This window comes from Gouania willdenowi, chromosome 2 (genome assembly GCF_900634775.1).
Source record: "Gouania willdenowi chromosome 2, fGouWil2.1, whole genome shotgun sequence".
NCBI classification, from domain to species: domain Eukaryota; kingdom Metazoa; phylum Chordata; class Actinopteri; order Blenniiformes; family Gobiesocidae; genus Gouania; species Gouania willdenowi.
Window position 1 is genome coordinate 531,831 of NC_041045.1, and position 71,782 is coordinate 603,612.

Sequence of the window (71,782 nt, forward strand, 5' to 3'; positions counted from 1 at the left end):
TTTAACTGGTTTATCATGTTATCAAGGCCCTGGATGTTGTGGGGCTGTCGGGGGCAGTGCCTCTGGATTGGCAGACCGGGGTGGTGGTCCCCCTTTTTAAGAAGGGGGACCGGAGGGTGTGTTCCAATTATAGAGGGATCACACTTCTCAGCCTCCCCGGCAAGGTCTATTCAGGGGTACTGGAGAGGAGGGTCCGCCGGATAGTTGAACCTCGGATTCAGGAGGAGCAATGTGGTTTTCGTCCTGGCCGTGGAACTGTGGACCAGCTCTACACCCTCAGCAGGGTCCTTGAGGGGTCATGGGAATTTGCCCAACCAGTCCACATGTGTTTTGTGGACCTGGAAAAGGCATTTGACCGTGTCCCTAGGGGATTCCTGTGGGGGGTCCTCCGGGAGTATGGGGTATCGAACCTCCTGATAGGAGCTGTTCGTTCCCTGTATGACCGGAGTCAGAGTCTGGTCCGCATTGCCGGCAGAAAGTCGAAATCGTTTCCGGTGAGGGTTGGACTCCGCCAGGGCTGCCCTTTGTCACCGATTCTGTTCATAACTTTTATGGACAGAATTTCTAGGCGCAGTCAGGGCGTTGAGGGGGTCCGGTTCGGGGGCCTCAGTATTGCATCACTGCTTTTTGAAGATGATGTGGTCTTGTTGGCTCCAACATACCGTGACCTTCAACTCTCACTCGATCGGTTCGCAGCCGAGTGTGAAGCGGCCGGAATGAGAATCAGCACCTCCAAATCCGAGTCCATGGTTCTCGACCGGAAAAAGGTGGAGTGCCTTCTCCGGGTTGGAGATGAGGTTCTGCCCCAGGTGGAGGAGTTCAAGTACCTCGGGGTCTTGTTCACGAGTGAGGGAAGGATGGAGCGAGAGATCGACAGGCGGATTGGTGCGGCGTCTGCAGTGATGCGGAGTCTGCACCAGTCCGTCATTGTAAAAAGGGAGCTGAGCCAAAAAGCGAAGCTCTCGATTTACAGGTCGGTCTACGTTCCAAACCTCACCTATGGTCATGAACTTTGGGTCATGACCGAAAGAACAAGATCACGGGTACAAGCGGCCGAAATGAGTTTCCTCCGTAGGGTGGCTGGGCTCTCCCTTAGAGATAGGGTGAGAAGCTCAGTCATTCGGGAGGGGCTCAAAGTAGAGTCGCTGCTCCTCCGCAACGAGAAGAGCCAGATGAAGTGGCTCGGGCACCGAATTAGGATGCCCCCTGAACGCCTCCCTAGTGAGGCGTTCAGGGCACGTCCCTCCGGAAGGAGGCCCCGGGGAAGACCCAGGACAGGCTGGAGAGACTATGTCTCTAGGTTGGCCTGGGAACGTCTCGGGGTCCCCCCGGAAGAACTGGAGGAAGTGGCCGGGGAGAGGGAAGTCTGGGCCTCCCTACTGAGGATGCTGCCCCCGTGACCCGGAAACGGCTAAGCGGGAGAAGATGGATGGATGGATGGATGGATCATGTTCTTAGGGAACTGTATTATTTTTTTAAATGTTATTTATTATGATATTGGTATATATATATATATATATATATATATATATATATATATATAAATAACAACAACAATAAAGTATAAACTGTATTTTGTTGAAGATTCAGAGGAAACTTGTGTCGTTAAACTCGATAAACAACGGTAATTTAAAGACAATAAATCATATATTTATATAATGTGTTTGACTGTGATTGGTCAGGGGTGTGTTACCAGGGTGGGTCTCTCTACGGATGTTGTGTATCTCTCTGTGCAGAACGTGCGACTGAGCATCCGTCACCCACAGCAGCAGCAGAGAGGAGCCGGCCTTGGCCACGCCCCCTCCATACAGACCACAACCTCTGAGCTGAGAGGTTACCACGGTAACCTCACCGTCCTCAGCACCTGAGATAAACACATAGTAAATATACACACGTAAAAAAAAAATCTCTCTCACACACATTGTTGCTATGGTTACCTGTCACAGGTATCAGGATGCCCGTCTCCGTCACCTGAAAGACAAACGTTTTCCTTTCGTTAGGTTTAGTTGTTAATTTTTCTCTCTTTACGTGTGTTTTTTTCACGTTTCCTCACCGTCATCGGCCCGTTAGCGTTGACCTCCATCAGCCCCACGTGAAGAGACGTGAACTCCAGCTGCAGGAAAGATGGTGTCTGCACTTTATTCTGAAAATACAACATCATACCAAGTGTCAGTAGGTTTTAAAATGAAACAAATTATTACATATTATTATAATACAGGGTTCCTACAGTCAAATTAAACTCAATAATTTTTAAAACATTTTATTGCTATTTAAAATTAAATTTAAGACCGACTTCACAGTAAACATTAATTACATAGGGTCTGTTTTTTGTGTCTACTGCAGAAGTGTAACTGGTGACCCCCAAAGTAAACACACAAAAAAACAGACTAAAATAATCAAAATCACAAGATGACTAAAAAAATAGCCAGAAATCTATAAAACAATAAACACAAATACAAAAAAGAAGTTTTAAATTATGTGAAAATATTTCTCAAATTGTTTTTTATTATAACAGCTTTGTACAAAAAGATTATCATAAGAATAAATAATAGATTCCTGTATTTTATAACTTTAGTATGAAAACAATGTTTGGAATAAAAGTGTTATTTTACTTCCTCTGTGTTTCCTCGTTGTCCAATCAGAGACGTCCTGACCTCCTCCTCGTCCTCACTGGACAAAACGACTGAAATCAAAGTTGTCGTTAGTTTACGATGTCGTTAAAGTGTCATTAACAGGTTTCATTTGGTTATTTTTACACACTTGGCTCAGACGGCTGTTCATGTTCCTTCTTCTTCTTCTTCTTCTGTTTCTTCTGTTTGAACTCCAACCATTTCGCTCGTTGACGTTCTTTAACATCCTGCAGCATCAGGCTCTGCCTCTCGCCTCCCGTCGCCGTGGAGACAGAGGACGATGGTCTTTTCCCTCCATTGTTCCTAGTGATGGAGGATGCCGGCTTCCCCCGTCCCATCACCGTGGAGACGGAAGACGACTGTCCAGTTGCAGCCGAAGACAGGAAGTCGTCTTCTGACGAGATCTGTTCAAGGTCCTCAGCACTTCCTGGTTTACTCTAAAACAAACAGGTGTTCTGTTATAAAGCAGGGAACCGTGGGCCCCAGGTAGCCCACATGGACCATGTGAGGGGCCCTCAGGAGCTCTAGTCATCTATAATCTGATTTACTTTCACAACGATAAATACATGATGACAGATGAAGTTATTACTTAGTAGAGTTAAATACTGATGATAAAGTTTTAGTATTAAATGAACCATCTTTAAACATTGTGACAAATGTTTTTAGGTATTTCAGGTCTGGTGTATGGTCAGTGGTATACTGTATATAATATGATAAATATATAAAATATATTTTTAAAAACACAAGGTGGATTTACATTAAAATGTCATTACAATTAAACAATTGCAGAAATTGAGAGAAATAGTGTTTGATGTTTAAAACCTCAACATTTCCTACATTTTTAACCCTCCTATTATCCTCTAACATGACTAACACATGTTACCCATGTGGTCAATCTGACCCCAGGGATATTTACCTCCAGAAAATGATTTTTAGATAATTGTTGACGAGGTTATTTGTGTGTCAGACACTTTGTTTAACTGTTGAATACATAAATAATAACCTTTTGATAATGAAACACAGCTAAATCAGCTTGAGGTCAAATTGACCCCAGAGAAACACCAATGTGTACAATATGTGTTCAGCATATTTAATAAAATATCATCACTATAATTTTATGCTTAATCAAATGTACCCATCAAATTAGGAAAACATGAAAAAAAGAGTCAGTTATTGTTTTTTTGAATGATAAACATTGAACGGGGTCAAATTGAGAAGTTTTTTTCTAACCAGTAACCCTTTGGATCATACAGTAAAAAGGTTATAAATGTCATTATGGCATAAAATGTTTGCTTTGCTCTCACCCAATGCAGACAGCAACTAAGAATTCAAAAATTAATAAAGACATTTAAAAAAAGATCCTTTGTTTCACCTTTATTCTGAAAAAACATTGCACTTTACTGTGAAAGTGAGCTAACAGGAAGTTACCTTCGCTCTGAGTTCAGCCAACGAGTCAACGGAGTTGATGCTGAGACGCTGAGGCGGAGCTTAGAAAGAAAAAAAACACCTGATATTTAATGTCACGACTTAACCTTTACATCCTGTGTTTTATTCTGAAAGCTCACCTGCTGCTTCAGGCGGCAGCAGTCGATCTGACGTTCTCTTTGGGCGCCACCTGGTGGACAGAAAAAGAACCGAAGCTCAAACCAAACTGATAAAGATTAGATCAGATACTCTTTAATATTCTAATCTACGAAGCTCTACGCTATTCTATATACAAAATGTTACTGTATAATCCTCGATAACGCGCTAAAATCATCTACAATTCAAATGTCCATAAAAATATAAAGTATATGTTATTATTTATTGGAAGGTAAGATGCTCTACAAAGCGATGCAATGTTGTAATTTATGATTATCTACCATACTTTAAAAACATTTTTTTTCTCTATAAAATTGGCCACAAATTGAGATCAGTTCTCAGACTGGTACCATTGAACAACATTTCCTTTCAATGTGTGACCTTGACCTTCACTCAAGGTCATATTTAAGGTCAAGGTTAGTCTTCTGTTTGTCCTGCATTACTATTTTCAATGTAATTAGTAAAAATAACAAACTTGTCAACAAACCCAGATACAGGTTATCATTTTAGTCAATTTTTCAAATTGCCAAATACGTATTTGCCTTGTGAATACAGGTCTTGCCTAGTTTTTTGGGTTTTTCTTGTAATTTTGTGTATTTTTCTCTCATCTTCAGCATTTATGTTGTCGGTTTGTGTATTTTTAGGGTCACTTTCTGTATTTTTGTTGTTATTTTCTGTATTTTCCAGTCATTTTGTGTAATTTTGTTGATAGTTTGTGTGTCTTTAAAGCTATTCTGTTAATGCGTTGTTTTTTGTATTTTTGTTGTCATTTTGTTTGTTGTGTCTATCTTTCTTGCTATTTTTGGAATGTTTTGTGTGTGTTTTTATGTACTTTGTGCATTTTGCTGTGAATTTGTGTCTTTGGAGTTATTTTGTGTGTTATGTTGGGCTTTATATTCATTCCAACTCCTTGAAATACAACTTTTGCTGATGTGTTTTGGGGGCTGTGCAAAATTATGTTTGCTCTATGCTATAATGGCTTGACAACATTATACAATGTTCTACAATACAAAGCTCTACTTTGGACCATACATTATTCTACAATATTCCACATGTGATCCTCGGTCTAATTATGTGCGGCCCCCAAAACAAAATAGTAATTCCTGAGTTTGGTAGATACAAGAAGCCCAACATAACACACAAAACTCCAGAAACACAAAAAACAACTGCAAAATGCACAACATGTCAACAGAAGTATACAAAATGATAACAAAGACACACTTTACAACCACTTAAACATAAAATGACTACAAAAACAACAACATAAACAAAAGGTCTTCAAAGACACACAAAATTGCCCAAAATGACAGAAAAATACTAAAAATGACAACAATAACACAGGGACTATAACCAAACCAAACTAATTACTCACAAAACACAGAAAAAGGCAACAAAAAATTGCAATTTTGACAAAAAAAATAAGCAAAATAAATTTAAAAACACTCAAAAATGTCTAAAAACTAAAATAAACCACCAAGAAAACCCACACAAAAGGACGACAAAGACAAAATCCTTTGTTCTTTCCTGAATTAATGCTTAGATTGGTCATTATTGTAAAAATGCAAACATGAATGTTGACAGTGTGGCCCTCAGATCAGAAAATCTCATTTTTGTGGCCCCGCCCTGATAGAAGTTGTCCATCTCTGCTCTACGTTATTCTACAATACGATGCTTTTTTTTTTTTTTTACATTATACTGATCAAAAGTTTAATATTATTGTTAACAAACCCATTTGTGACTCCGCCCCCTGAGGCTCCACCCCTGCCTCTTGCTGCTGTGTGATTGGCTCCTGGGATTCCGAGCAGAGATTTAACGACATCGGAGAAACTCCTGAAAACAGATTTATGTCAGCGTGGTTTTAACACACAACACAGCACACAGCAGGGGGCGCTGCACTCACCTCCTGTTGTCTGAGCCTAATGAGCTCCCAGCATGCAACCTGCTCACCCCGCCACCATTCCTGCCGGGTCGATCGCCGTAACCCTGCCAACAACAACAAGAATAATAAAAACAGTGAGAGGTAAATAACACAAACTGGGACATTTTGGAAAATATATGATACAGATTTACATTAAAAATATAAAGCCAATTCTCATTATCAAAGGCTATAAAAACAGAAATAATTGAACTAATGTATGGACATCAACTGCAGCAAGTTTGGTGATAATAATAAACAATAAGCTAAAGATACACATGTTTAGGACAAAAAAGTTCAGGCTGAATCCCACTTTGCCAATAAACACATATCCATTTTTATTCAGGTTTCTGCTGTGCCATGCGTAATGCTAGTATTGGTTCCACTTTTTGGTGCCGTTACGTGTGTGTCTAGTTCAGCAATGCTTTGACCATTCACATGGTTTGACACAATGTTGTAAAGCTCAGACCTTGTAGAAATTGGTGATATCAAACACTGTGGGAGTGGCTTTAGCCCTGGCCAATCAGAGCTGGGTAAAGGAGGGACCGGCCATTTTACGCACGAGCACAAAGCATTCATTGGACAGAATTCTCGACTAAGAAGTGCTCAGATGTGTGAAATGGCGGTGTTTATCTGACAACATGATTTAGATTTTACAAAATATGGAGTTTTGTTCACATTGGAGCAACTTTTGATCAGAAACAGCAAAGATAAGACACTTCCACAATTCCACCTTAATTAGTGTAAATTTGGGCTTTGATAACAATGTAATACCACCTTAAATCAAACACCTTATCACAACATTCTTTTAAAACTACTCTACATGTAGGCCTGAATATAACCATATTAGTATTTCATACCGCCTTAAATAAGACACATTATGACTAAGTGTTTGCAGCACCAGCTTTTATAACAGTAATACCACCTTAACTGAAGGGGCTGGGTCCTGGAGGCGGGACAAAGGTGACAGTATGTGAAGGTGGGCGGAGTCATCAGCCTGTTTTCTTTTCGGTATTTTAAATGCAGTGTTCATCCTGGAAACACAGAGTTTTTGTTTTGACATGACTTTTACTTTGAAAGACCAACCAACACAACAATACGGTCGTGACATAATAATCTATGAACAATTAAACACATTTATTGAAATTACTGCCAAACAATATGAACAATATGAAGGGTCTTAAGATATTACAGTAGATTTAAATGATTATTCAATCGTGTGAAAACATTGCATTCTTTCAAATACATTTTGAATAAATTCAATACAATTGTGTTTATCAGTTTCAATATAAATACACATTTAATTTTTCTTTTTGTTTTTAAAGGTAATATTTGAGTAACGTCCTTCTTACATCAGTGTCACGTTCAGATTCCTTCATAATGACGATGTTTAATTAAAAAAAATATCCACATTTGTTTCTTTGAAAATGAAAAATAGAAGATGTTATTTGACATTTACTATGTAAATGTCCCTAACTGACTCATCACGCTATTAAAGCTGTTAAACAACAAGGTTATACACGCGCCACGAGTGTTTGTGTGTGCTTGCACTACAAGTGTTTGTGTGAGTGCAGAATGTTTGTGTGTGCATTCATCTTGAGTGTTTGTGTGTGTGTGAGCGCAGAGTGTGCGTGCGTGTAGTGTTTGCGTGTGTGCAGTGTTTGTGTGCGCGCACCACAAGTGTTTGTGTGTGTGCCCCACTAGTGTTTGTGTGCCCGCACCATGAGTGCTTGCGTGTGTGCACCACGAGCGTTTGTGTGTGTGCACCATAAGTGTTTGTGTGTGTGCCCCACTAGTGTTTGTGTGCCCGCACCATGAGTGTTTGTGTGTGCGCACCATAAGTGTTTGTGTGTGCGCACCATAAGTGTTTGTGTGTGTGCACCACTAGTGTTTGTGTGTGTGCACACCATAAGTGTTTGTGTGCGCACCATAAGTGTTTGTGTGTGCACCATAAGTGTTTGTGTGTGCGCACCATAAGTGTTTGAGTGCCCGCACCATGACTGCTTGCGTGTGTGAGTGCAGTGTTTGTGTGTGCATTCACCTTGAGTGTTTGAGTGTGTGAACGCACGTGTGTTTTTAATTGGGCTAAATCGGTAGTTAATCGACCACAGCCAATCGCAGCCCTCCTTACTGAAGGGTAGGGTAGCACTCACCTGGTTCCAGGCTGATTTATTTAGCAACAGTTTGTAGAAATATTATTTATATACACAACAGGAGCTTTAACAACACACGTCAATATAATATATTAGATAATGCTACACCAGACTGTATGATAAATATATTGTTTAAAAATAATAATCACATTCAGACAACTAACATGAAGACTGACTTGTTTTAAGTTTTATATGTCAATATTTTTCAGTTTAGATAAATAGTGAAACGGAAGGTTGATTTAACTTTGTTTTATAGTCTTTTGTGAGTGGTGAGCATTAGCATTATTAGCCCTTAGGTACAAGAAAGTGACTTGAAGCCGAACATGTTAAAATGTGTATTTTCTCTATGGAGTTCCGTAAGGCTCAGACCTGCTGTTAGCTCCGGTGGCTAATGGCGCGGCTAACCGGCTCTCCGCGAGCTGCTCGGTCCTGTGAAGGCGGCTTCTGCTCGGTCACCGTGGGTTGTGGTTCCCAGGTTTACCGCAGCAAAGAATTCGCACCATTTAGAGCAAAACAGAGAAAAGCGTCCATCGGTCAGGAAACTACAGCTGCTAATGACGTCACGTCAGCAGCACGATACGGAAATCTGTGACGTCACTCTTGGGTCAGGGCTTTTTCCTCCTACATTTTTAAAAATTTTGTTAAAAATGTGAATAATGGTATTAAATAAAAATAATTTGTAGATGGAATAAAACTTGTATTTTATTTTAACCAAATTAGTTAATTTCACGTAAAATAAATAAATAAATAAAAAATAAATTTTGTTTTTGAGAGAAAAAAAAAGGGAATTTCTGTGTAATTTTTAATTTGACAAATAACCAGATGCATTATATTACACAGTTAATCGCAGACCACTTTAAGTTCAACTTTATATAAGGATAAACCAATAAATTTACCATCAATTATTCATAATCATTTATAATTAGGGTTTAGAGTTAAATATTCAAGATGGTATTTATGATAGGACACAGAAACGTGATTTTCTGTGTCAAAGTAATTTTTGTGTAACTTCAGTTGTTTTAAGTATTTTGTATCATTTGTGTATTCTGTTTTTGATATGAATTTGTGTATTTACTTTGTGGGTCTTACAAAAACAGAGAATGAAAATGTAGATTAATATTTTAAACTCATTTTAGACTATTGATTATTTTCTGAAGGTCACAATTGTTGAGTGGTAGACACGATTTAACTTTATTTTGTGTTTTAAAATACACTTTGTTGACTCAATAAATCTTTTAACAATAATTTGTGGCCACAAATTAATAAGCCATGATTACGAAATCTGTGGACACAAAATACTAATTTATGGCCACTAATTATTAATTTGTGATGACAAAATACTAATTTGTGGCCACCAAACACAATTTTGTTTTTGCTGTGATAGTAAAATGTGTTTGGCAGGGGGCCACAGAATTTAGTTTTCCTGAAAAACATTGAAACCAAATTAGGAAGGAATAATAGGAACCACAACACACACATAATGGCTTCAAAAACACACAAGAAGAACAAAACAGCACTAAATAAAACACCAAAAACACACAAAATGACCCAAAGAAAAATACTAAAAATTAATAAAAACAAAATTATATCAAAACGACAGAAAAACAACACGAAAACGACTCCAAAATCACACAAAACTACAAGAAAATACAACAAGACCGTTAGCAATGTAACGGGTTAGCCAGTGTAGCTAGCTGATGGCAGTCAGTGGCTCTTCAGGGGGTCAAAGGTCAGATTTTTGCAGACTTTCACCTACAGGTCAATATTTACCGTGTGCGGCCGATCAATGAGCGTGGTCAGCTCTGGTCTCAGGAACACACGCGTACGTGTGTGTGTGTGTGTGTGTGTGTGTACAAAGTGAGTCAACGCAAACACCCAACATGTCGCTGATACTTTGACCTGTCAGTCAACACGAGCAGAGACGGAACAGACCAGAGGGAGGAACAGACGGAGCTGGACCTGGTTCTAGAGGTTCTAGAGGTTCTGATGGAGCGTTTGCTGGTTCTGCTGCTGGTCCTGCCCTGTGCAGCCCAACATGGTATCAACGTATCATCTATTGAGTATCTATCAGTAATAAGATCTGTTATTAGTCACTAACTAAGCTTCTGATCCATCACCTTAAATTCAAACGCTAAATTATTTTCTCAAGCATTTTCTTGTTTTGTGTTTACGCAAAAGTTTTATTTCATCAATTTTTGAACGCTTCCTAATTTGTTTTTCCATTCGTTTGTTTTAACGTTGTATATTTCTTTGTTTATTTGTAGTTTTTCCATTAGTTCATCTGTTAATTTCACATTTTTCATTTGTTTATTTGTTCGTTTACATTTTTGTGTTTGGTTTGTTTTTTACGTTATTTTTTTTTTTACGTATTTTTTTTCAGGTTTATATTACATTTGGTTTCATGTTTGTTTTGTATTGTTTATATATAAATATATATTTGCACTAGATGTCAAATTGCTGTTTTTGTTATATTGTACTATAATATGATATTCCAGTTAGAAACAGTTTAACGTGTTCTTAATCTTGAGTATAGTTAAAGTTAACAAGTCAACATGAAATAAAGTTAAAAGTATATTGTAATGTATATTATAACAAAAAGTGCTCATTTAAATGAAAGTGAGAATAAAGCTTTAAGTATAGACTAAAAGTTTACTTAATTAATATTTATAGTATACATAAAGTGTACGTTTGGGCTATTTTAGTCCCAAGAAGTAATGAGTAAGTGTACTGAGCAAAATATACTTCAAGTATACTTAAGTGTACTTAGTATAATGTGCTTCAGGTATAGTTTGTTAATTCGTGCTAAATAAGCTAGTGCTAGTCATTTTTTCCCTTTTTGTTTGTTCATCAGTTTGTTTTTGTTAATATCCAAATGTTTTTATATCGTGTCATTTTATGTTTTACTCTTATTTCTAAGGTTCTTTTGACTTTAATGACTTTGTTGTTTACAGCTATGTTTTTACTTATGTTTTAGGGTTATTTATGGTTTCACTCTCAACCTTTGTATGTTGTCAAGTCTGTTAAAACCTCAACAGCAGCGGCTAAGCTATTAGCGCTAGCACCTTGAGAGCTAGTTAGCTCACTAGTGCTAACTAGCTAATGCTAAGTAACCACAGTAACCACTCTGCTCTTCTTCTGTAGTTTTCTTTCACAGACAGCAGGCCTCACAGGTACTGACCAGGAACAGACGAGCCAATCAGGTGTTTGAAGAGATGAAACCAGGTACAGACAGACACAACTACAGACGCACAACTACAGACTCACAACTACAGGTGCACAACTGACTACAGACGCACCGCACAAACAACAGACACACGACTACAGAAAAACAACGGACACAACTACAGACAAACAACTGACACACAACTACAGACAAACAACTGACACACAACTACAGACAAATAACAGACACACAACACACAGACTAAAAAAATTTAATTATTACTACAGACCAGTGTTGGGGTCAATTACAATTACGTCTTCACTTATCCATGTTCAATTACAACTCAATTATGATTATGATGACAACTTTTTCCAATTACAACTAAAATTACAGTTATTTCCCTGAAAGTCAATTACAATTCTGTTCTCAATTACAAAAGTTCAAATTTAATTAATCACAATTACTGAGCCTTTAAGAGCAACAGATTTTTTGAATTACAATTATAATTATATCATATTAGTAATTAAACTCAGTGTGTGTGTGTGTGTGTGTGTGTGTGTTGTAAGGTAACCTGGAGAGAGAGTGTGTAGAGGAAATCTGTGACCATGAAGAAGCCAGAGAAGTGTTTGAACAAAACGACAAAACGGTAAAAAAAAACAACAACCCACAAACTCACACATACTGTACATACCTACACACACACTGAAACACACACACACACACACACACACACACACAATGATGATGTTGTGTTTTTCCACAGGAGAGGTTCTGGACCAGATATCTCGGTACTTACTCCTCCAGTGTCGCCTCCTGTTTGTTTTCGATATTTAGTACATCATGTAAGCACAATATCAAAATGTGTGTGTGTGTGTGTGTGTGTGTGTGTGTGTGTGTGTAGACTGTAAAGGAACTGAAACTTCAAGAACTCAGCAGAACATCGAGCTGGTCAGACAGTGTATACAAGGTACAAAAAACCAACTAACAACAAAATAGACACACAGACAGTTAAAGTAAATGTATAATTGTATTACTGTGTGTGTGTGTGTGCGTGTGTGTGTGTGTGTGTGTGTGTGTGTGTGTGTGTGTGTTAGGTCAGTGTATATCTGGTCAGGGTTTGAACTACGAGGGAAACATAAACATCACTAAATCAGGTCGAATGTGTCAGTACTGGAGGCATAGCTTCCCCCATCCAATCAGCAGGTAACTAACCCGTCAACAGGTAACTAACCCGCCAACAGGTAACTAACCCGTCAACAGGTAACTAACCCATCAACAGGTAACTAACCCATCAACAGATGACTAACCCACCAACAGGTAACTAACCCGTCAACAGGTAACTAACCCGTCAACAGGTAACTAACCCATCAACAGATGACTAACCCACCAACAGGTAACTAACCCGTCAACAGATGACTAACCCACCAACAGGTAACTAACCCGCCAACAGGTAACTAACCCGTCAACAGGTAACTAACCCGTCAACAGGTAACTAACCCACCAACAGGTAACTAACCCGTCAACAGGTAACTAACCCGTCAACAGGTAACTAACCCACCAACAGGTAACTAACCCATCAACAGATGACTAACCCACCAACAGGTAACTAACCCGTCAACAGGTAACTAACCCGTCAACAGGTAACTAACCCGTCAACAGGTAACTAACCCATCAACAGATGACTAACCCACCAACAGGTAACTAACCCGTCAACAGATGACTAACCCACCAACAGGTAACTAACCCACCAACAGGTAACTAACCCACCAACAGGTAACTAACCCGTCAACAGGTAACTAACCCACCAACAGGTAACTAACCCGTCAACAGGTAACTAACCCACCAACAGGTAACTAACCCGTCAACAGGTAACTAACCCGTCAACAGGTAACTAACCCACCAACAGGTAACTAACCCGTCAACAGGTAACTAACCCACCAACAGGTAACCCCTCAGCAGGTTATTAACTCATTAGCAAGTTATTAACCCATTAGCAGGTTAATTAGCCATTAGCAAGTTATTAACCTAGGGTATTAACACATTAGCAGGTTATTAACCCATCAACAGCTAACTGTCAGTAGATAAGTAACCAGTCAGATGCATATTTACCTGTACCTGTTGAATAACCTGTGTAGGGAGTTCAACGTGTCCGAGCCTAATAGCGTTCTGGAGGAGAACTTCTGCAGGAACCCTAATGGTGGTGCAGACGGTCCGTGGTGTTTCACTCAGGATCCGTCAGTGCAGAAGGAGGCGTGCAGAGTTCCTGTCTGTGGTACGGTTCTTGCCCTACCCCCTCATGCATTTACATCAAGTAAACAACAACAACAACAACCTCCTGTGTCACCTTTCAGGTCAAGACTTTGTCCCGCCAACTGTTGCCCCCAAACAAATCAGATTCACCGAGTGTCTGCCCAGCTATGGCGTGGATTACAGCGGCGATCTGAACATTACAAAGAACGGTCACTCCTGCCTGCGCTGGTCATCACCAGAAGCTGTGACGTTGAGCCAAGACAAAGACTTTATCCCCGAGGTCGACCTGCAGGGCAACCGTTGCCGTAACCCAGACAATGACCCTGAAGGACCTTGGTGCTACGTCGAGGTGTCTGGAAACATCACCGTGGATTACTGCGACATGGAGCTATGTGGTAAAACACACATCTTTACCGTAACCTTCACCGAGGCCGTGACCTTCTCTAATCTTTCCGATAACCTTTAACGTTACCTGTACCTTGAACCGTACCTGTAAGGCTAGTTAGTGACCTTTAACTTTATCTTCTCTGAAACCTTTTCTGGAATCTTTACTCTTACCTTTAATTTTGATTTTATCATAACCTTTACCATAAATTTGACCTTGAAAGTGAAAACCGTGAACAGAACCACTAACATTACCTGTACAGAGATCTTTGTCATGAACATAACTCGTTAAATTGATCAGTGACCTTCATTCATGTCCTTTATCTTTCTGAACTTTACACAGACCTTTACAGCAATCGTTTTCATTAGCTTTAGCATAACCTTCACTGTGACCTTGAACTTGGTTTAGAAAATTTAGCGGTGACCTTCATCGGCAACCTTTATCTTTCTGACCTTTACCCAGTACTTAATAATGTCTATTGTGATGGGTCACAACCTATTTTGTGCTACAGATCAATTGTAGAAGGCCATTTTTTCTGCGCACAGGGTTGAGTGTGTATGTATGTACCTTTGACCTCCACAGACGACCCTCTGGTCAGTGAAGATGATACCACAGTGACTGAAGGTCGTGAACGCTCTGTTCTGGGTGAAAAAAGAAAAATATTCTTTAACCCTCGAACCTTTGGGAATGGTGAAATTGGTGAGTACCTTCACCAGCTAACCAACTAGTTGGACCTTGTAAATGTGGTATCCGGCCCGCTCTCTGATTTGTTGTTTGGCAGTGTGTGGAGTTCGACCTCTGTTTGAGACAATGGACAAAGAGGATGGGAAGGAAGCAGTGCTCATGGACTCGTACAGAGAACAGCGTATCGTTGGTGGCGACGATGCTGAGGTGGCCTCGGCTCCATGGTAACCATACATAACCCTTTACCCCAGAAGGTTCATGTATCGTATCATGGCGATACAACTAAACTGGTTTTCCAACATGTGGATTCATCAAAACACCCTCAGAGATATAATGCTTTTATTTTGAAGGGAATATACTAATAGTCGTTAGCACATCTGCCTTCCAGCAAGAATGTCTTGTGTTCAAGCCCCGAGGTGGACAGTTTGGACCTTTCTATGTGGAGTTTGCATGTTCTCCCAGTGTTTGCATGGGTTTTCTTAATGTACACTGTCTGGTTTCCTCCCACCATTGAAAAACATGAATGTTAACCATTTTTAACCTGTGTGAATAGTTTTCTGTATGTTTATGGTAAGCATCAGCAGACCTCCACGATGAACAATCAGTCAATGTGTTCTTTATCGTCACTAAATCAGTCTTTGTGCCGTTTCATTTTATAGATAAGGATAGTTTAACCATAGTACCAATGACACTGAGGTTGAACGGTTGTTCTGGTGTTCAGGCAGGTGATGCTGTACAAACGCAGCCCTCAGGAACTGCTGTGTGGAGCCAGTCTGGTCAGCGATGAGTGGATCGTTACAGCCGCTCATTGCCTGCTCTACCCACCCTGGAACAAGAACTTTAGCACCGGAGACATCCTGGTCCGCCTGGGAAAACACAACCGAGCCAAGTAGGGCCTCCTGCACTGATCTATGCCCCATCCCCTCCGCTCCTTACACAGCTGCCCTTTGCACTGTCGCTCAGGTTCGAGCGCGGCACAGAGAAGATCGTGGCCATTGATGAAATCATCGTCCACCCCAAGTACGACTGGAAGGTCAACTTGAACCGAGACATTGCTCTACTACACATGAGACGACCGATTCAGTTTACAAACGAGATACATCCGGTGTGCCTCCCCAACAAGAAGGTCGCCCGACTGTAAGAGTGACAACACAATATCTCAGACTATCCTTGTCTTCTTTAAAACCAGTGGAGTCCAACTGGTCATAAAAATAAAATGCTGACATGTCTTTTGTCCACAGGCTGATGACTCAGGGCTTTAAGGGTCGAGTGACAGGTTGGGGAAACCTGAAAGAAACCTGGAATCCAGCAGCCAGGAATTTACCAACAGTTCTCCAACAAATTCACCTTCCCATCGTCGACCAGGACATCTGCAGGAGCTCCACACAAGTCAAGATCACAGACAACATGTTCTGTGCTGGTAAAACCCTCTCTGCTCGTTCCTCAATCTTTCAGAACAATAAAGAGTTGTACAGTAATGAAACCTGGTGAGGTGGTTAATAATGTTCATCTCAGAAAACACTAAAAAGACTTCATTAACAGCAACAAAAGTCAGTTTATTAGATACTCAGGTTTCAGGTCTGATATGGTAATTTTCACTACACATTAATAAGATCATACCGGGGTCGGATCGGATTCTTCAATGGTCCCCAAATGGACGACATGCCTAAGTACATTAGCGACAAGGTTATTCACAATTTTTGATGCAGTCATTACCTTGATCCCTTTAACAGGCGCCACTTTTTTATAAGTTTATGAATATTTTGGAGATCTCGAACCCTCTGTGGGTTGATGGAGTCGCTGTCAGATCTTCTTGTTGAGATGTTACTGTCAGAAGAGCAACGCAACTCTTCATGTTTTCATTTATTCTCAGTTTGGTGCAAAAACAGAAAGTTCTTCAGTTCATCCCTTTGAATAAAAACTTAAAATGATCTAAAACCCAACATTCATTTTCACACTGAACATCATCCAGTTCTTCTGGATCTCAGTGATTCCTGATAACTCTAACGATTCTTTGATGATTGTCTATTAATTCTGATTCTGTGACGATTCTTTTATTATCAACTGATTCGTGATGATTCTTTGATGATGATTCCTTGATACTTCCCTAATTATTCACCGGTTCTTCTCTCCGTATCGTAGGTTTTAAACCGGACGAGTCAGAACGGGGAGATGCCTGTGAGGGCGACAGCGGTGGTCCGTTCGTGATGAAGGTGCGGCTCCTCTTATTGAAAGCCTGTTGGTCAGTTAAGGGCGCTTTTACATGCTTCTTCTTCTTCTTCTTCTGTGCAGCACCCAACAGAGAAACGCTGGTATCAAATGGGCATCGTGTCGTGGGGCGAAGGCTGCGACCGCGATGGGAAGTACGGCTTCTACACTCACTTGTTCAGGATGACTCGCTGGATGAGGAAAGTCATTGAGCGATCAGCGGCAAGCAACGATGATTAAAACACGATCTTAGCTTTAACTACCTGTTCAGCTCCACTGATAATAAAAGATGATCCAAACTTGGCTCCTGGTTCTTATTTAGAGGTTAGGAAACAACGATCCAAACTGCACAACATCAAAGTCACATTATTCCAACTCAGGAATCCTGTCTGTTTCAACACCCTGTCCTGTCAGTAATACAGTATATATTATATGGACTCCTCCCTCATGTTTCCACTCAGGTGTTCCACATCTCCTGTTAGCCTTCCCTGCAGTAGTTAAGGTTTGTTTGATTAAGTGTTTGTCGGGGCATTGTTTCCTATCTAATTCCAACCATGTTACCCATTAGTCGCGTTCTTGAGCATGTTTCTTTGAGTACGTCAGTTTGGATGGACTCTCATTTATAATTTCTTGGGTTTTTATTTGTCCCATGTTGCTCCTGCGAAGGGGTATTCCAGAAAGCAGGTTATGTTGGGGCTCAAATAAGGGAAACTGAATTTCCGATTCCTGAAAATGAGGTAAGTTCTACTTTGAGTCTGTTACCATGGTAACATTCTCCATGAACTGAACCTGCTCGCTGGGTTATTACCTGGCTCCGCCCACCTGAACACCGCTTCTCAAGGAACACTTTAATTAGCCTCGACACTCTTCAGTATCACACACAGACATGCTCATATCATTACTAATGTTATGCTGCTTTACGGTTTTTTTGCAAACTGTAGTTTTCTTTACAACATTGTGGATGTAGATAATTTAGTGAACGGCTCTGTATGCAGAACAATCAGAAAGGTTGTTCTGCATTAAAACATCTACTGACGTCTGTAGTAAAGTTCCCTGGATACAAACATGTGGATAATGTAAAGGAGAAATATGTCAATTTAAAGGAATTACATTCAAGGCTCCACATTTACATTATTTCTTTTAAAACATCGAAGAGCAATATGATTGTTACTGAAATACTAATGGATATATACTTAATGAATGTACAGTGTGTGTGGCGGTGTCACAGGTTAGGGTCAGGGTTTCAAATCCGACCTGAGTCATCTTTTCTATGACGTCCAGACGACTGTGGCGACCAGGTTAAAAATCAATGTAAACATTTTAAATTCTAAGTATATTGTGAGTGAACTCATCCTTTATAAACTCTGTAAGTTGATCATTTAAACCGTAAGTACAAGTTAAGTCGTCTATGATAAGTGCTGTAAACGTACGACTGGAGAAAAAGTGATCAGCCCTCTCAGTGCAGCAAACATATTCTATTCATATTATTATCCGGTCGTCACGTCACTGGAGCGATGAAGTGACCAAAAAGCGCGACAGCGTTAAAGTGACGATAGTCGCTGAAGTGGCTTTAGAACAGGCTCATATTCCTCTATACACTCGATCTCTTCCAGCTCGTTGCCATGGCAGCTCGTGTTATCATTGCTTCATTGATGATAGCTTTCTACATAAACGCCTGCTTTATTATTATGATATTATTCGTAACTCTTATGCTTTTTTATACTTTTATGCCTGCTTTTTATATTATTATAATTTTAAATTGTCAGAGGCTTAATAATATATTTAAAACATTTTTAGTCTATATTCAGTGAAGGCATTTTTTATTGAATTTTTTTAATTATTTCATGAAGTTTATCAACTCTTTCAGTAAAATTGTAAAGTGTAAGTCATTCACTTTTTAAAACCTACACCAATTTCTAAACTGTTTGTCCAAAATAATGAAACTATTAAATGTCAATTTGTATTTAATCGTTTGATACAAAACCAAAATTAATATTCATATACGGTAGTTGATGTAAATTGCTGCATTTTCAAAAGTTCCCCTAAAATAATGAACAAGTGAAAAATAAATGTTCACTTTCAGTGTTCGTGTGTTAGGCTCCTCCCCCTGTAAACAGATTAGTTACTCTCAATTAAACAGGATTAGGTTAATCCATCCTCAGCAGGCGAGCAGCCAACAGACTGGTTAACTAGTAACTACTGTACTGTGGTTGTGCTTAGCAGCTGTAACTAACCAACCAGGAATGGAGACCATGAGCAGGACTTTATGGACCAGAACAGAACCCTGAACATTATGGACCAGGAGAGAGAGGCTGAAGTCCACCACAATGACAACCTGGAACAGAACAAGGACCAAAAAATAACCCTGAACCCAGACAGCATGGACCAGGATAAAGAGGTGGTTTTAGAGCCCAGAGAAAAGAAAGGCCAGAAAACCCTGGAACAAGAAGACCAGAATCAGGACCAGAATGAGCAAGACAGGGAACAAATCAAGGACCAGAAAAGAAACTCAAAAATCCTGGACCAGGACAGAGAGGTGCACTACGAGTCTGAAGACCAGAACAATGAGTACCAAGACCTAGACCAGAGAGATCAGGAGGTGCAGGAGGACCAAGACCAAGACCAGAACCAGGAGGAGGAGGACCAGGACCAGATGTTCAGCACTTGGATGCAGCAGTACAGGACAAGCAGAGAGTCTGAGGGAGGCGTGAGCAGAGCTTCCCGTCGGGCATCTCTGCCCTGTCCGGTGAGAACCGGTCCTCACAGTCCAGGTTCTGGTTCAGTCACAGTCCAGGTTCTGGTTCAGTCACAGTCCAGGTTCTGGTTCAGTTACCGTCCAGGTTGTGAAACTGTAACACACCTTGTTTTCCAGAACTGACTAAACCACATCTCACTGTGTCAGTTACCATAGCGACCGCCTCCCTCTGAGCCAGAGCTGCTGATTGGATAATGAGGATCAGATGTTATTTACAGTCAATGAGGACCAAAGTAGACCAACTTGTTGATAATTCATTGAAGCTTGTTTATAGTTGATGATGGATGGTTGATTAATAAATAGATTTATCAATACATAGATTGGATTATTAAATGATACATTTGTTAATGGTTGTGATTAGTTAATCAATTCATTTCTTTATTGAATCATTTAAATTACTTCATCAAGATCGATTGATTGAAGATTAATACGTTTTCAATTACTCATGTTCAATTACAATTTAATTATGTTTACAGTAACCAGCATTTTTTCCAATTACAATAAAATTACAATTATTATTATCCTAAGAAAGTCAATTACAATTATGTTCTCAATTACTAAAGTTCAATTACAATTAAAGAGCCTGAAATAAATAACCTAATACAAGTTAACATTCCTCTTGTGTTAGCTTTCTGTTAGCATCTCTAATGCTAACAGGTCCTAAATCAGCTGTAAAATACACTAAAAACTAATATCTATCATCTAATTTATTTCCTATCTATTGATTACCTTGTTAGGATTCATAATCAATGATAATATAGGTTTGAAAGTTTATGATGTGGGCGTCTGAGCCTGTATTGTGTCAGTATATCTATAGATTTAAACATAATTAATTAAATAAATTCATGGCAATTACAATTACAAAGTCAATTATCTAAACTCAGTTACAATTTCATAACGATTACGACAGCAACAGATTTTTAAAACTACAATTATAATTACAACATAATGAACCCTAACGACGTAATTAATTTCAATTACAATTGATTACAATCTCTTAAAGTGATTTTGATGATTGAATTCCGATGATTAATGTGTTTTTCCATCAGGCGGCGCTCTCAGCGATGCGTCGCTCCGTCACCACTCCAGTGACGGCCAACGTTTTGATTCGTCGGTCGTCCTCTCGTCGCCTTCTACCCTCACATCAGGAACCAATCACAGAAGACTCCATGCCTAGCCCTGCCCCCCACAGAAGACCCTCTCTCATTCCTCCAATTACTGAGACCAAAACAACAGAGAGGCGGAGCTTCAGGCGACGCAACGTGATGTCACTGGTATACACACGGATTATACATATACACAAATGTTTCTACACTATAACGTGTGTGTGTGTGTGTGTGTGTTTAGAGTGATGCCTACAGTGTGTGTCTGATCTGTTATGGTGAGCTGCACCAGGGGAGAACCAAAGAGCTGCCGTGTACACACACCTTTCACAAAGAGGTAAACAACAACAACAACCACTGTAAGACCTGTACTATGAAGCTGGATTTCCTCTTATCGCGCTAACTTCCAGGATTTATTCAGTGTGTCCAGTACTCTGACGCTGGTTAACTTCTTACCGGGCTAAATCACCATGGTAACTTAGGCTAACCAGGTTATGAAGTGGATCAGATCGGAGCGAGTACTAAGTCCCGCCTCCTGACCAATCAGTTTTCTTGGAAAATAAGCAGTGCCCATTGTTAGAAGATCTTGGTTGGTGCAGATCTGACAGCTGATACAGACGCTCTCCATATCGTGGAGGAATGAAGTCACTGATTAATTCATTCCTACGCTATAGTGAGGCTGACAGCATCAGCAGGAACGTACTACAGTGAAACAAATCATCCCAGTGTGTGTGTGATAAATAGAGGTCTACCAGAATAGAAACACGTCTAGATGTAATAAAGTGAAACTGATCACAACACTGTCCGTTTATCATTCGATTGATTAATATTGTATAACCTCACGCTTTTACGCATCGCTAGCTGGGTTTCATTACAGATTTTTGCAAAATAAAAGTGCTATTTCTAAATGTCGACAAAGTATAATTGCACTTTGAACGTGTTTCCATTTAAGGTTGTTTTGGGGGAGGAGCCTCACAACTTCTGCGAAAATCTCATCCCGCGAGACTTTACTGCAAGAAAAACGGACGCTCAGAACCTCCTTAGAACACTCTGCATTCCTTTGTTGTTTCACTAATCATTATTAAGTCTAACGATAATAAATATCTAGGTCTCCTCTTCTGTCCACACGTACTGCGTCATGTTTTCTCAGAGAGAAGTGGTCATGTGACCAGGTACGTCACAATTTTTGACATGTATTTGCGGGAAAAAGTGTTTTCATGGCACTTTTCCGACACATTTCAATATCGAAATTCCTCCTCACGAAAGCATCAAAACTTTTTAGCGACATTTGAGTTTCTTCAAAAATCAGGTGTTTTTTTAATCTTCAGTGTTTATTGAACTATTTAGATTTTACACATTTCAAGAGTAATGGAAACACAGCTAACGTCAGTAGCTTCCTGCCTGTATTCCCTCCTTCCTTCCTGCTTTTCCTGTTTTTGGTCTGAATTATGGATTTTAATCATATATATTTTTAATGAATTATTCCTCAATTGACACGTGAGTTCGTCCACGATTGTGATTGGTCTGACGCTGCAATCTCCGCCCCCTGACATAGAAGCGCGCACGTCGGTAGCCTGAAATCACCTGGACTACGTGAACGTATTTATATCCTGCTTCGTAGTACAGCTGCTCTGAGACGGACAATGTTTGGTTAAGTGAAGCTAGCTAATGGAGAGATATCAGGATATACTAATCCAGCAACGACAGTGTACATGAGTTAACACCTTCCTGTCCTCAGTGTATCCAGGAGTGGCTCTGGACCAGGACTTCCTGTCCTACCTGTGGCGTCCAGCTGACGCTGCAATCGCCCGTCCATGACTACGTTCAAGTCCCCTGAACCTGAAGAACCCTCAGAGCCCGTAGGACGACTGCTCTGGTTCTTGGTTCCTGGTTGTGGTTTCTAGTGCTAGTTCCTGGTGCTGTTCTGGTTCCTGTAAAGTATAAAGAACCACTCATGGGTGCGACTGAACGAAGAAGAATAAACGCTTAAATAAACATTTATTGGTTTTATCTCTTTTTATTTGATTACTGTCCTGGGTTTGTTTTAAAAATCTGGTCATCCTTCACCAGTGTTTCTCAAATGGGGGTTCGCGCACCCAGGCACTATAAGGGGTACTTGAGAGAGAATGAACGAGAGAGGAAAACTAACAAATGAATGCATTACAAATATGGAGTTTTATAATGTTTATTTTAATTCAAAAATGATACTAAATATTATCAGAAACTCACAAAATAACAATTAAGACACTAAATGAGGAAAAACACACAAGATCCCTACAAAATACACCAAAATAACAGAAACACAAAAAGACAACATAACCAAACGAGATAGAATCATTTAAATCAGTGATTCTCAACTGGTGGGTCGGGACCCAAAACATGTATTGAGTGGGTCGCGAACAGCTGATCAAAAATAAATAAATACTAAGTCTCTCATGTTGGACTTGTCTTTTATTTTGAAAGAAACTCTTCTTTTGACAGACAAGCCTTGGAGTGCATGTTGCACAAAATATAAAGATTTATGTTTAAAAAAAAAAAGAGAACGTGTGGTTTCAACAGCTAGTTTTGAAAAATGTGGGTCGCGATTTAATGGCCGTAGAAAAATGTGGGTCCCGTAAATATCCCGTATTTTAATGTAATAATAATTAAAAGATGTCTCACTAAACTGAACGTCGTCACTAGCCTCGTGAGAACTTCCACCTGAAATAACTTGAGTGACATTAGATTAGACTAATGCTGACATCAGCAACAAACCCAGAACCAACAGAACAGAGATGATGAATGAAGACGTTCTGGTGTAAATACATTATAAAATATAACATAGAGTTTATCTTCATAAAGACCATCAGGATGTGACACAGTTACACGTTCTGTTAGATTAATAACTGATATTATAACGTCTACCACAGCAGAAGGAAACACGTAAGTCACCATGAAAAATCATCCAATCACAAGCTCCACAAATATACACTGTTTATAAAGTGTTAAATAATGTAAAGTCTGTAATAAATGTGTCTAATAAGTCATTAGTGAATACCAGAGAACCACATGAGTGAGTAATAAAATATATAATAAAATATATAATAAAATAAAATGTTAATGTCTAACTTATAGACAAACAATGTGAAATTAACAGTAAATAATGACTTGTTTATAAACTGTAAGTATATTAAATAAACACATGTGCTTCATATACACATTTATATTTTAATTTAGGCTGTTTTATAATTTAGGAATTATAGTTTTCTATTTTGGTGATATAGAAAAATATATAATTTCATATATATATATATACAGTATATTATAGCTTATTATGCATATAAAATATTAGTTTAAGAGTCGCTGCTTTTACTTCTCAGAACAACATGTAAAGCTCAGTTAGATGATTAATGAATGTCACATATTGATCAGCTGTTTGTTAATAAATGTCACTGTGTAACATTTTACATCAGCAAATTTAACCCAGAATTAGACTTTATTTGATAAAATTATCTAGATTTATATTGTATATCACCATTATAAAGAAAATATATGAGATATGAGTTTTGGTTCATATCACCAGCCCTAGTAGGAATGTTTACAGCATTTTAATATTAATAAAGGTCAACCTACCAGATTATAATCACATAAATGTATTAAATAAGTGGGTATTTTAGATTTATTCTATATCTATATTAAAATATAAGGGATACTGGAGCTTGGTTGGGGGGGTGGGACGGATCGTAGTGGGCGCCAGAAAATTTCCCTTATTTTAAATCCAAAACTTGACAGATATGATTATGATCTGAAGATTATGATATATATATATATATATACACACACTGTATTTTTATAAATGTGAAAACAACTGGAGCTGTTTTTGGAGTGTAGAAACAGCGCCCCATCCCCACTCTGTGGCCACAGGCGGTACTGCAGGCGGAAGCGCCGCACCTGTTTGTGTATCAGTAGTTTTTACCTGAGCTTCACTAAACACGACAAACAGTGTCTGTGACGACAGACGGAGCGTCTCAGAGGACGGACGGACGGACTGACGGACATGGACAAACTGAAGCAGGTTCTCAGCGGACAGGATGACGGAGGAGACGGAGGGAGCAGCGGGATCCTGGAGGTGCGACACAGACGCGGAAGTCCGCCTGAAAACTTGAGGTTTTACTGGTTTCTCGGTTTCTTACGAATCCAGAAACTGTTTTCTGACAAAACAACGACACCAACTCAAAGATAAACCGCCAACATCCGCTTCGGCTCGTTATGACGATTATAAAAAAGTCATCATGAATTTTAAAGTCCACTTTTAACTCGAAATGACGCACATATGTTTCAAACCCATATGTTGTCTGAGCTTTACAACGGAGATCAAACGTGTTTTCATTCAGATCGTTTACAAAAAATAGAAAAGAAATACAGATTATTTCTGTGATTTTAGGAACTTAAAGACTTATTTAAACTAACACATTTTCATGTTTTATTTTAAGGCAAACAAACGGGAATTAAACTGTTTAGAACTGTGATCTTTGTTAATATTAATTAGGGCTGGTTTTAGGTCATTTGGTGCCAAATAATAAAATATAAATGAATAAAGTTATAAAGTCTATACACAGTGTGTACACAATTGAACTTTTAATAATAATAATAAACTATGATACCTACAGGTATAGTACAAAGGTCCTGAGGTAAAAACAACAATGCAATTAAAAGTTAAAATAAAATATGAACGTTCCAGTGTAAGGAGTTTCTACTCCAGCAGATGGCGCCATAGACGGCCAGCCCTGATAATAATAATGAAAAGGTTATCTGATGACGTCACTGTGACCTCTGTGCAGAGAGCCAATCGGGCGACAACGTTGGCCTGTGGGACGAGAGTGAAAGGTTTTGCCATCTGCTTCATTCTGGGAGCGGTCTGCTCCATCCTGGTATGTAGCTCATTAACGTAACCATGGCAATGGCTTGTTGGATTCCTCAGCAACAGAACACCGTTGTGGCCATGGCAACGCTTTGCTCCTGTTGCTGAGTGTGCTGTTTATATGTAACCACAGTAACACATCCATCCCTCTCCTCCATGACACCACTTGTTTCTCCTGTATCTTTGTAGCATTGTGTTTTTCCTGCCCTCCGTTTCCATGGCAACATCCCACAGCTGTAGATATATAACACCTCACCTGTTGAGGACAGTGTTTCCAGATTTTGGGTTGTTACCCAGGCAACTGCTTGAACTATACGATCTCTTCTACAACTCTATCCACTGATGCTATTTGTATCCATGGCGACACACCAAGGTGTCACATGGTAACAAATCCTTTGCTTGTTTCTACGGTAACTTTATGTCAGCAGTCTTTATCAGGGTGCCTGTCTGTTGCTATGGTAACGGTCTGTCTCTCCATATCAGGGTGCCTGTATGTTGCTATGGTAACGGTCTGTCTCTCTCTATCAGGGTGCCTGTCTGTTGCTATGGTAACGGTCTGTCTCTCTGTATCAGGGTGCCTGTCTGTTGCTATGGTAACGGTCTGTCTCTCTCTATCAGGGTGCCTGTATGTTGCTATGGTAACGGTCTGTCTCTCTGTATCAGGGTGCCTGTCTGTTGCTATGGTAACGGTCTGTCTCTCTGTATCAGGGTGCCTGTCTGTTGCTATGGTAACGGTCTGTCTCTCTGTATCAGGGTGCCTGTCTGTTGTGGATTCCGGGTGTTGGACTCATCGTGTTTGCCGTGCTGTACAGCGCGGGAAACGTCTGTGCTCTTGGAAGGTAGGACGGACCAGGTTAACGTAAACTAGACTCAACTAAACTAACCAACCCGTCTGGTTTCAGTACAATGTTTCTGATTGGTCCGTGGAAACAGCTGAAGTCAATGTGCGCCAAAGAGAGATTCTTCGCCACCATCATCATGTTGGTAAGTGTGTGTGTGCGTGTGCGTGTGCGTGTGCGTGTGTGTGTGTGTGTGTGTGTGTGTGTGTGTGTGTGTGTGTGTGTGTGTGTGTGTGTGCGCGTGTTTTCGACTCTGAATCTGTGTGTGCATCTGCAGGTGTGTTTGGCTCTAACGCTGTGCTCTGCTTTCTGGGTAAGACACGCACACGAACACGAACACACACACACAGTTGAATTTTTTTTACAACCCCCCTTTTTTTTGTGTGTTTTTCAGTGGAAAAATAAAGGACTTGCTCTGCTCTTCTGTCTGCTGCAATTTATCGCTTTTACATGGTACATGACACACACACACACCCACACACACACACGCACACACACACACACGCACTTTTGAATCATTGATTTAAGACATTTTAATGACAATTAAGGCCTTATTTTTAGATTCATGAATTTAAGGCCTTTTAAGACTTTTTAAGGATCCGCGGGAACAGAACGCTGCATTAATATCACACGTGTGTGTGTGTGTGTGTGTTTTCAGGTACAGCCTGTCCTACATTCCTTTCATCAGGTAATAATAACTTTATTGATATTACAAAGGTTTGCTCTAATATTAACAACATGATGGGACAGTTCTAGTGTTTGTTTGTTTGTTTACCTGTCTCTGTGTGTGTGTGTGTGTGTGTGTGTGTGTGTGTGTGTGTGTGTGTGTGTCTGTTTCTCAGGGACGCCATCATCAAACTCTTCAAGCTCTCCATGTAAGCTCCGCCTCCTCTGGGTCGTGAACCAATCAGGAATCAGGACTGTTGCAGCTTATGGAATAAGCTCCTGGATCGTTACTTTACGTTAGATAATGACTCGTCCTCACATTTCACTTTTTGTCTTATCATAATCACTTTATGTATTTATTTGTAAATAAAGCTTTTAATAACCATAATGCAAAATGTTTGGCCATCTTTACACCTGAGTCATACATTTACTGGTTTATTTATTCAGCTGTAATTATTTACTTAAATAATCATCAAACATCTACGTGTTGTACATGTAAAACCTGTCACTTTACCACCACATTGTGGGTCCTGGGTACAAACCTTCTTGTTATAGTTATATTTTACCCATAAACTACAATATACTAGTATTCTTGCACTATTATATAAACTTACATTTTTCAGTTTCAATTACAATTACAGGGACCAGCATTTTTCCCTAATTACAATTAAATGACAATTATTTTAAATCACAGACCAGAGTGAAACACACACACACCATATAATGCTGGTTCACGTTACCATGGTGATTTGGCCTGGTAAGAAGTTATAGCTAGCGTCGTACAGCAAACAGAATAAATGCAGGAAGTTAGCGTTATAAGAGGAAATCCAGCTTCATAGTACAGGCCCTTAGTGTTTGTGTTAGTTTATGATGTTATGTTTAGATGTTTTCATGTCTAGTTTTGGTTATTTGTTGTTTTGCTTCTAGAATGTCAGGGAAAATGCTAGAAGGCCGCTCGGATCTATTCGCCATTGTTTGGTTGGTAACCATGGTAACTATCCTCATGACCAATGAAACAGTCGTATTTCCACTTCTGTGTTCTATACAACAATAAATGACAAATAGGAATGTAAGAATTCACTCAACTCCCGATACGATTCAATTCACGAACTGGGTTCACGATATGATTCTCTCATCATTTATTTTACAAAATAGACTGTAGACAAATGATGACTGAAAAATATTCCTTTATTTTTTTGGGGGAAAAAAAAAATACTGTATTATTTTCCTTTTATTTTTCATTGTCAAAAGAATCCTTTGATAAACTATTCAAAACAATGCAATTTAACTAAAAATAAATCTTAAATGAAATAAATAAAGGAATAATACAAATGAAGAAGAAGCCTATTAATTTAAATTCTGGTTCTATAGTAAGCAATGCAAAACTACATAATAGTTATTTTTCTTTTTAAAAGTACAACTGAAAATGTATTTTGTGTCTTAACAATTGGACTTTAAAAAAAAAAAAAAAAACAGTCTGCACTGTATTTACAGCAGATATTAGTTTGGACCAGCAGAGGGCGCTGGTAGCCCAGTGGTCGGTTCGCATGCAGCTAATTTAGCAGTGAAGAAGAGAAGCTATGCTAGCAGACAGAGCTAATAGAAAACAATGTGACTTTTACAGATATTCACGTAATATTACATATATTCTTTCGGCGCTAAAGGGGTAAGGAATCATTTATGAACATGTTTAAGAGTAGAAGGCGGCCAGAAAGAAAGTAGTAGCAGATTCCGCCCGCCGCCTCAGCATTTGGACAAGAAAAGGATAAATATATAGCGCCTTCTGCTGTTTAAAAAAATTTAATTTTCAGAGAATCGATGTGAACCGTGATACCTATGAATCTATTTTTAACTGCCTCACAATTAATCGTTACATCCCTAAAGACAAACATTGTTTTAAGATTTATTGTTATATACATAATTAAGTTTTTTGTTTTTTTACAGCTGCAGCTATTTTGACTTTTTTCTTTCTTTGCTGTGAATTTGCTCGTTTTTTTGTCGTTTCTCTTGATGTAAATGTTTACCATTGTTTAATGCTATCACTATAAACACTGGTTGACAGTGGTAAATAATACTTTTATTGTTTTTAAGGTATTTTTCCCATTTTACAATCAAATATATTCACACGTTTCTCATGCTTCACGCTCTGTTTACAGAGAAATAGTCTTTGGACTTTGAGTCTCAAAGTGGGTCGTGGGTGTTTTTAGGTTCACGTGTTGCTGTTTGTTTTCTGACCACAGGTCAAAGGTCAGTGTTTTTGTGTGAGTACGAGAAAGAATCAGACAGAAGTCGTGATGAAGAGCTGCAGCGTTTGGATCTTCATCGTCAGCGCTTCTGCTGCTGCTGCGGGTCAGAAAATATTATATATATATATAATATACATTTAATTAGAGACTTCTGAACTCAGGATAAACACTTAGTTTTTTCATGCATTTCATTTTCTTTATTATGATTAATTTAATAGTTTTATTTATGAATTATAATTAAAATGGACAGGTGTATTTAATTTTATTAAACTAACACTGGACCACTTTTAAAAAATATTTGCGTTATTTTATGATGTATTTTTTTTATTTTTGTTATATATTAAAAAAAACAGCAGTTTAGTAAAAGTAAATGTAAAGTAGAAAAAATGTTACTTTTATCTCACTAACAATAATACTTAGAACAACATTCATTTTTTAATGTATGAATTTAAATTAATACAAGTCCAAATTCATAAATACATTTTGGTTGATTAGAGAATAATTTTAATCATTAAAAAAAAAAAGGATTTTTTTTGTATTATTAAGATTAATTAGTCCTGGTTCATCAGAGAAATAAGTGGGACATTTTACATAAAGTTTTCTTTTCGTTTCTCTTTAACGTGTTATTTCAGTGTTCGTTGAGAAACGCGATGCTAACGGCGTGCTTGGACGGCAGCGGCGTGCTAACAGCGGCTTCCTGGAGGAGCTGAAACAAGGAAACCTGGAGCGGGAATGCATTGAGGAAATCTGCGACTTTGAGGAGGCTCGCGAAGTTTTTGAGGATGTCGACAAAACGGTCGGTCCGGCTACCGACAAAACGTCAAATGCTCCTTTTATTTCAACATCTGACGTTTTACTGACGCACAAAAACTAACTTTACAGATGCTTTAATACAACTGAAAACATTAACAGCAAAAAAGGAACATCTGCACGTGACCGTAAAACATTTGGACTTTACGACAAAATAACATTTCGGTGAACGACAACGGTTTTATACAAGTGCTACGTTAAATATTATGTAAATGAATAAATGATTGATGGCTTTGTGTGACGTCAGAAAATGTTGATTATGAGAATTAAAAAAGAGAAAAAAGCTTTTCTTTACCATTCTATCGTTGCTGTTGATATTAATGTTTCTATTGTTTGTTTTTACAGAATCAGTTCTGGATGACTTACAATCGTAAGTTACTCATCGCAACTCAGCTTTTGTGCTCGTTTTTTTTTTCTAGCCTCACAGTAAGAACATAGGATCTATTAGCAGTTTCATCATTATATATATGTATGTTATTTTTTATTCTATTTTTTTTAGTTATGCCCCTCCCCCCCAAAAAAAAAATTGTAGCAAAAGTATGTTCCAAACACAATTTTCAATAATCCATTAAAATATCGTAGAACAGATTTATAAAATTTATAATACAAGCGATGCATATGAAGTCATAAAGAAATACAAGTAAAACAGATGGTTTGTACCCAGGGCCCAAAATGTGGTGCTATGGCCCTGACGGAGTGTGGCATTTCAAACACAGCCCATGCTCCTTTTGTCTCCTTTTCTACTGTAGATACATATGAATACAGTATATAATTAATGATTAATAATCAATCTCTGGGCCAGGTCGTGACCCCTGTGAGATTAACCCCTGTGCGAACAATGGGACGTGTCGTCATGTCGACTCCACGTACGAATGTCAGTGTATGGAAGGATTCGAAGGACGACACTGTCAGACTGGTGAGAAAGTGTGTGTGTGTGTGTGTGTGTGTGTGAGAGCTCTACCCATCTATCTGTCATACATCTGTGATGTTTAGCGTTCGAGGACTCCCTGAAGTGCTTTTACCTGAACGGACTTTGTCAACATTTCTGCGACGGCTCCGGTAAACAACGGCGTTGTTCTTGCGCCGAAGGATACAAGCTGGGCGAGGACGGACGAGAGTGTGTCGCCAACGGTAACGTGTTTAGAAAAACACATTCAAATTTAACATATTTTAAACATTATTTAATATTGAACATAATAAAACATTTATTTTCAAACTTTTAACACATTTCAAGTCAATTTTTTACAGTAATTTCTGAAACATATATATATGATATATTTATAATGTGTTGGTTTTTTATGTTTCTCAGAATCTTTTTTTCTTAAATACATGCAAAAATAATGTTTGTAAATTTTTAGGCAGTACTAAATCTAGCCTTTAGGGGGCAAAAGTGCATTATCAACGATAACTATATTCATGACATTAACGTTTTTAACATCACAAACAATGGGTTTATTGTAGGGGCGATATAGCTTTAAAAATGATTGAAAATCTGTAGATTTTAGATAATTGTAATAGAAGGTTAGCTCAGACCTGAACATTTACAGACAAATTCAGAAAATTTTAAACGGTAAATTTCCGATTAGCTAAACACGTAAGCGTTTGTTTTGCAGTGGAGTTTCCCTGCGGTCAGATTCCGGTGTCGGACTCACAGGTGGAGCAAAGCACCGACTCGGAGACGAGAATCGTTGGAGCCAATCACTGTCCGAAAGGGGCGTGCCCATGGCAGGTAAGCCCCTCCCACTTCGAAATTAACAAAATCACTGGATAGGAATGTAACGATTAATCGTAAGGCAGTTAAAATCAATTCATAGGTATCACGGCTCATATCGATACTCTGAAAATTAAATTTTAAACAGCAGAGGGCGCCATCTATTTATCTACTGTATTTATCCTTCTCTTGTCCAGAAGCGTAGGCGGCGGGCGGAATCGCCTTCTACTCTTAAACATGTTCATAAATGATTCCTTACCCCTTTAGCATCGAAAGAATATCTGTAATATTACATGAATATCTGTAAAAGTCACGTTTTTCTATTAGCTTTGTCTGCTAGCATAGCATCTCTTCTTCACTGCTAGAATAACTGCATGCCAACTGACCACTGGGTTACTGTTGGTCCAAACAAATATCTGACGTAAATACAGTTCAGTTGAACTTTTAAAAAGAAAAAGAACTATTATGTAGTTTTGCATTGTTTACTATAGAACAATGAAAAATAAAAGGAAAATAATACAGTATTTTCTAGTTTATGGAATATTTTTCAGTCATCATTTGTCTACAGTCACATTTTGTAAAATAAATCATGAGAGAATCGTATCGTGAATCGAATCGTATTGGGAGTCGAGTGAATCGTTACATCCTATCACTGGAAAAAAAACTGGAATTTTACTTTAAACAACACTTTAATGAAAATATTAAGTTGTCAAATTGTTATTTAAAACATTAGTTAAAAAAATAATCAAAAGCTTTAGTTAGGCATAGTTGCTTGCAAACCAGTATATATTATAATTTAAAAGATTATGTACAGATTTAAGGGGAAATATTCAATAATAAATATTATATATATTATTTGGGGGAAAAAGAGGAAATAGAGGAGGAAAAATTCATGATTGTGTCTAATTTGGTTTTTAAAGTAAAGTTTCCAGAATCAAGCAGAAAAAATAAATAAATACAGAGTTAAATTCCTACCACGATGTGGCTGAGGATGGTTAGCTCATCATCTGCTGGTTTGGGTCACATAGGTTGATGGTTTTTATTGTAAGCAGATAAAAAAAAACCTGACCTGAAAAAGATCAAAACATAAATTAGAAATCTACTCGTCACTACACGAGAACTAAATGTTCCATGTTAACAATCATCAATTCAAATTAGAGATGTAACGATCAATCGTAAGGCAGTTAAAAATCGATCCATAGATATCAAGGTTCACATCGATGCTGTGAAAATTGAATCGCAGTACTTTTTTTAACCAGCAGAGGGCGCTATCCAGAAGTCATGGCGGCGGGCGAAATCTGCTAATACTTTCTTTCTGGCCGCCTTCTACTCTTAAACATATTCATAAATGATTCCTTGCCCCTTTAGCACCAAAAGAATATCTGTAATATTACGTGAATATCTGTAAAAGTCACGTTTTTCTATTAGCTCTGTCTGCTAGCATAGCATCTCTTCTTCACTGCACTTAGCTGCATCCCAACTGACCACTAGGTTACCAGCGCCCTCTGCTGGTTCAAACAAATATCTGCCGCAAATACAGTGCAGACTGTTTTTTTTTTTTTTAAGGTCCAATTGTTAAGTCACAAAATACATTTTCAGTTGCACTTTTAAAAAGAAAAATAACTATTATGTAGTTTTGTATTGTTTACTATGGAGCCAGAATTTAAATTAATAGGCTTCTTCATTTGTATTATTCCTTTATTTATTTCATTCAAGATTTATTTTTAGTTAAATTGCATTGTTTTGAATAGTTTATCAAGGGATTCTTTAGACAATGAAAAATAAAAGGAAAATAGTACAGGATTTTATAGTTTTTTTTCCCCAAAAAAATAAAGGAATATTTTTCAGTCATTTGTCTACAGTCCCATTTTGTAAAATGAATCGTGAGAGAATCGTATCGTGAACCCAGTATTGTGAATCGAATCGTATCGGGAGTTGAGTGAATCGTTACATCCCTAATTCAAAATAAATGCACTTATAATAATCAAAAACATTTCCATAAAGTATCAGATTGTTCACAATCAATAATTAGAGTTGTACAACATAATCACAGCTAAGGCTTTTAGCCTGATTTATTTTCATAATTGGTCCCAATGAAAAACCAAGGTTGGTTCACAAAACATACAAACATGATTTCATCAGGAACAAAACAGGTGTAAACAATAAATAAAAGTGTTCATCAAACACTCAAATGTTCCTTAAAGTCCAACCTATAATTCGGCTCAATCAGCTTTCAAAAATAAACAATAGTTTTTATTACCTTGATGTAACTTTGTTTAGAAGTCTAGTGTTTACAAAATGGCGGTTAGCACCTCCGCTACAAACAAATGGAATAAGTAAAGATAAATCTCTTTAAAGATTAAATTATTTAAAACCGAACAAACCGATAGAATCACCGTTAAATCCGGTTAACTATCGCTTATTCAACGTTAATCCATTGATTTAGTTTTGGACTTTTGTCCCTTTTCAAGTTACAGTAGTTTGAAACAAATCAGGCTGGATGTCGGTGACCCGGAACCTAAAACAACCATGACCCCGTCTTGGAGGCGGAAAACAGCGGTGCGCCCGGATGATTTTCAAAATAAAAGAAGTTCAAGTAACATGGGTTTTATTTAGCATCTATTGAAGCATTTTTTAGACTAAAAAACAAATAGTGTTAGTTGTAGTGTTCATTAAAGCGTTATCTAGCTGATCAAAGCATTGATTAAAGCTTTAAAGCATTAATTTGTGTTAAATACATTGTTAATTCTCTGCTTTGCAGGTCCTGGTACAGCTCAGTGGGAGGAGTCACTGTGGAGGTGCTCTGATTGGACCAGAGTGGGTTGTCACTGCTGCTCACTGTCTCCATGACAACCAGCTTAAAGACATTACTGTGGTGGCTGGTAAACATTTGTCTTGTCAAATTAAATCCTTTAAAACTGTCTGTTATACACGTTTTTCTGATTTTTAAGACTTTAAACCTTTAAACGGTGTTTACAGAAATATAAAGAATGTAACTGTCGTTCCTAATGTGTCCACTGGGGGGCAGGCAAACACCACTGATTCTATTTTACATTAGTAACAGTGGTTTATTTTAGTTGTGTGAAACAATAATATTGGCAAATAAATACACAGGATACAAAAAGTTATGAATGTTTTTAATGTAGAGTTTTATTATGTGTATATTTAGGCAGAATTTAAAATAGCAGATTGGTCTGTTTCAGATCATTTATCAACAAAAATACACGACAAACTTCAGAATTTACAAATGTATTCATACATTTTGCTTTTTCATCCTTATTGTTTTATTTAATTTGTTCTTCAAAAGCATAGATTAATAATGAATTTATTAAATAAGTTGCTGAGTGTAATTTTTGTTATTTGATGTATTTTTTAAACGTTAATCTAAATATCAATTTAAGCATTAATTAAATCATATTGTTAATCGAAACATGATTAAAATGATAACTAACGCATTAGCCATAATTGTGTTAAAATGTAATTCAACTGTGCATTAAAATGACTGTTCCATGTGTTTTTATCTTCAGGTGAACATAACTTGGACTTTGTCGAAGGAACTGAGCAGACCGTCCGTGTTTCCATGGCGATCTCCCATGAAAACTACACCCGGGCGACGCCCGATAGCGACGTAGCGCTGCTTCGGTTGGAGCGAGCGCTGAATCTGAGCCGTGACGTCATACCCGTGTGTCTACCCACCAAAGACTTCTCTGAGCACGAGCTGCTGAAGGCTCGCTACCACCAGGTGTCGGGCTGGGGGGCGAGGACCAATGGGGGCAACGCCTTCCCACAAGTGGGCACTCCGCACTCCCCGAACCTCCGTCATATGTCTGTACCACTCATCCCAAACTCCCAGTGCTCCCAAGTCTCACAGATCGACTTCAACTCTAACATGTTGTGTGCCGGATACCTAGAGGGCCGTCAGGAGAGCTGCCGAGGAGACGACGGCAGCCCGTTGGTCACCGCCTTTGGATCCACACACTTCCTGACGGGCGTGGTGGGCTGGGGGCGGGGCTGTGGCAGGCAGGGCTACTACGGCGTCTACGCTAACATGGCTAACTACGTAGACTGGGCGAAGGCAACCATTAAAAATCCTCCAGATGCTACAATGCAGGAAGATTTCACATCGATGACACAAACACACGTTTAAGAAAGTAGAAAATAATGCTAAAGTCCAGCTCACGTTCATTTCTCAGATGGTTTTTAGATTCAAAGTGTTAATGTCAGGTGACACGCTGAATAAACACTTATGATTACAAACTGTGTCTCTTTCTTTGCAAGCTAATAGGCAAGGACAATTTATTAGCATTTCATACACAAGGCAACTCAATGTGGTTTACATGATCAATTTTATTACAGAAAACATTCAACAGCTTAAAAATTGATAAAAACATTAAAATATGCAGCAAAACATGTAAAATCAGCAACAAACACATTACATCAACAACAACATGGACTAAACTGTCCTCTCATAGAGAAAAACAAAACTTTCTTATTAAAGCTACTTTATGTGAAGCTCATAATTTAAGGCTTTTATTTTGATAATCCCACTTTCATCAGAAACATTTCCTATAGCAGTAAAAACTGACAAATTTTGGTTCTCGGCGTCTCTCAAATTTGTCGATTGTGATGATTTTAAAGCTCCGCCTCTTGCCAACTGCAATGAGTTTTCAGCTCCGCCCCATTTTTAGAGTGGATCAGGTCCAACTTTTACCTAAAAATCTAAGTGAACAAAATGCTATTGCTATGGTAAAGCTAATGCTAATGCTATTGCTAGGTTAACGCTAATTCTAGGTAAATGCTAGCTAATGCTAGGTTAATGCCAGGCTAATGCTAGAATATACTAATGTTAATGTTAGCTAATGCTAGTTAATGTTGATGCTAGACTATTGATAACAAATGTTAATGCTAGGTTAATGTTAATGTTAGCTAATGCTAAATAATGCTAATAATAGATTAATGCTAAAGTTAGCCATTGATAGTTAATGGTAAAGCTAGGCGAATGCTAACAAATGTTAATGCTTGGTTAATGCTAATGCTAGTTAATGTTAGGCTAATGCTAATAATAGATTTATTGTAATGCAAGGCAAATACCTGCTAATGCTATTGCTAAGTTGATATTAGGCTCATGTCAATGCTAGGCTAATGCTAGATAATGATAATATTAGGTTAATGCTAATGCTAGTTAATGTTAGGCTAATGCTAATAACAGGTTAATTGTAATGCTAGTCAAATACTTGTTAATGCTATAGCTAGGTTGATATTAGGCTAATGCTAGGCTAATACTAATATTAGGTTAATGCTAATGCTAGGCTAATGCTAATGCAGTGTTCAATGACATGCACCTTTATCCTCAGTTGCATTTTCTTCAGGAAATCTAAATATTCCAGTTCCATGTGCAGCTTCTAAATCATCTCTCATTCCATTGATCTTTGAAATGTGGGTTGATTATTCCCAGTGCATTCTGGGATCTGTTGTCTCATCCTAAAGTCACGTGATAGTGGGTAAGCCCCACCCATTGTGGGGTCATCAGCCTCTGTGCGTCTGACTCCAGTATTCCCAGCACTCCCACAGCTTTCCAGCCCAGCTCAGCCATGTCTGCGTGCGTCCGAGTGTCCCTCGCATTCCTGCTGCTACAAATCAGCGCCGCTCACGGTACGATATCATCCTTATCATCATTATGACTGATAAATAACTCAGAAATATTACTAATAACCACATTACAGACCTGAATCACAACAACAATCAACCTCTGCTTCACTTTTCTCTCATCATAAAATGAAACAAATACAAATCAATGAATTTTCTGATAAGCAGAGGAATAAGTTCTCTACAAATATTGATAATAAACCTGTGAAATCATGATACTGATTAAAAACAATAGAAAAATCTCCTGTAAAAGTAAAAACAAACAATCACGTGCATGTTTTTCCCTTGGAGTTTGAATTTTTAATTCCCACTTAAAACGTAATCACAAATTTTATAAAAACGACAACATTTGTCCTCAGTTTTACCGCAGGGACCTTAAATTAAAGTTTCCAGACTGACACGAATCACTCGCAGCACATTCCAACATATCCCAAAGGTCGAGCTTTTCAAAATAAAAGGAACACACTTGTTGTAGACGCAGACCATTAACATTTTAATTAATAGGAAACATGAACCCAATAAAAATAGTTACAAAAAGAAAATAATCCAATGACTGTTTTATAAGCTTTGTATTGTAGTATTTAAATTAATCTGGCCTTGTTTTTTATAATAATTATGAATATGCATTTATAATAAGATAAGAGGAAACACTTTTTTTCTTCCGTGACGCCCCCTGGAATGACGGCACCATGAACATTGGCCTACGCTGCCTAAACCACACGTCTGTTCTTTAAAGAAGAGTTTCTCATCTCTCTGCAGTTTTCTTGGACAGCCCAGCGGCCAATCAGGTGCTGACGCGAGAACGACGAGCCAACAGCTTTCTAGAGGAGTTGAAACAAGGAAACCAAGAGCGAGAGTGTAACGAAGAGCGATGCAACCTGGAGGAGGCGCGAGAGATCTTTGAAGACATGGAAAAAACGGTGAAAAAAAAGCCTCTTTGGTCCTATTTACCGTAATAACGTGTGCATAATCTACTTCACATTTAATATCTATGGTTTGAATTTATAATCACTGAACACATGAGACTCTTTTGCAGCAAATGTGTTTGTAGCAAAAATCATGAGTGCATTGATGAGATTCCCACAGGAAAACAACCCAAAACATTTATTTTAGTTTTGTTTCAAAAACTTCTGTAATATTCTCTGCACTAACCTTTAAAATGTGATGAAATAATCCATATTTGGTTAAATTATTGTGAATTTCTGTAATGTTATGAAATAATTCAAAGGTAATCAGTTTTTTTTCTGACGAATTGACCAATTTAGGCAAACTTTTAGAAAATAATAAAGCCTTAAAATGATGCAACTTTTGCAGTTTTTTGAAAAAGTTGCTGCAAAATCAGGCATTTTAGGCCAGAACTATTACAGAACGTGACCGTGAAATCCTGAAGGGACTGATATATATCTATATATATATGTAATTACAGTAATTCTTATGAACCTTGAAGACATCAGAATTCTTGACACCAAAACTCTTTGGTTTTCTCCTTTTCAGAACGAGTTCTGGACAGTTTACGTCGGTAAGACCGTGAAAAACCTTTGTCTCAGAAGAAAATCATCAGTACTTTTACTTACTGTATCTTTAATAGAAAACTGATGGCTTTACTCCACCACATGACACACAGGCATCTGAAGTACTTGTTAGCTTTCTGTTTTGTGTTAGCAACAAAGTACAACATAAACTCTGAATAAGTAAAAACAAAGTACACAATAACAAAGTCTATCAACCAATTAGAAAACCACCAGGACACAAACAAACCAGGGAAGAGTCTCAACACCAGATAACGCACCAGCAGTTTCTGACATTCACCACTAGATGGAAACCATCGGTGTTTCTGTTCCTTCCGTAGACGGCGACGCGTGCGACTCCCAGCCGTGCGCTCACGGCGGACTCTGCAAAGATGGGATCGGCACGTACGTTTGTCACTGCCAGACGGGATACAAAGGCTTCAACTGTGAAATTGGTAAAAGACTCACAGCTGGAACAAGTTTTTCATGGTGTCTATTGTGCGTGTGCGACTTTCTTTTCACATAAAAGCTAAAAAGTTTGAACTTTTCCTACTTTAGTCAATAATCTGCTCCTCCCTCTCTATTCACCACAAGGTTTGAACTCTTCCACTGTTCATTTTGTCAAGTCATCATAGTTTTTGTCAACAATAACTATACTATCACTAATTAGAAAAAATACAGGTGACCAAAAAGCATAACTATCAATCAGAACTTACTTTATTTTTTGGAAGGTATCCAATCAAAACTCCTTTTGTTACGTTGAAGGCGGTACAAGACGTAAGCCTATTGTCATGCTAATTGTATCTTTAATAAATGCAGTAACTTTTATGTTCTTATACTTTGTGTTTTAGTCGACTATATCTGTAACCAACTAAAATCCTATTGACATGTTCCATCTTACTTCCTATTGGATCATTTACCAGCTTGTCCCGCCTTCCACACAACAAAAGTAGTTCTGATTAGAAACCTTCCAAAAAAAAAATATAAATAGTAGTTCTGATTAGATTTAGCCACATGTGAACATTAAAGTTAAGATTTCATTAGTTCCCAAAAATATCAATATATTTTGAATGAATTGCGTCTTTGGTATTGGGGCGTCACAGTATGACCTTTAAAGAAACGTTATGTTAAAACTCGAGGTGTAACATTTTTAAACATAGTTTAGGTGTCTTTTTTCATGTTCCTTTGTGATATTGAGTTGTTGTGCTGCTTTTAATCTGACGTGGGTCCATGTAGAACTTCTTTAGTAATGTTTGGTTAGAGTTCAAAGGTCGTTGTTGTAAACTTTCTGCTCTGAATCAATTGTTTTCCAGTAATCCCAGAGCTCTGTGAGAATAAAAATGGCGGCTGTGAACACTTTTGTAACGTTGTCGGAGGAAGCGTTAAGTGTTCCTGCGCTGACGGACACTTCCTGGGTTTGGACGATAAATCCTGCGAGTCCAAGGGTCTGTGACGTCAACAACAAAGTGTTCTCGAGTAAGTTTTCTGCAGAACACACACTGAACTGGGCATTTCTCTTCACAGAGGCCTTTAAATGTGGTTCCATCATCACCTCCGACACGCGGACCGTTTTCAGGTATCAGCGGAAGAATGTGACTCAGGGAAATGAAACCACATCCAACCACACCAGCGCAGAACATCAGAACATCACCAAAAACGACCAGCCGTCCTTCACGTTTGATAACAGAAGCCACGATCTGCCTAAATTTATCGTTTTTGAGGAGACGATCGTCGCCCAAATGGCAGGAATGACTCGGATTGTTAATGGAGAGGATTGTCCTCCAGGAGAATGTCCATGGCAGGTAAAGATAACAACTTAATCTGAAACAATTTTGATCAAATTTGAAAAGTATCTGTTCTCATTCTATTGGATCTAAGTCTACATTTGACACTGTAGATCATAGAATGTTGTTGCACAGATTGTAAACATGGGTTGGACTAAATGTTAAAGTAATGGTTTAAGTTCTACTTGGAGGAGCAACGCATTGTAAACTAATGTCCTGTGGGGTTCCTCAGGGATCTGTTCTTGGACCTCTTCTGTTTAGCCTTTATATGCTTCCTTTAGGACACATTTTACACAACTGTAAGGTTGATTATCAGAGCTACGCAGATGACACACAACTATATCTATCACTGAACCCAGATGACTATGGTCCCATTGAGGTGTTGTGTGACTGCTTAGAAAAGTAAACTGATGGATGAGTGAAAACTTCCTTCAACTAAACCATGACAAGATGGAGGTGATTGTCTTTGGTAACAAGGAAAAGAGGACTGCTGTCAGCAAGTATCTGAGTCTGGATCTTTAGAAGATAAAGACCAAGTCAAAAACCTTGGTGTTCTGATTGACTCAGATCTGACATTCAGCATCAGATCAAATCTATCACAAAAACATCTTCTACCACCTAAAGAACATCTCCAGAGTGAAAGGTTTAATGACTCAGAAAGATCAGGAGTATGAAATGCGCTATACAAATACATTTGCCTTGCTTTGCCTCTAAGGTTATATGGCCGTGAATAGTGAACAATAACCTGCACTGGTTGATGTGAGGGTCCACTGAGGATAGTCGGAGTGAGTCCATGGCCCTGGAAAGTAGAGCCTGAGCACTAACTGGTTGGTTTGCTGTACAGATTATTCAGACAACACCAAAGAACAACTGACACTAGAACAGAGTCGTGAGGATATCAAGAGCAGTTAAAATAATGTAGTGAAGGGTTGACAGTTACTGGCAGGAGAAATGATGAACTTTTGACAGCCTGAGGCCAAAACTCTCTGATCGTTCATTCAAAGCGAGAGCAGATGTCAGCTGCTAAAAATGAAACCAACAACGTAGTAGTTTTTGACAGCCTGATATTGGACATTCAATAGATGACATTCAGTGTTCAGAGCATGTAGCTCTACTATTACAACCACTCTCCCTGAATCACCCCCCCCCCATCCCCACATTACACCATCAGACCACTTCATGTTCTTTAGGATCTGGTGTTTCAGTGTTGATCATATCCAGTACAAACAATGGATCACAGATCCCTCCTGATTACAGCTGTGTTCATTGCTTTTCTCGTTTCCACTTCCTTAACGGCACAATATGCAGCGGCCGTGATGATTTAAGGCATCTTAAGCAATAACAAAGCTTTTCCATCACATTGAGTGTATTGACCTTTGACTGATCAATTCTTGGCTATACATAGTTAAACGATCATAATGGCCTATTAACAAGGCTTTGTCAATGGCGCGTTTCCATTGGTGGTATCGGCTCTACACGCGCCTTGCTATCGCACTGAGTCTAATCAGAGGTGGTCAAGTGGAGGAGATGTGAGAGCACAAGTAACAACCAGGGCTTTAGAGGACAATAGATGTGCTTATATCAAGAGGACAACAGCAGAGTGAAGTAACATTCTGGCATTGAGGAGGAAACGTGTTCCAGACAAAAAAACATTCTGATAGCGTGCAGGAAAATGAGAAGTGGCTATTATGGGATGTGAATGGACAAATGAGGTAATACCTTTTTTATATATTAGCTTTATTCCACAGCCTTTCTCTGCAGAGTTTAGAGTGTACGCCCATTATCTAGTAGCTGCGTTTCCATTACTCTTGGAAATGTGCAAAACCTAAATATTTCAATAAAAACTGGTGATGGAAACTCAAATATCTCTAAAATGTTTTTACGCTTTTATGAGGAGGAATTTCAGACGTTTTGATATTAAAATGTGTTACAAATTAACCATGGAAACACTTTTTACACAAATACACGTCACATATTGTGACGTACCTGGTCACATGACCACTTCTCTCTGAGAAAACATGGCGCAGTACGTTAGACTTAATAAATATTAGTTCCACATTAGACGTGAAACGACAAAGGAACACAGAGTGTTCTAAGGAGGTTCGGAGCGTCCATCTTTTTCACGGGAGTTACGAGGCTCCTCCCCCAAAAACAACATTAAATGGAAACACGTTCAAAGTGCAATTATACTTTGTCATCATTTAGAAATATTGCTTTTATTTTGTGAGAAACTGGTGCTGGAATCCCAGCTAGTGACAACTAACACATGCAGGAACAATCATTTAAACCCACACTCAATGATGTAATATACATATGTCATTTAGCTCCGCCTCAAACTAAAGCAATGCCTTCTGTCATCAAAGATCCCTTTAATAAGCTACTGTAGCCCACATTTAAAATCCTCTCGTCATACGTGTGGCGTCAGCAGAACTAGAAGTTCTAAGATAAACACGTTATCTGACCTTCACCCACACAGAACAGAACAGTTACTACTGTGTGTAACTGGGACGACTGATGTCTGTGTTGCAACTAAAAATGGGAGATAATAAGTCATAATGATACAAATAAACTGCTTCAACAGGACTGTTTATTATATTTATTAAATTCACTGCCAAACCTTGTCTATAGAGAAGTCAAACTGAGGAAAACCACACATTGTTCAACACTTTTCAAATGTTCTATTATTTGCAATTTTTTCCAATTAAAAAATGTTGTAATAAAATGATAAAATGTTGCCATAAGGACATAACCATGAATTAATTAATCAATGAATCATTATTATTAGAATAGGTTTCCTTTTTACTCTTATTAAAATTATTATTCTTTATGTTTTTTCACAGGCTCATCCTCCACTGCTGTTTTCAATTACCCGTGTTCAATTCAAATTCAATTACAATTACAGTAACCAGCATTTTTTTCCAGTTACAAAAACAATATTTTTTATCCTCAGAAAGTCAATTACAATTACATTCTCCATTACTAAAGTTCAATTACAATTAATCACAATTACTGAGCCTGAAATAAATAACCTATAAAAATGTAACATTCCTCTTGTGTTAGCTTTCTGTTAGCATCTCTAATGCTAACAGGTTCTAATTCAGCTGTAAAATACACTAAAAACAATATCTATTATCTAATTTATTTCCTATCTATTGATTACCTTGTTAGGATTCATAATCAATGATAATATAGGTTTTAATATTTATGATGTGGACGTCTGAGCCTTTATTGTGTCAGTATATCTATAGATTTATATTTATTTTAATGGTAAATGTGTGAAAGCTTGATCTGAAACACAATTTAATAATTATTAACTACATATGTGTAGATCTGTAACATATAGAACTGTAACATGGTTCAACAGTTTAGCGTTAAATTATAATTGACAATTTTCATATAATTTGAGGTAATTCCAATTACAAAGTCAATTATCTGAACTTAAAAATGTAATGTAAAATGTAATTATGATTACGACAGCAACAGAATTTTACAATTACAATTAAAGCCCTGAACGGCGTCGTAGGGACCGAATTACAATTATGGCATTAATATGAAATTAGCAACTTTGCGGCGGCGCCACGGCCAAACCGTTAGAGATTAAAGCGATTAGTTTGCACAAATGCGTTTCCACGGTGAAACGCCATTATTGACCCTTGACTCAAGATGACTGACTTTCTGTTTGGTTTTGGGTCGTATCGTAACTTTTTGTTGATCTTGGGGTCGAGAATACGTGTAATGAATTTCATACGTATCGGTCAAACCTGTTGGTCGCGCGGTTCCATCGCAATTCTTGCGTTTGTAAGAATTATGGCGTTCAGAATTTTGCCATAATTGTAATTATCAATTACGCAATTATAATTATAATTAACCCCAACCCTGTCTTATACATTCAAGATTTCCACATACAGCACTTTCACTTGCAATGTATCTGTTATTAATCTCATGTTTATTAATTATTCATTTCCTCTCAGGCTCTCCTCCTGAACGAGGACGACATCGGCTTCTGCGGAGGAACCATTCTTAACGAATACATCATCCTGAGCGCGGCTCACTGCATGAACCATTCGCGTTCCCTCTACGTGAAGCTCGGTACGTTCCACCGGCCAATCACAACTGTGCATTTTAGAAAAGTTGCCGACTCTGTTTATCGTCCAGGTGAGTTCGACACACTGGTGAACGACGGGAACGAAGTGGTGCATCACGTAGAGACCGTCCTCACGCACAACCATTACAAACCGGACACGTACCACAACGACATCGCTCTCATCAAGCTCAGGGAGCCAATCAAATTCAGCCGATTCATCCTCCCAGCATGCCTCCCTGAGCCAGACTTCGCAGAAAAGGTACGATTTTAAGCCTCGAAATGACAACGTAGCAGGAGCAAGAGAACGCGTTTCACGTATCTCGTACATTTGTAGTACTGTACAGTTGTTTAGATAGCGGTAAATTAGTGGTCAGGGTTGGACTACTTTGTAATTGTAATTACCATGGAAATGCGATAAAAATCGTACATTTGTAGTTAATAATTATTAAAAAAAATTGTTTTTCTCAAATCATTCACAAATCTTTCAAAATAAAAGCACAACATATTTGTCTATGTCCAGGTAAAAGCATTAAAACATTTCTCACTGTGTTTGCAGGTGTTGATGAAGCAGCCGGACGGCACAGTCAGCGGTTTTGGTCGTCTTGGTGAGGGTCGCCAACCGTCCACCATCCTGCAGCGTCTCAGCCTTCCTTACGTGGACCGCCACACCTGCAGGGAATCCACCAAGCTGCGCATTTCCGCACGCATGTTCTGCGCCGGCTACGACACCATCGATAAGGACGCCTGCCAAGGCGACAGCGGCGGACCGCACGTCACACGATACCGCAACACGTACTTCGTCACCGGCATCGTGAGCTGGGGCGAGGGCTGCGCTCGTAAAGGGAAATACGGCGTCTACACACAAGTGTCCAAATACATCAACTGGATCCGCCAAGGAATCGAAAACCTGATGCCGAAAAAACCAAGCAGCACCAGGCGGCGCCGCTCCGGTCCAATCAGGAGGCTGACGCTTTAAACCAGAAGTTACTTCAGAAATAGGACGTGTGTTAAAATGTGAAAGTTAAAGAGTAACTAAACCCCAAAAACAGGTTTTTTTCTGCTGAATACTAATGTATTTGTGTATGAAATAGTGCTGTTCATTGATCCTGGTTCAACTCTCAACATTTTAGTCAAACTATTTCAATATTTAGTTATAAAACATCAGAGTGACTGCCCTCTATGGCAGGGGTTCTCAACCTTGGGGTCACGAGACACTGGGAGGGGGTCTCCAGATGCCTTCAGGAAACTAAGAATATTTTTTGAACAATTTGAGAATATTTTTGCTTATTTTTACCATTTTTCTGCAACTCCACCAAATTCGAACCTATTTTCATCACTTTTTCTTGCCATATTTTTGCTCCTTTGAATGTATTTTTGTTCCATTTCTCACACTTCTACATCACATTAGTACATGTTCAGCACTTATAAACCCTTTCTACCACTTTTACACCTAATGTCACACATGTTGACACATTATTGGCCACGTTTACATGGGAGCTTTAATTCCTCTTTAAACCAACTATGTAAATACTTCATTCCTAATGCTAATTAAACTTCAATCTGAATGAAGTGCCTGGTTTATTCAGATTTTAATTCTGAATTAGATCATTCCTTTTTCTTGTAAACACTTAACTTGCTTAATTCTGCTTTATGTTAATTTGGGTCGTTTGCTGCAATGATGACATAATCCAAAATGGCCGTCCAGACTAGAGCCAAGACCATTTATTTATAAGAGCCTCAGAAAACATGGATATAATGAAAAGAGTGGATGATGGAAGCATAAATATGCAGATTTTCACACAGACTTATTAAACACACACAGACCTCGGTAAACGCGATAAATGGAACAGGCTTCACTGGACGACTGGCACTAGGACCCAGAGGTGGAGTAAATGTGACGCTGTACTGCATTCACAGGCTGTGATATCAACAAGTTTAGAATTGTAGCTGTTGTTTTACTGGCTTTTATTCACCAGTGATGATAATCGTGTGTTATTGTCGAGCTGCTGCTTCTAAACTAGAATCAAAATAAAAGTGAAAACAGTTCTCGTGTGTGTTACGGCGATAATAAAAGGTTTGTTGTGTGTTTTTCTCGATAGACGTGAAACGTCTCGTTCTCCTTCCCGACGCCCAGACTGAAAGAGGAATTAAATTAAGCCAAATATCTAAACCTCAATTCAGAATTACTATTACCATGTAAACACGAAGCAGAACTCTTTGATTCTCAATGATTTCATTTGGAAAAACTAATTCCACATTTAAAAAAACATTATGAACTGTGGCTATTGTCACTTTTAACCTCTTTTCACCATATTTCATGATTATTTTTGCCAATTTAACCACATTCACCATTTTTCATTCCCATTATTGGCCAATTTAAACTTTTTTCTGCCACTTTTAATCTAATATTAACACTTTCAACCCTTTTTACAACTTTTTCTGTCTGTTTTTATCCACTCTAAATTGAAACTTTTAACTCATTTCTATGGTTCTATGGATTTCCATCTTTAAGATGACTATAATAATAATAATAATAAACGTTCCTGGATAACAGTGGATATTATTCAGATGAATAAATAAATGTGGTTATCACAGATTCATAGAACAATAGACCATCATTTTACTGACTTTATGGATGGACCCCAAAAATCTCTCCTTTATTCCCCCTTATAGATGGTCCTGTCTCCACATGACTGTTCTTCAACCCGTTAACCTTAAAACACAGAAAGTGCATCTTTGACACAATGGTTGCTAGGCTGCCTCCAAAGAGTTCCATTTGTGGGCGGAGCCTCCAGGTTGTCATGTGGCAGGGCTGGTTCTTTTTCTGATTTTGCCTTTCAAGTTTGTACGCCTTTCAAGTTTGTACGCCTTTCAAGTTTGTACACCTTTCAAGTTTGTACAGAAGAAGTAGAACCACATTCACACAAAGATCATAGTTGTCACAGTTTCTACACGTTTGTTGGAAGTTCTCAGAAAGATACACCTTCAAAATGGCTCTGACGAGAATTAGAAATTTCTTTAAGCGTAAAGAAGCTGATTCTGAGTTAGGGTTGGATCAGCTAAAGAAGGTGGTATTGGCGAGGAAGCAGGAGAGACTGGAGCTGAACAGTGGGATTCTGGAGAAGATGGTGGAGTGGCAGCAGCATGTTGAAGAAGAGCAGAGGAAGAGAGAGGAAGAACTGCAGCAGGAGGAGGTCCATCTGTACCAGTTCTTTGTCTCGCTGCAGGAGGACGAGCAGAAAATAGAACTAAAACAAAAGCAACTACAGCAGTTGGAGCTGAAGCTCAAGAACAAGGAGGAACATCAGGAGCCCCTGCAGGAGCTGATTGAGAAACAAGAACATCTGCAGCAGGAGAAACTCCAACAGCAGGAGATTTCCCTCTTCCTGCAGGAAACACAGCTAAAGCAGGAGGAGGAGCAGCAGGATATAGAATGGAGGGAGCATCACCTTCATCAAAATAAACAGCGGCAAAAAATCCTGAAGGAGATCATCCATCGCTTTCAGCAAGACAACCAGAACAACCAGGAGCAGCTGCAGCAGCGCCTTCTGCAGACACGCGTGAAGCTAGGGGAGATAGATCAGAGAGAGCTGAGGCTGCAGGAGCAACGAGAGGAGCTGAAGAACGTCATGGAGAAAGTAGAACTCCTGGCAGAAGTAAGTGAGGAGTGGGAGGTGGAAGAACAACGACAAGTGGAGAAGCTGCGTGAGATGAAGGACAAGCTCCAAGAACTGATCTCTCAGAAGAAGAAAAGCTTGTCAAAAAAGCTGAAAGAGATGTTTCGTTCAAAGATGGGGAAGAAATTCAAAGAACCTGCATCATAAAAGGTTGGACCTGTGGAAACAGAAGAGGAAGTGGAGCCTGAGCAGGGGGCGGGGCTTAAAGAGTAACTAAATAAATAGTAACTAAACCCCAAAACCACCTTTTTCTACTAAATAAAACCACCAGGTATTGATGGAAAAACAATAAAACCAATGAATGAAAACAAACTTTCTTGTAACAATGTTTATTCACTGTCTTGTTGGTGAATATGTACTTGTTAATAAACTTCAACCTACACCATCTTCATAGTTCTGTTCTAAAAAAGAAACACACACACACACACACACAGCCGCTGGTTAACTAGAAGTGCAACACAACACGAGGACCCACAGAACAACGCTAAGTGAAACAGTTAAAAGATGCTTTGAAAGTTTGAACCTATTTTCATCACTTTTTCTTGCCATATTTTTGCTCCTTTGAATGTATTTTTGTTACATTTCTCACACTTCTACATCACATTAGTACATGTTCAGCACTTATAAACCCTTTCTACCACTTTTACACCTAATGTCACACATGTTGACACATTATTGGCCACGTTTACATGGGAGCTTTAATTCCTCTTTAAACAAACTATGTAAATACTTCATTCCTAATGCAACAAGACAAGCAGAGGATCCGACCATCGAAGACGAAAAATCGATTGAAGAACAGATGATTGATTACCTGGACTCGAAAGGTATTGAAGTGAACCCAGACAACATCAACTACTGCCAGCTGCTGCCAAAACGCAAAGACACCAGAGATGTGAAAATTACATTTACCAACGTGAAATATAAAGCTGAAATAATGAAACAAGGAAGAAAACTTGTGGGAACGATGGTGTTTATGAACGAGAACCTGACGAAGCAGAATGCAAGTATCGCATGGAAAGCACGCCAACTGAAGAAAGGAGGAAAAATTGTGAAAACTTGGACCAGAGGCTGTAGGATTTACATCACACCCCCAGGAGGAGAAAATGGAAAACCCATTCTACTCCAAAGGATGGAAGACCTGGAAAAATACGAATGAGGTACCTAAAAGTCAAGAACACTGATAAAAATCATGGATATGGAAAGAATCACTAAAAATCATCCACAACATCAACAACGAGAGATTAATCAAGTAGATGAAGTGGACCCAAACAACTTTTCACACTGGAAACAATACACGAACAGCCATTACTACACAGAGAATGACTTCAAAGTGGAAAATAAGAAGGAAAAAGGTCTGTCACTTGTTCACTGTAATTGTCGCAGTATGTATGCAAATTTTGAAGACATTAAGGATTACATCTCTACTTTGTATAGGTTTGACATAATAGCACTATCAGAAACTTGGCCAACGTATGCAAAAAGAAAAACATATTATATAAAAAATATATAACAGAAAAAACATTGAAAGCGGAAATACGTTACAAAAAATACAGAAACAAAGTTAATAATTTACTAAGAGAAAAAAAAGAGAATATTATGAAAAACAATTAAAAGAGAATAAAAACAAAAAATTGTGGGAAATTATAAACATTATAACCATGCGCAAATGCAAAGAAAAAAATGCAGACCATTTTATAATAAACAATGTAAAAGAATACAATAAAAACATAATAGCACAAGAACTCAACAGTTTTTTCATAAATACTGGAAAAGACATAGAGAAAGGGATTAATAAACACCCAACACTTAAATGGAACCATTTTGACAATGAGAAGAAAGACATTGATAAGTACCTTGTACTTGAAGAAGTAACAGAAGCAGAGGTGGACAGAATAATCACTACCTGTACCTCAAAAAAATCCAGAGACACTAATAATCTAACTATGAGTCTAATAAAAACCATAACAGCTGAAAATAACCCCGCCATTAACACATATAAGTAATCTATCATTTAAGAATGGGGTTTTCACAGAAAAGATGAAAATTGCATAAATCAGACCGATTTACAAGGGTGGATAAAAATGTAATTTCACTAATTATCGACCTATATCAATATTACCACAATTATCAAAAATTCTGGAAAAACTGTTGAGTTGACTCGACAAATTTATAGAAGACAATAATATACTACATGAAGGACAATATGGATTTAGAAAAGGACGTTCAACAGCAATGGCTATAATTGACATCACGGAGAATATAAGAGAAGCATTAGAAAAAACACTATTTGTATTCGGAATTTTTCTGGACCTAAAAAAAGCCTTTGACACAATTAATCATGATATTCTAGAACAAAAACTTCAAAATTACGGAATAAAGTACAACGCCTTAAAATGGATTAAAAGCTATATGACAAATAGGAAACAATATGTTGACTTTGAAGAACACACATCAAAATGCCAAACCATACAATGTGGTGTTCCACAGGGTTCAATTTTAGGGACAAAACTGTTCATTCTATACATAAACGACATTTTCAAAGTCACAAATTGCCTCAAACTAACGTTGTTTGCAGATGACACAACCATTCTATGCTCAGGCAAAGACATTAAAACTCTAATAGAGTCAACAAATGAGGAACTATCAAAAATTCAAACATGGTTAGATGTAAATAAACTAGCCCTAAACATCAGTAAAACAAAATTCATTAATTTCGGAAAGAGAAAAATAACGGTAGATATAAGACTGAAACTAAACATGGAAATAATAGAAGAAGTAATAGAATATAGGGTACTAGGAGTGTGGATGGACGACAAGCTGACCTGGAAAAAACATATACAAATAGTTAAAAACAAAGTTGCCAAAAGCAGTTACATCCTATGGAAGCTTCAACAAATCCTAAATACCAAATCACTTAAAACAATCTATTCTTCACTCATAGCATCGCACTTAAATTACTGCTCTGAAATATGGGGAAATAACTACAAAACGTATCTTGAACCATTATTTAAACAACAAAAAAAAGTTATAAGAATTTTACATAAAGTACCACACAACACACACACAAACGATTTATTTGTGGAGGCAAAATACCTAAAACTGCAAGAAATAATACACTACAACACACAAATACACGCATTTAGGGCTGCATCAAAAAAACTACCACATCAAATACAAAAACGTTTCACATACAATCAAAATTCCTATGAATTCAGACATAATAATGTGTTTAGACCAAACAGGGTCAAATCAAACTTTGGCAAACATAGTACTGTGTATAGAGCCATGAACCTCTGGAACAGCCTTGACAAAGAAACACAACAGTCAGATAATCTGAAACAATTTAAGGAGAAAACGAGGAGTACATTTCTACACACATACAGATCTCAAGTCAACTCTTCATTGAACTCTACAGTGACGACATGGAACTCATCAACTGGTCATTGAGCACCATCGACAAAATCTTCTCAACGGGGCAATTGCTTCAGCACGAAATACCGTGTCCTAAGGACACATACCCAGGTGGATATGTCGTGGACGCACGAGGGAGAAACCAGATGCTCTGTCTCTCTCTGCTGACAGTGGAAGATGTGGAGGACATCTATCTGCTAGGAGTCATGATCTTTGGCCTGCTAATGATGGGGGTATGTGTATGTGCATGTGCCTTTCTGATGGATCGTAAGCTGAGGAGACTTTCAGAGGATATGAAGGTTCTCCGAAAGAAGAAGAACTTTACTTTTGGAGAGTTGGAGGAATGTAAACAACGACTGGAAAAGAAAGCTCGAGGAGATACGGAATAAAAGGACAGTGAGGAGGAGTAACAACAGGAACAATGACTGTAGACGAGAACACATCACATAAAAAAGGACAAAAAAAAAAAAGGGAAGAAACGAGGTTGGATGTAAAATTATCTGTGTTCAAATCAGGGGATGGATCTGGATAAGCATAATGCTTTTTTTCCGTCGCCCTTTCCGGCATGAAACAGGACAAAAAAAAAAAAAAAAAAAACCAATGATGTGATTTTGCTCTGAATGTCCAAATGAAGTTTCTGTGAATGCAACCATGTCAGAAATGAACTGAATAAATAAAAATAAATAATTAAACTTCAATCTGAATTAAGTGCCTGGTTTATTCAGTATTTTAATTCTGAATTAGATCATTCCTTTTTCTTGTAACACTTAACTTGCTTAATTCTGCTTTATGTTAATTTGGGTCGTTTACTGCAATGATGACATAATCCAAAATGGCCGTCCAGACTAGAGCCAAGACCATTTATTTCTAAGAGCCTCAGAAAACATGGATATAATGAAAAGAGTGGATGATGGAAGCATAAATATGCAGATTTTCACACAGACTTATTAAACACACACAGACCTCGGTAAACGCGATAAATGGAACAGGCTTCACTGGACGACTGGCACTAGGGACCCAGAGGTGGAGGTAAATGTGACGCTGTACTGCATTCACAGGCTGTGATATCAACAAGTTTAGAATTGTAGCTGTTGTTTTACTGGCTTTTTATTCACCAGTGATGATAATCGTGTGTTATTGTCGAGCTGCTGCTTCTAACTAGAATCAAAATAAAAGTGAAAACAGTTCTCGTGTGTGTTACGGCGATAATAAAGGTTTGTTGTGTGTTTTTCTCGATAGACGTGAAACGTCTCGTTCTCCTTCCCGACGCCCAGACTGAAAGAGGAATTAAATTAAGCCAAATATCTAAACCTCAATTCAGAATTACTATTACCATGTAAACACAAAGCAGAACTCTTTGATTCTCAATGATTTCATTTGGAAAAACTAATTCCACATTTAAAAAAACATTATGTAACCGTGGCTATTGTCACCTTTTAAACCTCTGTTCCACCATATTTCATGATTATTTTTGCCAATTTAAACCACATTCACCATTTTTCATTCCCATTATTGGCCAATTTAAACTTTTTTGTCTGCCACTTTTAATCAAATATTAACACTTTCAACCCTTTTTACAACTTTTTCTGTCTGTTTTTATCCACTCTAAATTGAAACTTTTAACTCATTTCTATGGTTTTTAAAATCCCATTTCAACACATTTTCCACCATTTTTGGTCACTTTGAACCATTTTATTAGTGATTAAAACCATGATTTCCATCTTTAAGATGACTATAATAATAATAAATGTTCCTGGATAACAGTGGATATTATTCAGATGAATAAATAAATGTGGTTATCACAGATTCATAGAACAATGGACCATCATTTTACTGACTTTATGGATGGACCCCAAAAATCTCTCCTTTATTCCCCTTATAGATGGTCCTGTCTCCATATGACTGTTCTTCAACCCGTTAACCTTAAAACACAGAAAGTGCATCTTTGACACAATGGTTGCTAGGCTGCCTCCAAAGAGTTCCATTTGTGGGCGGAGCCTCCAGGTTGTCATGTGGCAGGGCTGGTTCTTTTTCTCTGATTTTGCCTTTCAAGTTTGTACGCCTTTCAAGTTTGTACGCCTTTCAAGTTTGTACGCCTTTCAAGTTTGGACGCCTTTCAAGTTTGCACAGAAGAAGTAGAACCACATTCACACAAAGTTCATAGTTGTCACAGTTTCTACACGTTTGTTGGAAGTTCTCAGAAAGATACACCTTCAAAATGGCTCTGACGAGAATTATAAATTTCTTTAAGCGTAAAGAAGCTGATTCTGAGTTAGGGTGGATCAGCTAAAGAAGGGTGGTATTGGCGAGGAAGCAGGAGAGACTGGAGCTGAACAGTGGGATTCTGGAGAAGATGGTGGAGTGGCAGCAGCATGTTGAAGAAGAGCAGAGGAAGAGAGAGGAAGAACTGCAGCAGGAGGAGGTCCATCTGTACCAGTTCTTTGTCTCGCTGCAGGAGGACGAGCAGAAAATAGAACTAAAACAAAAGCAACTACAGCAGTTGGAGCTGAAGCTAAAGAACAATCAGGAACATCAGGAGCCCCTGCAGGAGCTGATTAAGAAACAAGAACATCTGCAGCAGGAGAAACTCCAACAGCAGGAGATTTCCCTCTTCCTGCAGGAAACACAGCTAAAGCAGGAGGAGGAGCAGCAGGACATAGAATGGAGGGAGCATCACCTTCATCAAAATAAACAGCGGCAAAAAAATCCTGAAGGAGATCATCCATCGCTTTCAGCAAGACAACCAGAAACAACCAGGAGCAGCTGCAGCAGCGCCTTCTGCAGACACGCGTGAAGCTAGGAGAGATGGATCAGAGAGAGCTGAGGCTGCAGGAGCAACGAGAGGAGCTGAAGAACGTCATGGAGAAAGTAGAACTCCTGGCAGAAGTAAGTGAGGAGTGGGAGGTGGAAGAACAACAACAAGTGGAGAAGAAGCTGCGTGAGATGAAGGACAAGCTCCAAGAACTGCTCTCTCAGAAGAAGAAGAAGAAGAAAAGCTTGTCAAAAAAGCTGAAAGAGATGTTTCGTTCAAAGACTGGGAAGAAATTCAAAGAACCTGCATCATAAAAGGTTGGACCTGTGGAAACAGAAGAGGAAGTGGAGCCTGAGCAGGGGGCGGGGCTTAAAGAGTAACTAAATAAATAGTAACTAAACCCCAAAACCACCTTTTTCTACTAAATAAAACCACCAGGTATTGATGGAAAAACAATAAAACCAATGAATGAAAACAAACTTTCTTGTAACAATGTTTATTCACTGTCTTGTTGGTGAATATGTACTTGTTTAATAAACTTCAACCTACACCATCTTCATAGTTCTGTTCTAAAAAAGAAACACACACACACACACACACACAGCCGCTGGTTAACTAGACGTGCAACACAACACGAGGACCCACAGAACAACGCTAAGTGAAACAGTTAAAAGATGCTTTGAAAGTTTAAAAGAAGAAATAAATAAAAAAAGACCAAGTTTCTCCTGCAGTTTGTGAGAATATTTACTGTAGGACTGAACGGCTGTTTTAAGGTTTGCTTGTTCAGGTTATTAAATAAAGTTTGGAAAGTTGAGGACATAGTTTCACAAAAACTTCACATTTTTACCATCACTAACATTCTTTAATTAATCACAAAGAATCCAAGGTGGAGAGTCTGTTTGCCACCATTAATCTATGGCTGGGGTTGCCAGAATTGGTGTTTTCCTGTTTAGAATTAAAGCCTGTTTACGTGTTTTAGCCGCGTCAGCTCAAAATAAATCTGGCACTCTGGTGAACGATGTTTACAATAATGTCTATCAAACCAAAACACAATCAGTTCCTACAACGCTGCACTATTACACAACTATTTGAAATAACGTGGGGAAGAGAAAGATGAAAATGAGCTCTAGTTTGGCTAGGTCTTTTTTGTGTTGTTACATTCAAATTATATTAAAAAAAAAAGGATAACAATGTTGAATTTATTCAATAGTGGTTAGGGCATCGTGAGCTGCTCGTAAAGGGAAATACGGCGTCTACACACAAGTGTCCAAATACATCAACTGGATCCGCCAAGGAATCGAAAACCTGATGCCGAAAAACCAAGTAGCACCAGGCGGCGCCGCTCCGGTCCAATCAGGAGGCTGACGCTTTAAGACAGAAGTTTTTAAAAGTACACACATGGTTTACTTCAGAAATAGGACGTGTGTTAAAATGTGAAAGTATTAAGAGGTAACTAAACCCCAAAACAGGTTTTTTTCTGCTGAATACTCATGTATTTGTGTATGAAATAGTGCTGTTCATTGATCCTGGTTCAACTCTCAACATTTTAGTCAAACTATTTCAATATTTAGTATCAAACATCAGAGGTGACTGCCCTCTATGGCAGGGGTTCTCAACCTTGGGTCACGAGACACTGGGAGGGGTCTCCAGATGCCTTCAGGAAACTAAGAATATTTTTTTGAACAATTTGAGAATATTTTGCTTATTTTTACCATTTTTCTGCAACTCCACCAAATTCACCAAATTTGAACCTATTTTCATCACTTTTTCTTGCCATATTTTTGCTCCTTGAAATGTATTTTTGTTACATTTCTCACACTTTCTACATCACATTAGTACATGTTCAGCACTTATAAACCCTTTCTACCACTTTTACACCTAATGTCACACATGTTGACACATTATTGGCCACGTTTACATGGGAGCTTTAATTCCTCTTTAAACCAACTATGTAAATACTTCATTCCTAATGCTAATTAAACTTCAATCTGAATGAAGTGCCTGGTTTATTCAGATTTTAATTCTGAATTAGATCATTCCTTTTTCTTGTAAACACTGAACTTGCTTAATTCTGCTTTATGTTAATTTGGGTCGTTTGCTGCAATGATGACATAATCCAAAATGGCCGTCCAGACTAGAGCCAAGACCATTTATTTATAAGAGCCTCAGAAAACATGGATATAATGAAAAGAGTGGATGATGGAAGCATAAATATGCAGATTTTCACACAGACTTATTAAACACACACAGACCTCGGTAAACGCGATAAATGGAACAGGCTTCACTGGACGACTGGCACTAGGACCCAGAGGTGGAGTAAATGTGACGCTGTACTGCATTCACAGGCTGTGATATCAACAAGTTTAGAATTGTAGCTGTTGTTTTACTGGCTTTTATTCACCAGTGATGATAATCGTGTGTTATTGTCGAGCTGCTGCTTCTAAACTAGAATCAAAATAAAAGTGAAAACAGTTCTCGTGTGTGTTACGGCGATAATAAAAGGTTTGTTGTGTGTTTTTCTCGATAGACGTGAAACGTCTCGTTCTCCTTCCCGACGCCCGACGGAAAGAGGAATTAAATTAAGCCAAATATCTAAACCTCAATTCAGAATTACTATTACCATGTAAACACTAAGCAGAACTCTTTGATTCTCAATGATTTCATTTGGAAAACTAATTCCACATTTAAAAAAAACATTATGTAACCGTGGCTATTGTCACTTTTAACCTCTTTTCACCATATTTCATGATTATTTTTGCCAATTTAACCACATTCACCATTTTTCATTCCCATTATTGGCCAATTTAAACTTTTTTCTGCCACTTTTAATCTAATATTAACACTTTCAACCCTTTTTACAACTTTTTCTGCCTGTTTTTATCCACTCTAAATTGAAACTTTTTTTTTTTTTTTTTTTTTTTTTTTTTTTTTTTTAAAGGATTTTTTTGGCTCTAGTGGCCTTTATATGACAGTTGCTTGACAGGAAAGGGGTCAGAGAGAGCAGGGAATGACACGCAGGAAAGGGTCCCAGGCCGGAATCGAACCTGGACCCGCTGCAGGTGAGGAACTATAGCCTCTGTACATGGGGCGGGCGCTCTACCCACTGAGCTAACACCCCCCTAAATTGAAACTTTTAACTCATTTCTATGGTTTCACCACATTTTCCACCACCATTTTTGGTCACTTTGAACCATTTTATTAGTGATTAAAACCATGATTTCCATCTTTAGATGACTATAATAATAATAATAAACGTTCCTGGATAACAGTGGATATTATTCAGATGAATAAATAAATGTGGTTATCACAGATTCATAGAACAATAAGACCATCATTTTACTGACTTTATGGGATGGACCCCAAAAATCTCTCCCTTTATTCCCCCTTATAGATGGTCCTGTCTCCACATGACTGTTCTTCAACCCGTTAACCTTAAAACACAGAAAGTGCATCTTTGACACAATGGTTGCTAGGGCTGCCTCCAAAGAGTTCCATTTGTGGGCGGAGCCTCCAGGTTGTCATGTGGCAGGGCTGGTTCTTTTTCTGATTTTGCCTTTCAAGTTTGTACGCCTTTCAAGTTTGTACGCCTTTCAAGTTTGTACGCCTTTCAAGTTTGCACAGAAGAAGTAGAACCACATTCACACAAAGATCATAGTTTTCACAGTTTCTACACGTTTGTTGGAAGTTCTCAGAAAGATACACCTTCAAAATGGCTCTGACGAGAATTATAAATTTCTTTAAGCGTAAAGAAGCTGATTCTGAGTTAGGGTTGGATCAGCTAAAGAAGGTGGTATTGGCGAGGAAGCAGGAGAGCCAGGAGCTGAACAGTGGGATTCTGGAGAAGACGTTGGAGTGGCATCAGCATGTTGAAGAAGAGCAGAGGAAGAGAGAGGAAACTGCAGCAGGAGGAGTCCATCTGAACCAGTTCTTTGTCTCGCTGCAGGAGACGAGCAGAAAATAGAAATGAAACAAAAGCAACTACAGCAGTTGGAGCTGAAGCTAAAGAACAATCAGGAACATCAGGAGCCCCTGCAGGAGCTGATTAAGAAACAAGAACATCTGCAGCAGGAGAAACTCCAACAGCAGATTTCCCTCTTCCTGCAGGAAACACAGCTAAAGCAGGAGGAGGAGCAGCAGGACATAGAATGGAGGGAGCATCACCTTCATCAAAATAAACAGCGGCAAAAAATCCTGAAGGAGATCATCCATCGCTTTCAGCAAGACAACCAGAACAACCAGGAGCAGCTGCAGCAGCGCCTTCTGCAGACACGCGTGAAGCTAGGGGAGATAGATCAGAGAGAGCTGAGGCTGCAGGAGCAACGAGAGGAGCTGAAGAACGTCATGGAGAAAGTGGAACTCCTGGCAGAAGTAAGTGAGGAGTGGGAGGTGGAAGAACAACGACAAGTGGAGAAGCTGCGTGAGATGAAGGACAAGCTCCAAGAACTGATCTCTCAGAAGAAGAAGAAGAAGAAAAGCTTGTCAAAAAAGCTGAAAGAGATGTTTCGTTCAAAGATGGGGAAGAAATTCAAAGAACCTGCATCATAAAAGGTTGGACCTGTGGAAACAGAAGAGGAGGTGGAGCCTGAGCAGGGGCGGGGCTTAAAGAGTAACTAAATAAATAGTAACTAACCCCAAAACCACCTTTTTCTACTAAATAAAACCACCAGGTATTGATGGAAAAACAATAAAACCAATGAATGAAAACAAACTTTCTTGTAACAATGTTTATTCACTGTCTTGTTGGTGAATATGTACTTGTTAATATACTTCAACCTACACCATCTTCATAGTTCTGTTCTAAAAAAGAAACACACACACACACACACAGCCGCTGGTTAACTAGTAGTGCAACACAACACGAGGACCCACAGAACAACCCTAAACAGTTAAAAGATGCTTTGAAAGTTTGAACCTATTTTCATCACTTTTTCTTGCCATATTTTTGCTCCTTTGAATGTATTTTGTTACATTTCTCACACTTCTACATCACATTAGTACATGTTCAGCACTTATAAACCCTTTCTACCACTTTACACCTAATGTCACACATGTTGACACATTATTGGCCACGTTTACATGGGAGCTTTAATTCCTCTTTAAACAAACTATGTAAATACTTCATTCCTAATGCAACAAGACAAGCAGAGGATCCGACCATCGAAGACGAAAAATCGATTGAAGAACAGGTGATTGATTACCTGGACTCGAAAGGTATTGAAGTGAACCCAGACAACATCAACTACTGCCAGCTGCTGCCAAAACGCAAAGACACCAGAGATGTGAAAATTACATTACCAACGTGAAATATAAAGCTGAATAATGAAACAAGGAAGAAAACTTGTGGGAACGATGGTGTTAATGAACGAGAACCTGACGAAGCAGAATGCAAGTATCGCATGGAAAGCACGCCAACTGAAGAAAGGAAAAAATTGTGAAAACTTGGACCAGAGGCTGCAGGATTTACATCACACCCCCAGGAGGAGAAAATGGAAAACCATTCTACTCCAAAGGATGGAAGACCTGGAAAAATACAATGAGGTACCTAAAAGTCAAGAACACTGAAAAAATCATGGATATGGAAAGAATCACTAAAAATCATCCACAACATCATCAACATCAACAACGAGAGATTAATCAAGTAGAAGAAGTGGACCCAAACAACTTTTCACACTGGAAACAACACAAGAACAGCCATTACTACACAGAGAATGACTTCAAAGTGGAAAATAAGAAGGAAAAAGGTCTGTCACTTGTTCACTGTAATTGTCGCAGTATGTATGCAAATTTTGAAGACATTAAGGATTACATCTCTACTTTGTATAGGTTTGATATAATAGCACTATCAGAAACTTGGCCAACGTATGCAAAAAGAAAAACATATTATATAAAAAATATATAACAGAAAAAACATTAAAAGCGGAAATACGTTACAAAAAATACAGAAACAAAGTTAATAATTTACTAAGAGAAAAAAAAGAGAATATTATGAAAAACAATTAAAAGAGAATAAAAACAAAAACAAAAAATTGTGGAAATTATAAACATTATAACCATGCGCAAATGCAAAGAAAAAAATGCAGACCATTTTATAATAAACAATGTAAAAGAATACAATAAAAACATAATAGCACAAGAACTCAACAGTTTTTTCATAAATACTGGAAAAGACATAGAGAAAGGGATTAATAAACACCCAACACTTAAATGGAACCATTTTGACATGAGAAGAAAGACATTGATAAGTACCTTGTACTTGAAGAAGTAACAGAAGCAGAGGTGGACAGAATAATCACTACCTGTACCTCAAAAAAATCCAGAGACATAATAATCTAACTATGAGTCTAATAAAAACCATAACAGCTGAAATAACCCCGCCATTAACACATATAAGTAATCTATCATTTAAGAATGGTGTTTTCACAGAAAAATGAAAATTGCAAAAATCAGACCGATTTACAAGGGTGGAGAAAAATGTAATTTCACTAATTATCGACCAATATCAATATTACCACAATTATCAAAAATTCTGGAAAAACTGTTGAGTTGACTCGACAAATTTATAGAAGATAATAATATACTACATGAAGGACAATATGGATTTAGAAAAGGACGTTCAACAGCAATGGCTATAATTGACATCACGGAGAATATAAGAGAAGCATTAGAAAAAAAACTATTTGTATTCGGAATTTTTCTGGACCTAAAAAAAGCCTTTGACACAATTAATCATGATATTCTAGAAGAAAAACTTCAAAATTACGGAATAAAGCACAACGCCTTAAAATGGATTAAAAGCTATATGACAAATAGGAAACAATATGTTGACTTTGAAGAAACACATCAAAATGCCAAACCATACAATGTGGTGTTCCACAGGGTTCAATTTTAGGGCCAAAACTGTTCATTATACATAAACAACATTTTCAAAGTCTCACTTGTCCTCAAACTAACGTTGTTTGCAGACGACACAACCATTCTATGCACAGGCAAAGACATTAAAACTCTAATAGAGTCAACAAATGAAGAACTATCAAAAATTCAAACATGGTTAGATGTAAATAAACTAGCCCTAAACGTCAGTAAAACAAAATTCATTAATTTCGGAAGAGAAAAAAAACGGTAGATATAAGACTGAAACTAAACATGGAAATAATAGAAGAAGTAAAAGAATATAGGGTACTAGGAGTGTGGATGGACGACAAGCTGACCTGGAAAAAACATATACAAATAGTTAAAAACAAAGTTGCTAAAAGCAGTTACATCCTATGGAAGCTTCAACAAATCCTACAAACCAAATCACTTAAAACAATCTATTCTTCACTCATAGCATCACATTAAATACTGCTCCGAAATATGGGGAATAACTACAAAACGTATCTTGAACCACTATTTAAACACAAAAAAAAGTTATAAGAATTTTACATAAAGCACCACACAACGCACACACAAACGATTTATTTGAGAAGGCAAAATACCTAAAACTGCAAGAAATAATACACTATAACACACAAATACACGCATTTAGGGCTTCATCAAAAAACTACCACATCAAATACAAAAACGTTTCACATACAATCAAAATTCCTATGAATTCAGACATAATAATGTGTTCAGACCAAACAGGGTCATATCAAACGTTGGCAAACATAGTACTGTGTATAGAGCCATGAACCTCTGGAATAACCTTGACGCAGAGACACAACAGTCAGATAATCTGAAACAATTTAAGGAGAAAACACGGAGGCATTTTACACACATACAGATCTCAAGTCAACTCTTCATTGAACTCTACAGCGACGACATGGAACTCATTAACTGGTCATTGAGCACCATCGACAAAATCTTCTCAACGAGGCAATTGCTTCAGCACGAAATACCGTGTCCTAAGGACACATACCCAAGTGGATATGTCATGGATGCACGAGGGAGAAGCCAGATGCTCTGTCTCTCTCTGCTGACAGTGGAAGATGTGGAGGACATCTATCTGCTAGGAGTCATGATCTTTGGCCTGCTAATGATGGGGGTATGTGTCTGTGCATGTGCCTTTCTGATGGATCGTAAGCTGAGGAGACTTTCAGAGGATATGAAGGTTCTCCGAAAGAAGAAGAACTTTACGTTTGGAGAGTTGGAGGAACGTAAACAACGACTGGAAAAGAAAGCTCGAGGAGATACGGAGAAAAAGGACAGTGAGGAGGAGTAACAACAGGAACAATGACTGCAGACGAGAACACATCACATAAAAAAGGACAAAAAAAAAAAAGGGAAGAAACGAGGTTGGATGTAAAATTATCTGTGTTCAAATCAGGGGATGGATCTAAATAAGCATAATGCTTTTTTCCGTCGCCCTTTCCGGCATGAAAAAGGACAAAAAAAAAAAAAAAAAACCAATGATGTGATTTTGCTCTGAATGTCAAATGAATTTCTGTGAATGCAACCATGTCAGAAATGAACTGAATGAATAAAAATAAATAATTAAACTTCAATCTGAATGAAGTGCCTGGTTTATTCAGATTTTAATTCTGAATTAGATCATTCCTTTTTCTTGTAAACACTGAACTTGCTTAATTCTGCTTTATGTTAATTTGGGTCGTTTACTGCAATGATGACATAATCCAAAATGGCCGTCCAGAATAGAGCCAAGACCATTTATTTATAAGAGCCTCAGAAAACATGGATATAATGAAAAGAGTGGATGATGGAAGCATAAATATGCAGATTTTCACACAGACTTATTAAATACACACAGACCTCGGTAAACGCGATAAATGGAACAGGCGTCACTGGACGACTGGCACTAGGACCCAGAGGTGGAGTAAATGTGACGCTGTACTGCATTCACAGGCTGTGATATCAACAAGTTTAGAATTGTAGCTGTTGTTTTACTGGCTTTTATTCACCAGTGATGATAATCGTGTGTTATTGTCGAGCTGCTGCTTCTAAACTAGAATCAAAATAAAAGTGAAAACAGTTCTCGTGTGTGTTACGGCGATAATAAAAGGTTTGTTGTGTGTTTTTCTCGATAGACGTGAAACGTCTCGTTCTCCTTCCCGACGCCCAGACTGAAAGAGGAATTAAATTAAGCCAAATATCTAAACCTCAATTCAGAATTACTATTACCATGTAAACACGAAGCAGAACTCTTTGATTCTCAATGATTTCATTTGGAAAAACTAATTCCACATTTAAAAAAAAATTATGGAACCGTGGCTATTGTCACTTTTAACCTCTTTTCACCATATTTCATGATTATTTTTGCCAATTTAACCACATTCACCATTTTTCATTCCCATTATTGGCCAATTTAAACTTTTTTCTGCCACTTTTAATCTAATATTAACACTTTCAACCCTTTTTACAACTTTTCTGTCTGTTTTTATCCACTCTAAATTGAAACTTTTAACTCATTTCTACGGTTTCAACACATTTTCCACCATTTTTGGTCACTTTGAACCATTTTATTAGTGATTAAAACCATGATTTCCATCTTTAAGATGACTATAATAATAATAAACGTTCCTGGATAACAGTGGATATTATTCAGATGAATAAATAAATGTGGTTATCACAGATTCATAGAACAATAAACCATCATTTTACTGACTTTATGGATGGACCCCAAAAATCTCCCCTTTATTCCCCCTTATAGATGGTCCTGTCTCCACATGACTGTTCTTCAACCCGTTAACCTTAAAACACAGAAAGTGCATCTTTGACACAATGGTTGCTAGGCTGCCTCCAAAGAGTTCCATTTGTGGGCGGAGCCTCCAGGTTGTCATGTGGCAGGGCTGGTTCTTTTTCTGATTTTGCCTTTCAAGTTTGTACGCCTTTCAAGTTTGTACCCTTTCAAGTTTGTACGCCTTTCAAGTTTGTACCCTTTCAAGTTCACGCCTTTCAAGTTTACGCCTTTCAAGTTTGCAGAAGAAGTAGAACCACATTCACACAAAGATCATAGTTGTCACAGTTTCTACACGTTTGTTGGAAGTTCTCAGAAAGATACACCTTCAAAATGGCTCTGACGAGAATTATAAATTTCTTTAAGCGTAAAGAAGCTGATTCTGAGTTAGGGTTGGATCAGCTAAAGAAGGTGGTATTGGCGAGGAAGCAGGAGAGACTGGAGCTGAACAGTGGGATTCTGGAGAAGATGGTGGAGTGGCATCAGCATGTTGAAGAAGAGCAGAGGAAGAGAGAGGAAGAACTGCAGCAGGAGGAGGTCCATCTGTACCAGTTCTTTGTCTCGCTGCAGGAGGACGAGCAGAAAATAGAACTAAAAAGCAACTACAGCAGTTGGAGCTGAAGCTAAAGAACAATCAGGAACATCAGGAGCCCCGCAGGAGCTGATTAAGAAACAAGAACATCTGCAGCAGGAGAAACTCCAACAGCAGGAGATTTCCCTCTTCCTGCAGGAAACACAGCTAAAGCAGGAGGAGGAGCAGCAGGACATAGAATGGAGGGAGCATCACCTTCATCAAAATAAACAGCGGCAAAAAATCCTGAAGGAGATCATCCATCGCTTTCAGCAAGACAACCAGAACAACCAGGAGCAGCTGCAGCAGCGCCTTCTGCAGACACGCGTGAAGCTAGCGAGATGGATCAGAGAGAGCTGAGGCTGCAGGAGCAACGAGAGGAGCTGGAGAACGTCATGGAGAAAGTAGAACTCCTGGCAGAAGTAAGTGAGGAGTGGGAGGTGGAAGAACAACGACAAGTGGAGAAGCTGCGTGAGATGAAGGACAAGCTCCAAGAACTGATCTCTCAGAAGAAGAAGAAGAAGAAAAGCTTGTCAAAAAAGCTGAAAGAGATGTTTCGTTCAAAGATGGGAAGAATTCAAAGAACCTGCATCATAAAAGGTTGGACCTGTGGGAAACAGAAGAGGAGGTGGAGCCTGAGCAGGGGGCGGGGCTTAAAGAGTAACTAAATAAATAGTAACTAAACCCCAAAACCACCTTTTTCTACTAAATAAAACCACCAGGTATTGATGGAAAAACAATAAAACCAATGAATGAAAACAAACTTTCTTGTAACAATGTTTATTCACTGTCTTGTTGGTGATATGTACTTGTTAATAAACTTCAACCACACCATCTTCATAGTTCTGTTCTAAAAAAGAAACACACACACACACACACACACAGCCGCTGGTTAACTAGAAGTGCAACACAACACGAGGACCCACAGAACAACGCTAAGTGAAACAGTTAAAAGATGCTTTGAAAGTTTGAACCTATTTTCATCACTTTTTCTTTGCCATATTTTTGCTCCTTTGAATGTATTTTTGTTACATTTCTCACACTTCTACATCACATTAGTACATGTTCAGCACTTATAAACCCTTTCTACCACTTTTCACCTAATGTCACACATGTTGACACATTATTGGCCACGTTTTACATGGGAGCTTTAATTCCTCTTTAAACAAACTATGTAAATACTCATTCCTAATGCACAAGACAAACAGAGGATCCGACCATCGAAGACGAAAAATCGATTGAAGAACAGGTGATTGATTACCTGGACTCGAAAGGTATTGAAGTGAACCCACAACATCAACTACTGCCAGCTGCTGCCAAAACGCAAAGACACCAGAGATGTGAAAATTACATTTACCAACGTGAAATTAAAGCTGAAATAATGAAACAAGGAAGAAAACTTGTGGGAACGATGGTGTTTATGAACGAGAACCTGACGAAGCAGAATGCAAGTATCGCATGGAAAGCACGCCAACTGAAGAAAGGAGGAAAAATTGTGAAAACTTGGACCAGAGGCTGCAGGATCTACATCACACCCCCAGGAGGAGAAAATGGAAAACCCGTTCTAGTCCAAAGGATGGAAGACCTGGAAAAATACGAATGAGGTACCTAAAAGTCAAGAACACTGATAAAAATCATGGATGTGGACAGAATCACTAAAAATCATCCACAACATCATCAACATCAACAACGAGAGATTAATCAAGTAGATGAAGTGGACCCAAACACTTTTCACACAACTGGAAACAAACAAGAACAGCCATTACTACACAGAGAATGACTTCAAAGTGGAAAATAAGAAGGAAAAAGGTCTGTCACTTGTTCACTGTAATTGTCGCAGTATGTATGCAAATTTTGAAGACATTAAGGATTACATCTCTACTTTGTATAGGTTTGACATAATAGCACTGTCAGAAAAATAGCCAAAGTATGCAAAAAGAAAAACATATTATATAAAAAATATAACAGAAAAAACATTAAAAGCGGAAATACATTACAAAAAATACAGAAACAAAGTTAATAATTTACTAAGAGAAAAAAAAGAGAATATTATGAAAAACAATTAAAAGAGAATAAAAACAAAAACAAAAAATTGTGGGAAATTATAAACATTATAACCATGCGCAAATGCAAAGAAAAAAATGCAGACCATTTTATAATAAACAATGTAAAAGAATACAATAAAAACATAATAGCACAAGAACTCAACAGTTTTTTCATAAATACTGGAAAAGACATAGAGAAAGGGATTAATAAACACCCAACACTTAAATGGAACCATTTTGACAATGAGAAGAAAGACATTGATAAGTACCTTGTACTTGAAGAAGTAACAGAAGCAGAGGTGGACAGAATAATCACTACCTGTACCTCAAAAAAATCCAGAGACACTAATAATCTAACTATGAGTCTAATAAAAACCATAACAGCTGAAATAACCCCGCCATTAACACATATAAGTAATCTATCATTTAAGAATGGTGTTTTCACAGAAAAAATGAAAATTGCAAAAATCAGACCGATTTACAAGGGTGGAGAAAAATGTAATTTCACTAATTATCGACCTATATCAATATTACCACAATTATCAAAAATTCTGGAAAAACTGTTGAGTTGACTCAACAAATTTATAGAAGACAATAATATACTACATGAAGGACAATATGGGTTTAGAAAAGGACGTTCAACAGCAATGGCTATAATTGACATCACGGAGAATATAAGAGAAGCATTAGAAAAAAAACTATTTGTATTCGGAATTTTTCTGGACCTAAAAAAAGCCTTTGACACAATTAATCATGATATTCTAGAAGAAAAACTTCAAAATTACGGAATAAAGTACAACGCCTTAAAATGGATTAAAAGCTATATGACAAATAGGAAACAATATGTTGACTTTGAAGAACACACATCAAAATGCCAAACCATACAATGTGGTGTTCCACAGGGTTCAATTTTAGGGCCAAAACTGTTCATTTTATACATAAACGACATTTTCAAAGTCTCACATAGCCTCAAACTAACGTTGTTTGCAGACGATACAACCATCCTATGATCAGGCAAAGACATTAAAACTCTAATAGAGTCAACAAATGAAGAACTATCAAAAATTCAAACATGGTTAGATGTAAATAAACTAGCCCTAAACGTCAGTAAAACAAAATTCATTAATTTCAGAAAGAGAAAAAAAACGGTAGATATAAGACTGAAACTAAACATGGAAATAATAGAAGAAGTAAAAGAATATAGGGTACTAGGAGTGTGGATGTACGACAAGCTGACCTGGAAAAAACATATACAAATAGTTAAAAACAAAGTTGCCAAAAGCAGTTACATCCTATGGAAGCTTCAACAAATCCTACACACCAAATCACTTAAAACAATCTATTCTTCACTCATAGCATCACATTTAAATTACTGCTCCGAAATATGGGGTAATAACTACAAAACGTATCTTGAACCACTATTTAAAACAAAAAAAATTATAAGAATTTTACATAAAGCACCACACAACGCACACACAAACGATTTATTTGAGAAGGCAAAATACCTAAAACTGCAAGAAATAATACACTACAACACACACAATACACGCATTTAGGGCTCATCAAAAACTACCACATCAAATACAAAAACGTTTCACATACAATCAAAATTCCTATGAATTCAGACATAATAATGTGTTCAGACCAAACAGGGTCATATCAAACGTTGGCAAACATAGTACTGTGTATAGAGCCATGAACCTCTGGAATAGCCTTGACGCAGAGACACAACAGTCAGATAATCTGAAACAATTTAAGGAGAAAACACGGAGTACATTTTTACACACATACATACAGATCTCAAGTCAACTCTTCATTGAACTCTACAGCGACGACATGGAACTCATTAACTGGTCATTGAGCGCCATCGACAAAATCTTCTCAACGAGGCAATTGCTTCAGCACGAAATACCGTGTCCTAAGGACACATACCCAAGTGGATATGTCATGGATGCACGAGGGAGAAGCCAGATGCTCTGTCTCTCTCTGCTGACAGTGGAAGATGTGGAGGACATCTATCTGCTAGGAGTCATGATCTTTGGCCTGCTAATGATGGGGGTATGTGTATGTGCATGTGCCTTTCTGATGGATCGTAAGCTGAGGAACTTTCAGAGGATATGAAGGTTCTCGAAAGAAGAAGAACTTTACGTTTGGAGAGTTGGAGGAACGTAAACAACGACTGGAAAAAAAGCTCGAGGAGATACGGAAAAAAGGACAGTGAGGAGGAGTAACAACAGGAACAATGACTGCAGACGAGAACACATCACATAAAAAAGGACAAAAAAAAAAGGGAAGAAACGAGGTTGGATGTAAAATTATCTGTGTTCAAATCAGGGGATGGATCTAAATAAGCATAATGCTTTTTTCCGTCGCCCTTTCCGGCATGAAAAAGGACAAAAAAAAAAAAAAAAAAACCAATGATGTGATTTTGCTCTGAATGTCAAATGAATTTCTGTGAATGCAACCATGTCAGAAATGAACTGAATGAAATAAAAATAAATAATTAAACTTCAATCTGAATTAAGTGCCTGGTTTATTCAGATTTTAATTCTGAATTAGATCATTCCTTTTTCTTGTAAACACTTAACTTGCTTAATTCTGCTTTATGTTAATTTGGGTCGTTTACTGCAATGATGACATAATCCAAAATGGCCGTCCAGACTAGAGCCAAGACCATTTATTTATAAGAGCCTCAGAAAACATGGATATAATGAAAAGAGTGGATGATGGAAGCATAAATATGCAGATTTTCACACAGACTTATTAAACACACACAGACCTCGGTAAACGCGATAAATGGAACAGGCGTCACTGGACGACTGGCACTAGGACCCAGAGGTGGAGTAAATGTGACGCTGTACTGCATTCACAGGCTGTGATATCAACAAGTTTAGAATTGTAGCTGTTGTTTTACTGGCTTTTATTCACCAGTGATGATAATCGTGTGTTATTGTCGAGCTGCTGCTTCTAAACTAGAATCAAAATAAAAGTGAAAACAGTTCTCGTGTGTGTTACGGCGATAATAAAAGGTTTGTTGTGTGTTTTTCTCGATAGACGTGAAACGTCTCGTTCTCCTTCCCGACGCCCAGACTGAAAGAGGAATTAAATTAAGCCAAATATCTAAACCTCAATTCAGAATTACTATTACCATGTAAACACGAAGCAGAACTCTTTGATTCTCAATGATTTCATTTGGAAAAACTAATTCCACATTTAAAAAAAACATTATGGAACCGTGGCTATTGTCACTTTTAACCTCTTTTCACCATATTTCATGATTATTTTTGCCAATTTAACCACATTCACCATTTTTCATTCCCATTATTGGCCAATTTAAACTTTTTTCTGCCACTTTTAATCTAATATTAACACTTTCAACCCTTTTTACAACTTTTTCTGTCTGTTTTTATCCACTCTAAATTGAAACTTTTAACTAATTTCTACGGTTTCAACACATTTTCCACCATTTTTGGTCACTTTGAACCATTTTATTAGTGATTAAAACCATGATTTCCATCTTTAAGATGACTATAATAATAATAATAAACGTTCCTGGATAACAGTGGATATTATTCAGATGAATAAATAAATGTGGTTATCACAGATTCATAGAACAATGACCATCATTTTACTGACTTTATGGATGGACCCCAAAAATCTCCCCTTTATTCCCCCTTATAGATGGTCCTGTCTCCACATGACTGTTCTTCAACCCGTTAACCTTAAAACACAGAAAGTGCATCTTTGACACAATGGTTGCTAGGCTGCCTCCAAAGAGTTCCATTTGTGGGCGGAGCCTCCAGGTTGTCATGTGGCAGGGCTGGTTCTTTTTCTGATTTTGCCTTTCAAGTTTGTACGCCTTTCAAGTTTGTACCCTTTCAAGTTTGTACGCCTTTCAAGTTTGTACACCTTTCAAGTTTGCACAGAAGAAGTAGAACCACATTCACACAAAGATCATAGTTGTCACAGTTTCTACACGTTTGTTGGAAGTTCTCAGAAAGATACACCTTCAAAATGGCTCTGACGAGAATTATAAATTTCTTTAAGCGTAAAGAAGCTGATTCTGAGTTAGGGTTGGATCAGCTAAAGAAGGTGGTATTGGCGAGGAAGCAGGAGAGACTGGAGCTGAACAGTGGGATTCTGGAGAAGATGGTGGAGTGGCATCAGCATGTTGAAGAAGAGCAGAGGAAGAGAGAGGAAGAACTGCAGCAGGAGGAGGTCCATCTGTACCAGTTCTTTGTCTCGCTGCAGGAGGACGAGCAGAAAATAGAACTAAAACAAAAGCAACTACAGCAGTTGGAGCTGAAGCTCAAGAACAAGCAGGAACATCAGGAGCCCCTGCAGGAGCTGATTAAGAAACAAGAACATCTGCAGCAGGAGAAACTCCAACAGCAGGAGATTTCCCTCTTCCTGCAGGAAACACAGCTAAAGCAGGAGGAGGAGCAGCAGGACATAGAATGGAGGGAGCATCACCTTCATCAAAATAAACAGCGGCAAAAAATCCTGAAGGAGATCATCCATCGCTTTCAGCAAACAACCAGAACAACCAGGAGCAGCTGCAGCAGCGCCTTCTGCAGACACGCGTGAAGCTAGAGATGGATCAGAGAGAGCTGAGGCTGCAGGAGCAACGAG

General features: G+C 38.2%; 5 protein-coding genes and 1 long non-coding RNA gene across 8 annotated transcripts in view; 5 read left to right on the forward strand and 1 right to left on the reverse strand.

Annotated features, from left to right (window-relative positions):
- Positions 1 to 8,853, reverse strand: part of senp7b (SUMO specific peptidase 7b) — a 13,262-nt gene extending 4,409 nt beyond the window's left edge. For both annotated transcript variants that reach the window (XR_003675886.1, XM_028471855.1), the window contains exons 1-11: positions 8,649 to 8,853; positions 7,052 to 7,160; positions 6,112 to 6,194; positions 5,940 to 6,041; positions 4,196 to 4,245; positions 4,059 to 4,117; positions 2,761 to 3,067; positions 2,613 to 2,683; positions 2,054 to 2,143; positions 1,938 to 1,971; positions 1,694 to 1,864 (exon numbers count right to left, since the gene is read on the reverse strand). Coding sequence is in view for 1 of the 2 variants with exons in the window: in XM_028471855.1 (XP_028327656.1) it covers positions 1,694 to 1,864; positions 1,938 to 1,971; positions 2,054 to 2,143; positions 2,613 to 2,683; positions 2,761 to 3,067; positions 4,059 to 4,117; positions 4,196 to 4,245; positions 5,940 to 6,041; positions 6,112 to 6,194; positions 7,052 to 7,159 (1,075 nt within the window). In the remaining variant the exon portion in view is untranslated. The remainder of the gene's footprint in view (positions 1 to 1,693; positions 1,865 to 1,937; positions 1,972 to 2,053; positions 2,144 to 2,612; positions 2,684 to 2,760; positions 3,068 to 4,058; positions 4,118 to 4,195; positions 4,246 to 5,939; positions 6,042 to 6,111; positions 6,195 to 7,051; positions 7,161 to 8,648) is intronic.
- Positions 8,854 to 10,049: 1,196 nt separating this feature from the next.
- Positions 10,050 to 17,272, forward strand: f2 (coagulation factor II (thrombin)). The gene is made up of 15 exons (XM_028471143.1): positions 10,050 to 10,317; positions 11,421 to 11,501; positions 12,009 to 12,088; positions 12,206 to 12,230; positions 12,344 to 12,409; positions 12,537 to 12,645; positions 13,578 to 13,714; positions 13,794 to 14,087; positions 14,660 to 14,776; positions 14,859 to 14,985; positions 15,483 to 15,650; positions 15,725 to 15,898; positions 16,003 to 16,181; positions 16,904 to 16,974; positions 17,054 to 17,272. The coding sequence occupies exons 1-15, from the start codon at positions 10,266 to 10,268 to the stop codon at positions 17,207 to 17,209; spliced, it is 1,836 nt and encodes a 611-aa protein (XP_028326944.1). The 5' UTR covers positions 10,050 to 10,265; the 3' UTR covers positions 17,210 to 17,272.
- Positions 17,273 to 20,956: 3,684 nt separating this feature from the next.
- Positions 20,957 to 22,670, forward strand: LOC114476469 (uncharacterized). The gene is made up of 3 exons (XR_003675592.1): positions 20,957 to 20,998; positions 21,072 to 21,164; positions 22,566 to 22,670. It is a non-coding gene; the product is annotated as an uncharacterized LOC114476469 (long non-coding RNA).
- Positions 22,671 to 24,730: 2,060 nt separating this feature from the next.
- LOC114476457 (vesicle transport protein SFT2B-like) lies at positions 24,731 to 27,620 on the forward strand. 2 transcript variants are annotated; one of them, XM_028467996.1, is made up of 8 exons: positions 24,731 to 24,935; positions 25,648 to 25,737; positions 26,481 to 26,566; positions 26,630 to 26,711; positions 26,844 to 26,879; positions 26,961 to 27,019; positions 27,225 to 27,254; positions 27,409 to 27,620. In XM_028467996.1, exons 1-8 carry the CDS (start codon positions 24,864 to 24,866, stop codon positions 27,443 to 27,445), a joined length of 492 nt encoding a protein of 163 aa, XP_028323797.1. In that variant the 5' UTR covers positions 24,731 to 24,863; the 3' UTR covers positions 27,446 to 27,620. The 2 variants fall into 2 exon arrangements, with proteins under 2 accessions (XP_028323797.1, XP_028323804.1); XM_028468003.1 differs by lacking the exon at positions 26,844 to 26,879.
- A 552-nt stretch (positions 27,621 to 28,172) lies between these two features.
- On the forward strand, positions 28,173 to 36,146 carry LOC114478938 (coagulation factor VII). The gene is given in 8 exon segments (XM_074783836.1): positions 28,173 to 28,210; positions 30,076 to 30,274; positions 30,634 to 30,658; positions 31,091 to 31,204; positions 31,282 to 31,419; positions 31,902 to 32,017; positions 34,761 to 34,881; positions 35,527 to 36,146. Coding segments are annotated over 8 exon segments (1,371 nt in total).
- A 1,425-nt stretch (positions 36,147 to 37,571) lies between these two features.
- Positions 37,572 to 46,293, forward strand: f10 (coagulation factor X). The gene is made up of 9 exons (XM_028467981.1): positions 37,572 to 37,651; positions 38,405 to 38,565; positions 39,140 to 39,164; positions 39,495 to 39,608; positions 40,467 to 40,598; positions 40,678 to 40,955; positions 44,909 to 45,026; positions 45,093 to 45,280; positions 45,578 to 46,293. The coding sequence occupies exons 1-9, from the start codon at positions 37,591 to 37,593 to the stop codon at positions 45,995 to 45,997; spliced, it is 1,497 nt and encodes a 498-aa protein (XP_028323782.1). The 5' UTR covers positions 37,572 to 37,590; the 3' UTR covers positions 45,998 to 46,293.
- The last annotated feature ends 25,489 nt before the right edge of the window (positions 46,294 to 71,782 follow it).

Excerpts from the sequence above, each read along its gene's own strand:
- f2 (XM_028471143.1), top strand. The coding sequence starts at position 10,266 with ATGGAGCGTTTGCTGGTTCTGCTGCTGGTCCTGCCCTGTGCAGCCCAA. Across the intron at positions 11,502-12,008 it reads GTTTGAAGAGATGAAACCAG|GTAACCTGGAGAGAGAGTGT; the intron begins GTACAGACAGAC and ends GTGTGTTGTAAG. Across the intron at positions 12,410-12,536 it reads GGTCAGACAGTGTATACAAG|GTCAGTGTATATCTGGTCAG; the intron begins GTACAAAAAACC and ends TGTGTGTGTTAG.
- LOC114476457 (XM_028467996.1), top strand. The coding sequence starts at position 24,864 with ATGGACAAACTGAAGCAGGTTCTCAGCGGACAGGATGACGGAGGAGAC. Across the intron at positions 26,880-26,960 it reads CGCTGTGCTCTGCTTTCTGG|TGGAAAAATAAAGGACTTGC; the intron begins GTAAGACACGCA and ends TGTGTTTTTCAG. Across the intron at positions 27,020-27,224 it reads CAATTTATCGCTTTTACATG|GTACAGCCTGTCCTACATTC; the intron begins GTACATGACACA and ends GTGTGTTTTCAG.
- f10 (XM_028467981.1), top strand. The coding sequence starts at position 37,591 with ATGTCTGCGTGCGTCCGAGTGTCCCTCGCATTCCTGCTGCTACAAATC. Across the intron at positions 40,599-40,677 it reads TAAATCCTGCGAGTCCAAGG|AGGCCTTTAAATGTGGTTCC; the intron begins GTCTGTGACGTC and ends TTCTCTTCACAG. Across the intron at positions 40,956-44,908 it reads CAGGAGAATGTCCATGGCAG|GCTCTCCTCCTGAACGAGGA; the intron begins GTAAAGATAACA and ends ATTTCCTCTCAG.